This window comes from Artemia sp. Qi Xiang Cuo, chromosome 3 (genome assembly GCF_049724085.1).
Source record: "Artemia sp. Qi Xiang Cuo chromosome 3, ASM4972408v1, whole genome shotgun sequence".
NCBI lineage: Eukaryota > Metazoa > Arthropoda > Branchiopoda > Anostraca > Artemiidae > Artemia > Artemia sp. Qi Xiang Cuo.
The window spans coordinates 5,461,575-5,533,663 of record NC_142796.1 but is presented as its reverse complement, the minus strand read 5'-3'; the positions used below and the strand labels follow the sequence as shown (position 1 = coordinate 5,533,663).

Below are 72,089 nucleotides of genomic sequence, written 5' to 3'. Positions count from 1 at the left end.
AAAGGGATGGCGGGAGTGGAAGGGGGGGAGTGGGAGGGTGGGAATGGAAGGGTTTTAGTTGCCCTCCAATCTCTTTCGACTATTGAAAAGGGCACCACCCCTTTTTATTTTCAATCAAATGAGCCCCTTTCGAAGTTCCAGCGACAAATCCTTCGATACGAAGTGCCCTGCTCTAAACAGAAACAACAACAAAAATATCACTAATCACTTTCGACTACTAAAAAGGACACTAGCTCTTTGAATTTAAAATCGAATAAGCACCTTTTTGAAGTTTCTACGACACTACCTTCTATAAAAAACCTTATATGCCCCCAGGGCATAACTTCAAACCCTTGCGCTGAGGGCTGTGGGGGATTATCCTCCCCAAAATATATTTTCTACCTAGAAATCAACTACGCTGAACAAAATAGCTATCTGAATATTTTTATTGGATGCGTTTGGGGGAATGATGGGCGTAGGAGGGGGGCTAGTTGCCATCCAATCACTTTCGACTATTAAAAAGACACTATCCCTTTGAATCTCCAATTGAATGAGCTTTTTTTGAAATTTCTACGACAACGCCTTCTATAAAAACCTTATATGCCCCTTGGGCATAACTTAAAACCCTTGCCCTGAGGGTTGTGGGGCAGTGTCCTCCTCAAAAACATATTTTCTATCTGGAAATCAACTACGCTGAACGAAATGGCTATCTCAAAATTTTGAATGGATGTGTTGGGGGGAATGATGGGTGCGGGGGGGGGGCTAGTTGCCCTCCAATCCCTTTCGATTATTAAAAAGGGCACTAGCCCTTTGGATCTCCAATCGAATGAGCTTTTTTTGAAGTTTCTACGACAACACCTTCTATAAAAACCTTATATGCCCCCAGGGCATAACTTAAAACCCTTGCCCTGAGGGTTGTGGGGGATTGTCCTCCTCAAAAATACATTTTCTATCTGGAAATCAACTACGCTGAAAAAAAGGGCTATCTCAAAATTTTGATTGGATGTGTTTGGGGGAATGATGGGCGGGGGGGGGCTAGTTGTCTTTCATTAAAAACTTTATATGTCCCGAGGGCATAACTTATAATCATTGCCCTGAGGGCTGATGGGGGAGGGGTTGTCATCCTTAAAGACCTAATTTCCAAAACTTTCAAGTACGTTGAACAAAATGGCTGTCTAAAAATTTTGATTGAATGTGTTTGGGGAAAGGTGGGGTGAGAAGGGGGTTAGTTGCCCTCAAATCGCTTTCGACTATTAAAAGGGGTAGGCTACAAGCCCTTTGATTTTCAAATCGAATGAGCCCTTTTCTAGTTTCTACGACAAAGATTTCAATAAAAAACCTTATATGCCCCCAGGGCATAACTTATAATCCTTGCCCTCAGGGTTGTGGGGGAGTGTCCTCCTCAAAAATATATTTTCTATAGTCAAATTAACTAAGATGAACAAAATGGCTATCTTAAAATTTTTATTGGATGTGTTTGGGGGAATGATGGGCGTGGGTAGGGGGGCTAGTTGCCCTCCAATCACTTTCGACTGTTAAAAAGGGCACTAGCCCTTTGAATTTCCAATAGAATGAGCCCTTTTTGAAGTTTCTACGACAATGCGTTCTATAAAAACCTTATATGCCACCAGGGCATAACTTAAAACCCTTGCCCTGAGGACTGTGGGGGAGTATCCTCCCCAAAAATATATTTTCTATCTAGAAATCAACTACGCTGAACAAAATGGCTATCTCAATATTTTTATTGGATGTGTTTGGGGGACTGATGGGCGTAGGAGGGGGGGGGGCTAGTTGCCCTCCAATCACTTTCGACTATTAAAAAGGGCACTAGCCCTTTGAATTTCCAATCAAATGAGCCCCTTTTGAAGTTTCTACGACAACACCTTCTATAAAAACCTTATATGCGCCCAGGGCATAACTTTAAACCCTTGCCCTGAGGGTTGTGGGGTTAGTGTCCTGCTCAAAAATATATTTTCCATCTGGATATCAACTACGCTGAATAAAATGGCTATCTCAAAATTTTGATTGGATGTGTTTGGGGGAATGATGGGCGTGGGGGGGGGGGCTAGTTGCCTTTCATTAAAAACTTTATATGTCCCCAGGGCATAACTTACAACCCTTGCCCTGAGAGCTGATGGGGGGGGGGGGGGTTGTCATCCTTAAAGACCTAATTTCCAAAACTATCAACTACGTTGAATAAAAGGGCAGTCTAAAAATTTTGATTGTATGTGTTTGGGGAAAAGATGTGCGTGAGAAGGGGGTTAGTTGCCCTCAAATCACTTTCGACTGTTAAAAGGGGTAGGCTACAAGCCCTTTGAATTTCAAATCGACTGAGCCCTTTTTCAAGTTTCTACGACAAAGATTTCAATAAAAAACATTATATGCCCCAAGGGCATAACTTATAATCCTTGCCCTCAGGGTTGTGGGGGAGTGTTCTCCTCAAAAATATATTTTCTATAGTGAAATTAACTAAGATGAACAAAATGACTATCTCAAAATTTTTATTGGATGTGTTTGGGGGAATGGTGGGCGTGGGGAGGGGGGGGGGCTAGTTGCCCTCCAATCACTTTCAACTATTAAAAAGGGCACTAGCCCTTTGAATTTCCAATCGAATGAGCCCTTTTTGAAGTTTCTACGACAACGTCTTCTATAAAAACCTTATATGCCCCCAGGGCATAACTAAAAACCCTTGACCTGAGGGTTGTGAGGGACTGTCCTCCTCAAAAACATATTTTCTATCTGCAAATCAACTAGCCTACGCTGAACAAAATGGCTATCTAAAAATTTTGATTGGATGTGTTTGGGGTAATGATGGGCGAGGGGGGGCTAGGTGTCGTCCAATCACTTTCAACTATTAAAAAGGGCACTAGCCCTTTGAATTTCCAATCGAATGAGCCTATTTTGAAGTTTCTACGACAATGCCTTCTATAAAAACCTTCTATGCCCCCAGGGCATAACTTAAAACCCTTGCCGTGAGGGTTGTGGGGGAGTGTCCTCCTCAAAAACATATTTTATATCTGGAAATCAACTACGCTGAACAAAATGGCTATCTCAAAATTTTGAATGGATGTGTTTGGGGGAAGGATGGGTGCGTGGGGGGGCTAGTTGCCCTCCATTCCCTTTCGACTATTAAAAAGGGCACTAGCCCTTTGAATTACCAATCAAATGAGCCCCGTTTGAAGTTTTCTACGACAACGCCTTCTATAAAAACCTTATAGGCCCCCAGGGAATAACTTAAACCCTTGCCGTGAGGGTTGTGGGGGAGTGTCCTCTTCAAAAACATATTTTCTATCTGGAAATCAACTACGCTGAATAAAAGGGCTATCTCAAAATTTTGATTGGATGTGTTGGGGGGAATGATGGGCGTGGGGGGAGGGGTCTAGTTGCCTTTCGTTAAAAACTTTATATGCCCCCAAGGCATAACTTATGACCCTTGCCCTGAGGGCTAAGGGGGGAGGGGTTTTCATCCTTAAAGACCAAATTTCAAAAACTTTAAACTACGTTGAATAAAATGGGTATCTAAAAATTTTGATTGGATATGTATGGGGAAAAGGTGGGCTTGAGAGGGGGGTTAGTTGCCCTCCAATCACTTTGGACCATTAAAAAGTGTAGGCTACTATCCCTTTGAATTTGCAATTGAATGAGCCCTTTTTCAAATTTTTACGACAAAGATTTCAATAAAAAACCTTATATGCCCCCAGGGCATAACTTATAACCCTTGCCCTGAGGGTTTTGGGGAGTGTCCTCCTCAAAAACATATTTTCTATGTAGAAATTAACTACGATGAACAAAATGGCTATCTTAAAATTTTTTATTGGATGTGTTTGGGGAAATGATGGGTGTGAGGGGGGGGGGCTAGTTGCCCTCCAATAATTTTCGACTATTAAACAGAGCACTAGCACTTTGAATTTCCAATCGAATGAGCTTTTTTGAAGTTTCTACGAAAACGCCTTCTTTAAAAACCATATATGCCCCCTGAGCATAACTTAAAAGCCTTGCCCTGAGGGTTGTGTGGGAGTGTCCTCCTCAAAGACATAAATTCTATCTGGAAATCAGCTCCGCTGAACAAAATGGCTATGTCAAAATTTTGATTGAATGTGTTTGGGGAAATGAAGGGTGTTAGGGGGGGGCTAGTTGCCCTGCAATCACTTTTGACTATTAAAAAGGGCACTAGCCCTTTGAATTTCCGATCGAATGAGCCTTTTTTGAAGTTTCTACAACAACACCTTATATAAAAACCTTATATTCCCCCAGGGCATAACTTAAAACCCTTGCCCTGAGGGCTCTGGGGGAGTGTCCTTCTCAAATACATATATTCTATCTGGAAATCAACTACGCTGAACAAAATGGCTATCTCAAAATTTTGATTGGATGTGTTTGGGGAAATGATGTGCGGGGGGGGGGGGGCTAGTTGCCCTCCAGACACTTTCGACTATTAAAAAGGGCACTAGCCCTTTGAATTTCCAATCAAATGAGCCTTTTTGAAGTTTCTAAAACAACGCCTTCTATAAAACCTTATATGCCCCCAGGGCACATCTTAAAAGCCTAGCCCTAAGGGTTGTGGGGGAGTGTCCTCCTCAAAAATATATTTTCTATCTGGAAATCAATTACGCTGAACAAAACGGCTATCTCAAATTTTGATTGGATGTGTTTGGGGGAATTATGGGCGGGGGGAGGGGGCTAGTTGACCTACAATCACTCTCGTCTATTAAAAAGGGTACTAGCCCTTCGAATTTCCAATCGAATGAGCCTGTTTTGAAGTTTCTACGAAAACGCCGTCTATAAAAACCTTATATGCCCCCAGGGCATAACTTAAACCCTTGCCCTGGGGGGTTGTGGGGGAGTATCCTCCTGACAAACATATTTTCTATTTGGAAATCAACTACGCTGAACAAAATGGCTATCTGAAAATTTTTATTGGATGTGTTTGGGGGAATGCTGGGAGTGGGGGGGGGGGCTAGTCGCCCTCCAATCACTTTCGACTATTAAAAAGGGCACTAGCCCTTTGAATTTCCAATCGAATGAGCCTTTTTTGAATTTTCTACGACAAAGCCTTCTATAAAACCTTATATGCCCCCAGGGCATTACTTAAAACCCTTGCCCTGAGGGTTGTGGGAGATTGTCCTCCTCAAAAACATATTTTCTATCTGGAAATCAATTACGCTGAACAAAATGGCTATATCAAAATTTTGATTGGATGTGTTTGGGGGAATTATGGGCGGGGGGGGGGATAGTTGCTCTCAAATCACTTTCGACTGTTAAAAATGGTACTAGCCCTTCGAGTTTCCAAGAGAATGAGCCTGTTTGGAAGTTTCTTCGACAACGCCTTCTATAAAAACTTTATATTCCCTCAGGGCATAACTTAAAACCCTTGCCCTGAGGGTTGTGGGGGAGTGTCCTCCTCACAAATATATTTTCTATTTGGAAATCAACTACCCTGAACAAAATGGTTATCTCAAAATTTTTATTGCGTGTGTTTGGGGGAATGATGGGCGTGGGGGGGGCTAGTTGCCCTCCAATTACTTTCGACTATTAAAAAGGGCACTAGCCGCTCAAATTTCCAATCGAAAGAGCTGTTTTCGAAGTTTCTACGACAACTCCTTCGATTGGAAGTGCCCGGGTATAGAGAATAAAAAAAAACACACACACATTGTGCCCACATCGTTCTTCACCTAGGCAGCCTTAGCGCGCTGCGTATGATAAAAAGAGCACTAGTCTTCTCAATTTCCAATCAAATGAGCCCTTTCTGAAGCTCCTACGATAAAACTTTCTATAAAAACCTTATATGCCCCAAGGGCATAACTTAAGTCCCTTGTCCTGAGGGCTATGGGGGGAGGGTTGTCATCCTCAAAGACATAATTTCCAGATCTCTGTTCAACAAAATACTATATTAAAAATGTTGACCGGAAGTATTTGCGGAAATGATAGGTATGGGGGGACATTCACCCTCCGATCACTTTTGACTATTAATAAGGGCACTAGCTCTTTCAATTCCCAATTGAATTAATCCTATTTGAAGCTTCTACGACAACGCTGGCAAAGCCCTAATTTCCAGAACTTTCAACTACGTTTAAAAAAATTTCTATCTAAAAAATTTGATTGGATGTGTTGGGGGAAATTATGGGCGTGAGAGGTGCGTTAGTTGCCCTCCATTCACTTTCGACTATGAAAAAGGGAACTAGCGCTTTCAATTTCCATTCGAATGAGCCCCTCTTGAAGTTTTTACAACAAGGCTTTCTATAAAACTTTATGTGCCCCCTGGGCATAACATAAAACCCTTGCGCCGAGGGCTGTGGGGAAAGTGTAATTCTCAAAGACATAATTTCCGGACTTTTCAACTAAGTTGAACAAAATGGTTATCTCAAAATTTTTATTGGATGTTTTTAGGGAAATGGTGGGCGTGGGAGGGGTGTTAGTTTTCCTAAAATCATTTTTGAGTATTAAAAAGGGTAGTAGCCGTTCGAATTTTCGAAGTTTTCGAAGTTTCTATGACAACGCTCTCTATAAAAACCTTATATGCCCCAGGGAATAACTTACAACCCTTGCCCTGAGGGGTATGTGGAGGGGGGGTATCATCATGAAAGACATAAAATTCAGAACTTTCACCTATGTTGAAAAAATGGCTATCTCAAAATTTTGATTGGATGTGTTCGGAGAAATTGCGGGCATGATAAGTAGGTTCGTTGCCCACCAGTCCGTTTAGACTAGCCTATTAAAAAGGGCATTAGTCCTTTCGCTTTCAAATTAAAAGAACCCTTTTTGATGTTTCTACGATAAGATTTTCTATAAGAAACCATATATGCCCACAGGGCATACCTTAAAACCATTGTCTTGAAGGCTGTGGGGGGGGGTGGTTTGTCATCCTCAAAAACCTAATTTCCAGAACTCTCATCTACATTGAACACAATGATTATCTCAAAATTTTGATTGAATGTGTTTGGGGAAATGGTGGGCTTGAGAGGGGGGTTAGTTGCCCTCCAATCAGTTTCGACTAGCCTATTAAAAAGGGCCTTAGCCCTTTCAATTTCCAATGGAATGAGCCTTTTTTTTAAGTTTCTACGACAACATTTTCTATAAGAAACCTTATATGCCCCCAGGTCATACCTTACAACCATTGCCTTGAAGGCTGTGGGGAGGGGGGGGGGGGTTGTCATCCTTAAAATCATAATTTTCAGAACTTTCAATTACGTTGAAGAAAATGCCAATCTCAAAATCTTAATTGGATGTTTAGGGGAAATGGTCGGACTGAGAGGGAGGTTAGTTGCTCTCCAAGCACTTTCGATTATTAAAAATGGCACTAGCCCTTTCAATTTCCAATCAAATGGGCTTTTTTTGAAGTTTCTACGACAACACTTTCTATAAATACCTAATATGCCTCCAGGGTATAACTTACAACCCTTGCCCTGAGGGCACTGAGGGTGGTTATCATCCTAAAAGACCTAATTTCCAGAACTTTTACTACGTTGAACAAAATGAATATCTAAAAATTTTGATTGCATGCGTTTGGGGAAATGGTGGGCGTAGGAGGAGGGTTAGTTACCCTCCAATCACTTGCAAGTATTAAAAAGGACACTAGCCCTTTTAATTTCCAATTCAGTGAGCCCTTTTTGAAGTTGTACGACAAATCTTTCTAGAAAAGCCCTATAAGTCCCCAGGACATAGCTTATAAACCTTGCCCTGAGGGCTGTAGGGGAAGTTTCATCCTCAAAGACATGATTTTCGAACCTTTCAACTATGTTGAACAAAATGTCTATCTCAATATTTTGATTGGATGTGTTTGGGAAAATGGTGCGTTTAAGAGGGGGGTTAGTTCCACTCCAATCACTTTTGACTATTAAAAAGGCCACTAGCCCTTTGAATTTCGAATTGAATAAGCCCTTTTTGAAGTTTCTACGAAAACACTTTTTATAAAAACCTAATATGCCTCCAAGGCATAACTTACAGCCCTTGCCCTGAGGGGTTTGGGGTGGTTGTCATCCTCAAAGACCTAATTTCCAGGACTTTTAACTACGTTGAACAAAATGGCTATCTCAAAATTTTGATTGTATGTGTTTGGGGAAATGGTGGGCGTGAGAGGCGGGTTAGTGGCCCTCCAATCACTGTCGACTATTAAAAAGGGCACTAGCCCTTTGAATTTATAATCGAATAAGCACTTTTCCAAGTTTCTATGACAAAGTTTTCTATAAGAGCCATATATGCCCCCAGGGTAAAACTGATAGCCTTTGCCCTGAAGACTGTGGGGGGAATGTCCTGCTCAAAGACATAATTTCCAGAACTTTCAACTGCATTGAACAAAATGGCCGTCTAAAAAATTTGATTGGATGTGTTTCGGGAAATGGTGGGCGTTGAAGGGGTGTTAGTTGCCTTTCAATTACTTTTGACTATTAAAAAGGGCACTAGCCATTTCAATTTCCAATCGAATTATCCCTTTTTGAAGTCTCTACGACAACGCTTTCTATAAAAACCTTATATGCCCCCAGGGCATTACTTATAACGCCTGCCTCCGGGTCATGGGGGTTGCGTTGACACAGGAGTTTTTCTTATCTGAACTTTAATTATTTTTAATGAAATGGCTATTTTAAAAATTTTATGGGATAGGCTTGAGGAAAAAATGGTGTGTGTTGCTAGTTGCCCTCGGATATCTTTTGACCCTTAAAAAGTGAACTAGAACTTGCAATTTCCAATCAAATGAGCCCTCTCTGAAGTTTATACGAGCATCCCTTTCATAAAAACCATATAGGCCCCCAGGACAACACTTACAACGCCTTTCCCCTGGGTCCTGGGGGGTTCTGTTAACACTGTAGTTTTTGTTATCTAATTTTTGAACAATTTTTTTAAAACTGGTTATCTCAAAATTTTAGCGGATGGGCTTGGAGGAAAAAGGGCATGGGGGACTATTTGCCCTTAAATCTCTTGACTCTTAAAAAGTGAACTAGAACTTTCAATTTCCAATCAAATGAGCCCTCTATGAAGTTCATACAAGCATCCTTTTCATAAGAACCATACATACCCTTAGGGCATAACTTAGAACGCCTTCTCCCGGGCCCTGGGGGGTTGTATAGACACCGGAGTTTTTCTTAACCGTTCTTTGAACTATTTTTTTAAACAAAACCTCCATCCACAAATTTTCATCAGATGGGTTTGGAAAAAGAAGGCGTGGGGGGGGGGGCTAGTTGCCCTCGTATCTCTTTTGACTATTAAAAAGTGAACTCGAACTTTTAATTTCCAATCAAATGAGCCCTTTCTGACGTTTATATGAGTATTCCTTTCATAAGAACCATATATGCCCCAGGGCATAACTTACAACGCCCGCCCCTGGGCGCTGGGGGGTTGTTTTGACACCTGAGTTTTTGTTATCTGACTTTTGAACATTTTTTAACTTAATGGCTATCTCAAAATTTTTATCAGATGCATTCGGGAAAAAAGGGGCTAGTTGCCCTCCCATCTCTTTTGACTCTCAAAAACTAAGCTAGAACTTTCAATTTCCAATCAAATGAGCCCTCTCTGAGGTTTTTACAAGCATCCCTTCCATAAGAACCATATATTCCCCCACGGCCTAACTAACAACGCCTGCCTTCGGGCCCTTGGGGGCATGTCGACCCCGGAGTTTCCCTTATAGGGTCTTTGACCTATTTAAAATGGCTATCTCAAAGTTCTTATAGGATGAGTTTGATAAAAAAGGGCATGGAGGAGGGGGGGTTAGGTGCCTACCAATCTCTTTTGACTCTTAAAAAGTGAGCAAGAGCTTTAAATTGCCTATCACATGAGCCCTCTCTGAAATTTATACGAGCACAACCTCCATAATAACTAGATCTACCCCCAGAGCATAGTTTACAACGTCTGCCCCCAGGCCCTGGGGGGTTGTGTCGACGACGGAGTTTTTGTTATATATCTTTGAAGTATTTTAAGCAAAATAGAAATTTCAAAATTTTTATGCAATGCATTTGGGGAAAAGGGCGTGGGGGGGCTGGTTACCCTCCAATATCTTTTGACTCTTAAAAAGTGAACTAGAACTTTCAATTTCCAATCAAATGAGCTCTCTCTGAAGTTTATACGAACATTACTTCCATAAGAACCATATATACCCCCAGGGCATAACTTATAACCCTTGCCCTGAAGACCTTGGGTAGGGGGGAGTGTCATGCTCAAAGATATAATTTCCAGAGCTTTAAACTACGTTGAATAAAATGGCTATTTCAAAATTTTGATTGGATGTGTTTGGGGAAATGGTGGGCGTGTAAGGGGTGTTAGGTGCCCTCCAATCACTTTCGACCATTAAAACGGGCACTAGCCCTCTCAATTTTCAATCGAATGAGCCGTTTTTGAAGTTTATGCGACAACGCTTTCTATAAAAAAAACCTTGTATGCCGCAGGACATAACTTACAACCCTTGCCCTGAGGGCTGTGGGGGGGTTTTCATCCTCAAAGACCTAATTTCCAGAATTTTCAACCACGATGAACAAAATGGCTATCTAAAAATTTTGATTGGATGTGTTTGGGGAAAAGGTGGGCGTGACAGGGGGTTAGTTGCCCTCCAATCACTTTCGACTATTAAAAAGGACACTATCCCTTTGAATTTCCAATCGAATGAGCCCTTTTTGAAGTTTCTACAACAAAGTTTTCTATAAAAAACTTATATGCCCCCAGGGTATAACTTACAACCCTTGCCCTGTAGGCTTTGGGGAGTGTCCTCCTCAAAAAAATTATTCCTATCTGAAAATGAACTACGTAGAACAAAATGGCTATCTCAAAATTTTGATTGGATGTGTTTGTGGAAATGGTGGGCGTGGAATAGGTGTTCGTTACCTTCCAATTACTTTTGATCCTTAAAAAGGGCACTAGAACTTTCAATTTCCCATCGAATGAGCCATCTATGAAGGTTTTACGACTACCCCTTCCATATGAAGTGCCTCTGGGAAAAAATAATAATAATAAATAAATAAATAATAAAACATTGGAGCCGTATGTCCTTTACTATGGGCAACGTTATAGCGTTGCCTCTGATTTGCCAAAACATGCCGATCACATAATACTTTTAATACTTTTAATTTTAGAAACAAAGTTACTGAAGCTTCGACAAAAGCCGCGTTTTCAGGCTCAGCGGGTTCGAACACGGGTAGTTCTCGTCTGGTGCATCAAGCGTTGTGCATCAGCATGTAGTGCCTCAAACACGGGGTTGAAACTTATAACCCGCTGAGACTAGACGAAACTAGACGAAAAACTAGAAACTTGAAATTAGACAAGAACAACCCATGTTCGAACCCGCTGAGCCTGAAAAAGCGGCTAAAGAATTGTGGAAAGCAGGCCGCGCAGAAGGCATCACACAACCTAACCATCTCTATGTATTAAATATTTAATAAAAATATACATACATCATGATTTTCTCAGTCAAAATCAGCAAAGCATAACCGATCCAGGATAGGCTGTCAAATATTATACAGCGTAATTCTTGAGTGCCTTCAGATAAGTTACAAGTGCCGTGCTTTGCTTTGTCTTGTGATGTGCGTTGGCTCTTATGCCGTCAAGAATTTAGCAGATCATTGCAAATAAAACGAGAACAGCAGTAAATGATTTCTTCCGCCCACAAAAAAATACATATTTGATTTCTTAAAAATATAAAGCAATTTTCAAAATAATATATATATATATATATATATATATATATATATATATATATATATATATATATATATATATATATATATATTGGTTTTATCTGCCGTGCTTTGCTTTGTCTTGTGATGTGCGTTGGCTCTTATGCCGTCAAGAATTTAGCAGATCATTGCAAATAAAACGAGAACAGCAGTAAATGATTTCTTCCGCCCCCAAAAAAATACATATTCGATTTCTTAAAAATATAAAGCAATTTTCAAAATAATATATATATATATATATATATATATATATATATATATATATATATATATATATATATATATATATATATATATATATATATATATATATATATATATATATATATATATATATATATATATATATATATATATATATATTGGTTTTATCTGTGCTAATTGCATTTATTCGTTGATTGCAAAGTCAATATATCCCAAAATGTGTTGTCTAATTGAGAAAATTCCACTTCAACACTGAAATTTTAAACTCCGAGAATCAATAGAAGAAATTAATTGCACTCACCCTCCTTTTCTACACCATTATCACTGGCAATATAACATGGAAATTTCTGTGACAAAAAACATATTTTACGATTTGGAATTCTAAAATTGAATTCTATCAAAAAAAAATAGAATTCTAATGAGATACAGTTGATTTCTTCCAACAGCCCTTACCCCAGAAGCATTCGGAATAGTTGGGGAGGCTTTTAATGTGGGGGATTTCCACCCTTCCAATCTGTAGGGCAGCCATTGGCAAAAATAGGTTGGTTAAAAAAAAAAGAAAATGGCAGCATCAATAAATTGAAAAAAAACAACAACTTAAAGATGAGTGAAATGTGGCGGTCCAGTCTTAGGAGAGTGCAGTATATCAGATTATTGCTCCCACTATTTATAACGAAACATTATAACATCCTTGAAACTACTTTAAAACATGCTAAAACACTTGCTTATATCATTCCTAAATGTGGATTTCTTAAATTCCCCCACTAAACTTTTGGATAGCACCTAGGACTATATTGAGGTAAAGAGAGGGAGGGAGCTGAGACTATTGTAAACTAAAAGCGGCTGTAAAAGTCGAATAGATGGGGTTTCCTGAATTTAACAGTGAAACAGTCTTGTTATTGTAGCGATTATTTCAGAAGAGGGGATAAACTAGTTTGTTACAAAAAATAATTGGTACTTGTATGATATACGCCCTACCTAATCTTTTTCTGGTATGTTGCTCTGACGCTCAATCCTAATGAAATATACCTAAGTAAGATACACATCTAATACTTTAGAAACAAATTTGGGCTATATATTTACACATTAGGAGGGGGGTAAAGTACAGTGGGTTTGCATGCCTAATGTGTTTGGTACAATTATTCTGCATATTATATAGTAAGAATTGTTTTCTAAATTCACACTGTCCAAATATTTTACCCCCCCCCCCTAATGTGCAAATATATAGCCCACATAATATATTTTCCATCTATTCTCTTGTTGTCTTGTCTCATGTTAAGCTGAAAGAAACTAATGAAAAAATAGGTTTCTGTAATGCGTTAGTGAAGGAACAACTTGAGCGGTAAAGCGTTTATAATACAAGTACTGAATAATTATCTAATCAATATGCTATATTGCCATCCCCTTTCCTACAGCACTTTGGGTAGTGAAAGTTCTGGGTAAAGATCCCCCTTAAAGCTTTAGAGGCAATTATACAAATCAAACGTACAAAAACACATACAGATGTAGAAGCGTAAACAAGGTCGAAATACTATCGGACCCATTCTTTACATCAAAAGCTCAATTTTTTTACAATCTATCCGATGATTTATGTTTTTCAATAATATAATATTTCACGTTTTCAAATTTCGTCCCCCATATTGCATATCAACGTATCTGCCAAAGTTCAGTTTTGGGATCTATTTAGCCTACTGTTTACTTTGAATAAGCAAAAAGTCAAGCTTAAAGTCATTTAGACATTTTCGGATTCCTTAACATTCAGTCGGAATCCTAATTCATAATCTTAATGGTTATTGATGATAAGTGACTTTAAATATGATTTTTGGTTCATTCAAAGTAAAGAAATTTGATTTTTGGCGGATAGGATAGTATGCATAGCCATTTTTCAGCATAATGCATCGTTATTGCAAGTAAATAAAAACAGTTCTTACCCAACATCCATTATGGAAAATAGACATATGCTTAATATTAATGTTCGCTTTAGATATTTCATTCCATTCAAACTATACATTCAGACTAAGTGAGGTTGGCTTTTGTGAACATACATAAAACAGTGCAGAGCTATTTCTCTGTGACGTCACGTGTATTTAATTTACACAAAATTCATGTCCCTGATCAGGGAACCAGTGCAAGGGAAGGGGAGATTTTTTCAAAATCCTTTTTAAAATAAAGATGCATATACTTGTTTCGAATTCTATGGAAGGGAGTCACCCCTTCCCTTGCACCCCCAAATGGTGCCAAAAATTTTCATATCTATTTCGAATATTTAGGCAATAGCCTAAATGAGGGCTAAAAATTGAGGAATTTCTCCAAAATTGGTGTGAAAGACGTTTTTTTCTGGATTGTTTGCCCCACTTAGAATAAATAATAGCTTGTTGCTTAACTCTCCACTTACTCCCCCCCCCCCCGATAAAATTATTGGTATGTTCCCACAGACATGTATGCGGGGTTCTCCGGGGTTAGGAGAGGAGGTACGTTGGAGCGTCCCCTTCAAATCTCACAAAAGTTTGGAGATTTAGGGGGTATAGGGCCCAAAAGTTTCGGCTTAGCCAATACGCATGGGTCTTTGCGAGATTTACGGAAAAATCTTCAAAAATTCGGCGAGAGTGGAAGCACTGAAAAGATCGTAATTAATGAGCCAAAAGTAATGAAAGACAGAGGTGATACAGAACTCTCAGTTGCCATTCCTGGGAGACATCTGAATCTGACTGTTTATAAGTGGCCGCAGACTTCCTGCGTTGTTTTAAAATAACTTTTCAGTGAATAGGCATCGCGGCGGCGGATTGAATCTGGCACTTTGACGATAAATCCTATCAGTCCGGTTTATGTTAAGAAAAAAAGTCACTCTTTGATAATTTATTGCGCCCCCTGGCATTGTGCCCTCATAGGCCCGGGCCCAGTGGGCCTATTGGTAAGGCCAGGCCTGTGTCTAGCGTTGTTTTGTTATTGCTGCTTTTTCATCTTCTCCCCCTTGTTTACTTGTACTATAGTTTGGTTTTAGTAATAGTATTTAATGTAATGTTTAGTTTCCCACTCTCAAAGGCCAAAGAGCCTTTGTGGGGGTCTAAAGCTTAGTAATTTTTCTACGTTTTCTTTAAATAAATTGATTAATTGAATAACTGACATAACTGAAAGCAGAATCGTGTGGCACAAGCCTCTTCGCCCCCACCCCTCCTTTCCCCAACATCATGAATAAGGTTGTTATGCTATATCTTGTCAAATTCAGAATTTGACAAATAGGTTGGTACATATGATTCCAAAACCCTGTGGCCCAGGCCCTTTCACCCCTTCTCGATTATCTCAAACCCTATTTCACCCAACATCATAAAAATGCTGGATACACTACACCTTGTCGAATTCAGAACTGAGCAAATAGGTTGGTGAGTTGATTCTCATAACCACCACATTTCTTAAATATAGACAGATTACACCTCTTTCGACAAGAAATTGTTCAGGAACGACCGATGGTGGATTTTAAAGGGTCAGATAATGGTCCAAAATTCAATAAGGACATTTCATGACATTACCATAGATCCTAGATCCTACAAAGCTACTGATAGCGCACACTGTGTTGCCAGATGGGCTTGTTTTCCGCCCCGTGGGCTAGTTTTAGCCGTCAGGGATCGTCTGAATTTTGGAGTGGGCATGGGGTGGGAACGTGGTTTTTTTTAAATAGGCTTATTTTGACTGAAAGTTTGGAACCGTATGAAAATTCCAAAATCACTGTGGTTCAGCCGTGGCTATACATCAAAGCGACAAGAGCCCTCCTTTAACCCTTGGAACTCTATCTATTCTGCATTGGTTCCCATCTAGGGAAGGTATTTCCGCAAGGCTGACAAGGCTCTGTGTTTTAGGTCTTAGGTTAAGATGCAAGTAGAATAGTGCTAATTTAAGGGAATATACTTATGAAGTTTCTTATTCTAATTGCTGTAAAGAATTTCATTGCTGCTTGGATTGAGGCAAGACTTCAATTTAATGCAGATCTATCCTTTTTTTTATATATATTTGACAGATCTCCTAGCCCGACGTTTTTGTGACCTAAGCTAGGCTAAGTCTAGAATTGGTCCTGTTGCGAAAAAATCACGTTAGAAAACAATTTATACTTTGTAATATGCAGATTAGCCTATTTTCATGGAAGGCCTATATACCTAGAGAATGAAACATGTTGAGAAAACAATTCATATTTGATAATATACAGAAATAATTGTTGCCGATATCTTGCTTGTAGCCCTGTTATACATTACCGCCAGGCCCTCCCCCTTAATGTGCAAATACATAGCTGAAATTCGTCCAGTATACCAGTAAATTTAATCAACTGTGATAAAACAAGAACCAGAAAAACAAATGATAGGTGGCAGAATGCATTTGGAATATATAATTTTGCTATATATTTGCATATTAGGAGGGGGATCAGGGGTAAAGTATATCTGGGATGCACTAAATCTGGGCATGCGATATGTGTTAGCTACAATTATTCTGCATATTATGAATTGTTTTCTTAACATATTTCCTTCTCAACATGTCCTTCTCTAGACTGTTGTAATTGACACTTTTTAACTGCAAGTTTACTACACGTTACCTTCCTCCTCCTCCCCACCAAAAAAAAAAAATGTGAAAATACATAGTCTGAGTTATATATGTTAAAATTCTAGACAAGCTACTTTTGCTATCTTGGGAAAGGGTTAGGTTACGAAAATGAAACTTTGTGGGATGGGTTTACAGACTAAAGTATGTCCTGGAAAAATATTTTGAAGTAGCCAATCCATCTCTACTCCCTTTTCCTATAGAGGGCACTGACTTTTGATGACCTTTAAAAAATATTTTTTTTTTATAAAAGTGAAACCTTGCAGAACCTATCTTCTGCTTAAAAAAATGAAAAGAGACGTTTTTTCAGCATCAAAACATTTATCAATCCAAATTTGTGAAGTTTCAGAGATGTGGAAATACATTCCTAAATTTAGGAAAAAACGCCATATCCTAAATTTAGGATATGGCTTAAAATTCTACTCTAATAACAGGAATTGTATTTTCGAACTAAAACCAGACAAAATGAAGCTCAAAATTAAGCTATAATGTTGTTTTGTCAAAATTCCAAGACTTAGAAATCAGAACGGGGTTAACATAGTAGAATGGCAATATCTTACCAGAGTATGTTTTTGGCCCTGGATTCATCATTGAAAGTTTTGTTTTCCTATCCTAACTCTGAACAAACGCTGACCAATTTCATCTTTCTGAAGAGCTGCAGGCTTTGCGTAGGATACTCCGCTAAACTGCAGTATCTGTGACGGTTAACATGGACTTCGAAATCAATTATTTACCCTCAGATCAAGTTGATTACGGACATGAGTCCCTGATTGAACTGGCAAAATCTAAACTTTCAGACACAAAGAAGAGCGAGATAAAAATACGGTGTTTGGTGTTCCTGAAAACTTCGCTAAAGCGGTGCTTAAACGAATACCTCCTGCTCTGGATTCGCTCCTCAAACTGAAATTTTTATCCGCTGTGATTTGCTTGTCTCAGTTTTGACCCCAATGTGGATACTTGCCATTGAGTGTTGTTGCTACCACTGATCTCAGTACCTTGGAGAATCAGTGGAGGAAACTGTTGGACGTTAATTGGTCATTTGTCTGTGTGGAAGAACACTCCCCAAAGACTCTTCTCAGTTCTCGATAGTTGTCCTATATTATCTTGATACCGTTGGGGCATTTACTTTTCGTAAGTTAGCCAGGTGGGTATTGACCCTGTTGAGTTTGCCAATTAGCAATGCGATAGTGGAACAGTTCTTTTCTATGATGAATATCGTTAAGAGCAAACTCTGAAACGTTATGCTCTGGCCTATGTTGAACTCAATACTTGTGTTCAGCCTGTGGTTGTCAGCATGTGGCTCTTGTTGCTCAACGTTTGAGCCTACAAAGATAGATAAGATAAGATTTTATTCATTATCAATACACATACAATAATACACTGTGCTAGTCCCCCCAAAGGCTCCTTAGCCTGTAATTAGGGGAGTATATACGGAATACAAACTCAGAGAACAATAGCCAATTACTTACTGAGATAAAAAAGAAGAAGAAAAAAAACAGTACAAAAAAAAATCAAACATCAATAAAGCATAACATAATTCATTTCTCTGCATATTATTCTCAAATCAAGTGATCTTCATACCCTTCTACAATCCAGTGGTCACAATCAGATTGTACAGAAAAAAAAAGAAAAGAAAAACTGAAACGAAAAAGAATTAAATGAAAAACTATTGCCAACCATCCAAAACACAAAAGTAAGCCACGAGAAAAAAAATACTTATACTCACAGTCACACAAAAGAAGAGCAAAAAGGAGAAGAAAACAAAATATAAATAAATACAAATCAAAAAGGAAAGTTTATTCAGGAAAAAGTTAAAAATTTATCCAGGCAAAAGTAAGGAAAATTAATCACATGAAAACATTTTTTTTTTTTTTACTAGTCTTTTGAAGGTGCCAAACGAGTGGCATTCTCGAGCCGAATAGGGAAGTGTGTTCAATGTCAAATGACACGCAACAAAAAGATTAAAATCGGATCTTATTGTTGGTGTATGCGGAATTTGGATATTTAGAGAACTACGGAGTTGATAATTTCACCGATCAGATACAAAAGAAGACATAAATCTAAGGACCTAGGAATATCTCTATGGAGCTGAAGAAAAGCGAGAGACGAACAGGAAAGAATATAAAGTTTTTTTATATCAAGTAACGGTTTAGTTGCCGAACAATTTACATCCTGGATAAGATTTATAGGTTTATTGTAAGTATTCGAAAGCCATTTGAGAAAAGTTGGTAGAGTAGACATCCATATGACTGGATAATAGGAAACACAAGAATGAATAAAGCTCTGAAATAGGGTTCTTAGAATTGGTCCTAGAAAAATATGTTTGAGTTTTCTTAGAATACCGAGGTTTCTGCCTACCTTCATTTTAATCAAATCAATATGTTACTTAAAAGATAAATTTTCATCTAGGAGGATACCTAGGAAACGGACATGGCCATCCTTTGGTCTACTATTAAAGCCTTTGGATATATGAATTTCAGATAATTGAGGACAAGCCTGAGATATACGAGAAAAAATTAAAAAACTAGTTTTAGATACATTTAAGGCAAGAGAGTTAGCATCAAACCAAATTGAAACTCTCTCGAAGAGTTCCACTAACTTTGTACGAACCTCATCCTCTGTTCTCCCAGAAGTAATAAGGGTGGTATCATCGGCAAAAGTAACAAGATCGGCAAAAGTAACAAGCACTTAGAAAAGCAGAAAAGCGTATGCTGCTTTTCAATAGTGATATTTATAAGGTGTGTCAAAGTCTAAGAAACTGATCAAACAACTGATCTATTCGATCTCGATAATATCCTACCCTCCTTTGAGTCTTAAATGCCTTAGTGCCTTATGGATCTAAGTGCATTTCTTTTTTTGTTTTTTTTACTTGAAGTATTAAAGAATCTTTCACTACATGTACAAAAAAGTACGGGAGCTGTCTAAAAAGAAACCCGCGGCAGCAACAACCCTGTTAAATAAACATGGACAACTTATCACAGATTCTGATGAGAGGTGGGAATGCTAGAAGGAACACTTTTGCCAGAAACTGAACCCCACAATAACCCTGACCCATCTATCCTAGTGTCTTCTTAACTACCAGAGTATCCAGTAGATTCAAATCCTCCACCGTTACAAGAAGAGGTAGTTGCTGCTATACAATCCCTGAAAACAAATACAGCTCGTGGTCAAGATGGTATACAGTAAGAGCTACTTTAATTAAACCAAGAAGAACTTGTAGACATCCACCATAAAGTCGCAGTAGGCAATTGGGGAACGGCCTACTAACCCAGATTCTGGATACGATTCTTGGCCACCTCCCTGTACACATAGAGCGGAAATGTCGATTTTAACAACAACAGACCAATTGGCATAACATGCCAATCGGCCACGATCATCATGAAAATCCTACTGGACCGACTAATATTCCTGACAGGCCTCAATTTAGAAGTATATCAGCCCGGCTTCCAAAGAGATCGGTCTACTATAGATCATGTATTTTCCACCCTGCAACTGATGGAGAAAAATATAGAAATTGGGAAAGCATTGCTCTTATTTCTTATTGACTGTAAACAGGTCTTCAATTTAATATGGCGCAATGGGCTTTGGCACATACTTCTCCATTATGGAATCCCCAAAAACATGGATATGTTGACCAAAGATATGTCTTTGAACTTCTGTAGCCAGGTTCAGACGCATGAGGGAGTGACAGTAGAGATCCAGACGTCAGCAGGAGTTCTTCAGGGTTACCTCCTATCCCTTCATCTACTTAATCTGTTTCAAAACGAAGCTTTATCACTTGCTAAAACCACAGACGGTGCATCCATTGGAGGAAAGCTTGTCGATAAATTAGCGTATGCAGACAACATCGTGAAAATTAACAGTCATGAACATCTCCTCCAAACAGACACAAACAAGATAGTGTCAGCAACCAAAGCCCTTGGGATGGTTGTCAACACAACAAAAACGAAATTCCTGTGGGTATCGAGAGACTCTGCACTCAGAGCCATACAGCTAACCATAAAAGGAGAGCAAACTGAAAATGCAGAATCTTTTGTTTACCTCGGCAGTCTTTTAACCTCTAACAACAATTGCTTAAAATCGAATGGGTGCAGACTGGGCCTTGCAACCAGCAGCTTCAAGAGCCTATTATCAATTTGGAAAAGTAAATTACTATATAAATAATCGAAGGTCCGGCTCTTTAACTCTCTCACAATCCCCATTGCTATGTATGCAAGTGAAACATGGTCAATAAAAGCTGAAGACGAAAGGCGAATCCCCGCATTTGAAACAAAATGTCTCTGTCGCATAGCAGGCATCACCTACATCAACCGAGTATCCAATGAAGATCTCCGTAAACTTCTCCACTGCTCATACACTATCATGGACCGAATTAGAAGCGACAAACTCTGCTGGCTTGGTCATATCCAACGAATGGCATCAAATCAACTCCACAAAATCACGTTTGAAGGACGGGTACATGGCACACGACCTCGTGGCCGACCTAGCAAGAGGTGGTACGACAAATTCAATGGCCAAAACCTCGCCCAACTCCTGCGCCTTGCACCAGATAGAACCAAATACCGTCGCCATATTCAACGACTAGTTAGAAGAGAAGAAGCCTCAATACAATCACAAAGGCCAGATGGGACATAAGTAAAGTAATTCAAGTCATCAAGTCAAAAATGTGTTGATTTGTCATAGGTGTTCTCTCGGTTAGCCCTGCCCTGCCCTTTTCTTCTTTTTTCTTAATGATTGGTTTTTAGCTTCCCGTATTATTTCATTTTAGGGTTATGAAGATTTTTGTATTAACCCCATTATACGTTTCTTTTTCAGGCCATCTTTAATTATAAAGTTATCTTTAATAATGTATTGCAACTGTACCAAAAAAGTTTACGTGATAATAAACCAAAGATATTGTACGTCTTCGGCTTGTGGTTGTTACTAGTATACACCAGCGTATCCATAGGAGTAAGCTATATTAAGTTCTAAAGTTTATAAAGAGTTCACAACTGTTTAACCATTATGACGCATAAACCTGCAGCTAAAAGCAGATGAATTTTGGCGGATCACGCAAAATGGTTGTTCTTCCATGAAAGCAGAGCAGGATCGACCAAGGGTAAGCAAGCAAGGTAAAAGTAGAGTTAGATTAGGGGCAAAAGTTTTTCTGACTTTAGCACAAAAGAACTATTTCAGCACTATTTCATCATGTGTAGCACTGTAGCATGTGCTTCAATTTGTAGCAATTTCGTAATACAATTTTTTAATTTGTCATGGACAAAATGATGAGGATTTGTAAAAGGCTAAGGAATTAACAAAAAGTATGAACCGCATTTTCCGTATTTGTTTTGAAAGATTTGTGTGAAGTTTGATTTAACAAGGACCACCTTTTTACCGTGTTCGTTTCAAAAAATCGAGCTAAATTTGAAATAACCGGTAAAAAAAAACTATTCTAAAAATGATCCAACTACACTTATCGGGCTATGCACGTGTCGTGGCGTACCGAAAATTCGTGTGAAACGCACAAATTTGGGCAATTTTAGCACTTTAGGAGCTGACCATGATGGCAGTCTTGGTTTTCAAAGGGACGGGCGTATTTTGGCGTGTTTTTTCAGAGGCTCGGGCTTGTTTTTTGTTTCACTTTCTGGCAACGCTAAGCGCACAAGGCGTTGACGAAGCCTCTTCACTCGTCCTGAAGCTGTGTCGGAGTAATGACGTCTTCTCGTTCGAGTACTGCGTGCGGATGTCTGAACCGTTCTTAGATCTCGGTCTGACATAGTATTTAAATTGTGTAAAACTTGGTGTTTAGGGATTTTGGAAGTCACTGATACACAAATACAGGGGAAAAAACGGGTACTTTCCTTTTATAGCGCCAACGTTAAGTTCTTCATCCATTGACGCACTGTAGAACCAGTTTCTTCGTTAGCTTCTTTCAGCTCAGCGTGAGACAAGACAAAGAGAAGTGACGGAATAGATGGGAAATATAAAATTTAAGCTACATATTTGCACATTAGGGGGGTGGGGGGATAAAGTATTTAGACAGCGTGAAGTTAGAGAATATTTCTTACTTCATAATATGCAGAATAATCGTACCTAACCCATTTTGGATACAGACCCGCTATGCTTTGCCACCACCGCCCTAATGTGCAAATATATAGTCCAAATTCAATTCTATAGCATTATAAAGTTTCTAAAGTATTACGTTTTCATCATATTTTGTGATATTTCACTAGGATTAGCCAGAGAAACAGGTTCTACTTAGATGAAGTAGAACCTGTCTTGGCTTTGTCTCCAATTGGTCAATGGCTTGATGGCAACTTGATTTTTGAATTAAAATCAAGTTGCCATCAAGCCATTGGCCAATTGGAGACATAGCCAAGACAGGAAGTCTGAGTGAGAGGCAAAGCTGGCATAAGCTTTTTTCAGGATTGTACAACAAATGATGTCATTTCACTTGTCGTTAGATTTTGTCTATCATTCATTCATCAGTTCTAGCCATATAACTAAGGGATGATCAAGGTTTTTGGTTTGACTCATGAAGAACATTGTCGACTGGATATTTATGCAAAAGGGAAGGGGGGCTGAATCTGCTTGGACTCACAGGCGAACAAGTGACTTAAGTCTAATAGGCTTCCCCGTTTAGAGTCTCAGGCGGACTACCGTGTTTTAGGACATAGGCGCTGTAACAGAACAGCACCAAAAAAACGCAAAATTACGCAAAACGCAATCCACCAAAAAACGCAAAACGCAATCCACCAAAAAACGCAAAACGCAATCCACCGGAAAAGGACCTACAAAATATAAAGAGCCAATTCTAAACCAAAAGAGTCATATACACACTTTAGTAGGACATTGAAGGGTGATATGATCGTTGAATTAAGACCGCGCACACATTTCTTTCTGCACAATTACAGGATTTCCAATCCCAATTTCATAAGATGGCAAGAAATAGTGTCTGGACGGCGTACAGGTCTGTTAGTCTCTAAATGACTGCTATTCACCATCGGCGATTCAAAATTTACAGGAATATCTATAATTATGGGCGCCAAAAGTATCATTTTAATCTTTTCCAGATTGCAGTAAAGACATTCAAAAAGCTTGGCAGGTGAAAAAGTCCATTATTAGGAGCTCCTTTTAGTTCCTTCAAGTCTGGTTGTAAATGGTAAACTTATCAAGGTTGATCTAAATTCTCAAAAAACGTTCACTTAAAACTTTGCAAATCAGGGTTGCTGCGGTAGCGGCAACCTATTAAGAGACGATCACGTTCTGTAGTATATTGGTAAAAGGACCACTTCTACTGCAAATTCTTCCCCGTCGCCCTCCGTTTTTGGTCTTATCTTGGGCCACCATACCAATTGCCAATGTTCTTGGAACCAGCGTCTGATATAGAAATTACTAGAATCGTCATGGACTTTAAGGATCCCTCGTCATTTGGCCCTGATAATATTCCGGATAAAATACTTATGTTCATGCTTCGTTCCGTTATAACGAAACCTACTGACCTTTACTTTCATCATCGATAATTTTGATGAATTTTGTCCTAAAAACGACAAAGGCTATGTAAGAAAATGGTTAAAAATAGGAAGGCAAAACTCTCCTAGACTTACTTATAGATGATATGAGTTTCTTAGATAAAAATGACTGGTAAAATGAAAGAATATTTTGAGGATTTGAGAGTTAGGGAGTGGGAAAAAGAATAGGTCTGAAAATCAAAGACCAAGTTGCTTAGACAAGGCGTAAATGACGGCAAAAGTGTTATTTTAAGGTAGCGAGAATGTCGATCAAGTGGATAGCTTCACTTAACTGAGTTAGTAAAGATGATGAATACAGTAAAGATGTAAAAAGTAGAAGTGCGAAGGCGCAGTTGTTTCACAGCTGAAAAAAGTTTGGAAGAATAGGACAATAAGTCTGCGGACCAAGGCGAGAATATTAGAAGCCATTTTAATGACAGGGACCGGAGTTTCCCCTCCTTTGAATATTCCTCCTATGGAAAATTCTCCCACAAGCTAGAACCCTCGAACTGGAAATTACTAGAACCCTCGATTTTCGATTGAATGAGCATCCTACAAAGCTTCTACAGCCAAGAGGGGGAGGTTGGGGATGAGATAGTCCCCTCCTAAACAGAATAAATTCTGCTCCTTTTGGGATTTAATGTTACTCTTTACTTCCATAATAATGGAGTAAAATAGAAATATTTCCAGAAATCAAGAGGGATTATGCATCAATTTCTACCACCATCCCCCTTCCCTAGAACTAATTCTGTATTTATATGAAGGCTCAATGAGTTAGGATGTTTTGGCATTAAAATGCATCCTTTGAGGTATCTGTCCCCTCCCTAACTACATAACGATCAGAGAACCCTACTGTAGAGGTTTCAAGCTGTCATCAACAAAAATTTGGGATTTTGTATTTTTTGCCAAATAACGATTACGAAGGTTTTTTTTTCTCCCCCCGGGATGATTGCATCGAACCAAGAGCCCTGGAAGTACGGGAGAGGGTTCATTCAAACTAAAAATTAGAAGTTTTAGTGCCCTTTTAAGTGACCAAACGTATTGGAGGCCAACTATCCTCCTTAACACTCCCTTTTTTTCCTCAAAGACATTCAGTTGAAATTTTTAGATAGCCATTTGGTTCAGCAGAACTGGAGGGCAATAAGCAGACCTCTGGGGATGACATGAACCCAACAGCCGCTAGCGAAAGGGCGGTAAGTTTCGCAATTTGTTAAATGTTTACATATAGTCTTTTTTATTGGGAAACCCACAAACATTTTTTGCGATGGAGTTTTCTGCGGGGGGAGAAATTTCCAAGGGAAGAATTTTCAGTGGGAAGACAATTTTCTGGGAGGAGTTTACTTGAATTCATATGCAGACTTTTTTTGTCTTTCTTTCTCTTTGGATGCATAACATTATATATGGAGTGAAACGATGCAATTGCCCGGTATAAATTTTCAGCAGGGAGGGATTTAGAAGCATAAGGCCTTATTTTCTAAGCCTCATTAAGTCTTCAGATGAAAATTTGGAAATTTTTTGAGATGACAGTTATTGATAATTACTGTCTCATCCTTCTTGGCTCCAACGCATATTTTGGATCTATGCCTTAATTTGGGTTTATTTCATTTTACTTTTTGCGTTCTGTTTTTGTCTTTTTATCCGGTTTGTTTGGTTCGCATTTTTGCTCAGACTATGTGATGAACTGTTTGATTCCATTCATTTTTTTTTTAATTTTGTTACTGAAAAGGCATATTAAATTTCAATAAAAAGGCAGACATCTGGTCCTTTTGTTACCCATTAGGACATCTGATCGGCATTTTGAGGTCATTTGATCGTCATTGTGTAGTTTCTCTGTGGCTGCTCAATTTTGCATGTGGGATAATTATCAGAAAGGAAACGCCTTGAACCATTAATAACAGTGCTTACGTGTGGCTCCGAAACATAGGTGCCTCGAAGGGCGGACAAAGATCTGTTAAATACTTTCCATGGGATATTTCAAGGACTAATGTAATATCATAATATAACAATAATATAATAAAATTCAATGTAACTGAAAATAATTATAAAACATAACAAATATAAATATATAAAATAATACAATAAGAATACAAGAAACGTCAAACAATAAGTTCCACAAATAACGTTGAGCCCACTTCCTAGGGGCATAATGATAGAAAGATTAAGATGATTAGGCAACTTTTTATGGAAGAACAATTATGCTTTCGGCTACTCATTTGGTGCCAAACGAAAAGCAGATCGTCCCCAAATGGATTGGGACGAAGTCATGAGGAAGGGTTTACAGTGGGATTCTATGGGAAGGGGTTAAGGGGTGAAGCTTTGAATAGGTTAAGGTGGAGGAGTGTGCACAGCTATGTTAGCCTCAGGCGGCTTGGTGCTGCGGTGAGTCGTTAGTAATGGTAGTATTAACAGCTTACATGGTTACTGATTTATTCTAAGTAGCTCACTAATGTGCAGCGGCGATTTTGAATAATATTTCTACCTAAAAATGCGGTAGTTACTATGTGCAGTAGGGACTTTAAGAAATGTTTTATTTTAAAGCTCTTGAATAGACGGTTACGTTCATGCTGATTGTATGTACTAATTATTCATTCTAAGTTTGAGTATGATATGTGACAACAGTTGGTCGATTATTTACATATAACGCTAGTCTTATTGTCCAAGAGTGATAAAAAGAAGTTACTAATTATAATTATGCCGCCATAACAAAGGTTCTAAATCCAAGGACTAGAATTTTTCAGGATTCAGGTAAAATCAAAATGGCATCAAAAGTTTATAATTTTCAATGTATCTTTACATTTACGAATACTAAATTTCACTGTAAAGATTTTTAAGCCTTTAAAAAAAGGCTTATGCTAACACTTATAAAAAAAAATGGATTTACGGCCTTAATACCTTTGAACTTCTCGGCACTATTGATACATATCTAAAAGTCGCAATTCCCATCAAAGGAGTTAAGGGTCTCAATGTTCAAATTACTCAGTTCAAAAGACAATCATCAATTTATTAATAACAGAATATATTTATTTAATGTTTATTTAAAAAAAATCCTTTTAATCAAAGCTGCTAGTTATGTGTGGCTTATCTTACTCAGGAAGGTTCATCTATTACCTTGACGGTTAGATGGCACGAGTGGACAGAGTTTCTTGACAATCTCTTTCTTCTTTCCTTTATTAAAACCACGGACTTTGTTTCTATTTTTGGTGCCAGGAACTTCTTTAAACATTTTGCTTGTAAAAGGTTTATCGTCTTCACAATAGCACCTTCATTTTCAGTCGAATATAAAAGAATGGTGTGTTCTGTTTCCGCTATTATTTTTACTATATCCCTCAGGTAAGGCATAATTTAGTCCCTATTTTTTTAGTTTAATTTTTGAAGTATAATCCCGCCATTCAAAACATCTTCGGCGGAGATGAGGTTTACGTTCCCTTTCCCAGAATCGGCTCCTTTTACACAATCGATGAAACCATTAAAATCATACACTTTCCAACAATGTTCCATTTAGGGTTCAACCTGATGATGAAAGGAATCTGTGGCCATAAATGTGTGGCCAGGCTCCAAGGCCGTACCCTGCATTTTGTTTTCGGAGGGGAGGGGGAGGGGGGTTACACGAAAAAAAACTCAAAAAACGCATACAAAATTTGTTTATATCCATTTTTGTTACGTTTTTCGAGTCAAAAAAACATTTCGGGAGGGGTTCAAAGCCCCTAACCCCCCCTCTGGGTACGGTCTTTCCAGGTTCAAAGAGAAATTTCAACTTTGACCAAGGAAACTTCATAATAATAGTTTACCAAGTAAACTAGAAAGTTGAAAATGTCCAATTTTTATTTTGCCCAAAACACTTGTCTAATCAAAGGAATATGTTTGGAGTCCGTAAAGTACAAAAAAAAAACACATCCATGCAATTTACGATGTCTTTCTTTTTCCTTCCGATAATAACTTCATTCCACAGTACAGGTAATGTTTAAGGCTTGGCTAAGTGCCAAGTGGGACAGAGCTTTCATTAAATACCACCATTCTTCTAGTGAACACTGCTTCTTTAACCCATGCGCGATAACATGATGACTTTTTGAAGATCAGCTCAAAATATAACGTGTCGGAAGAGTTTGCTTTTTATATTTTTTTTGTACAGATCTCTTGATTGTCTGGCTTCTGCCAAGTGACATTTCCAATAAATGCAAGTATTACAGTCGTCTTTTAGATTATCTTCGTTGTGGTTTTGATCATGCTCCTTAAATTTGAAACACATACTTCATTCTTATGGCCTAGCTTGGATCGTTTACCCCTTTTTTCTACAAAAATCATAAGAACAATCAAAACTTGGATGGGAATTAAAAATCGTTGCAGATCCTTTAATCGTTTTATTAGGAAGATACCTCCTTTTTGGGGCATGTTCCTTTCTGTACTGTGCAACACTGGGGTTGTAGATTTCTATATGATAAATAATTGTGGTTCTATATATATTTTGCTGCAAGGTGCACATGGAGGGTCGTTTTCTTTTAACGTTTTAGCCCTGATAAGGCTTTTTTCTTGAGGTGTTTACACTTTTCTTTTTACAAATTCTTTTTTTACCTTTTTTTGTCACACCTTCATCTGGTTCTTTTTGTCTTCCTTCAAATATCGGTATTGCTGTTTTGCGTTAGTATATTTAAGTTTTTGGTATATTCAGAATTTTCAGACTGAAAAGGTCCTAACTCCCAACAGATTTTCTTTACTTGATTAAAGGGCCTAAGTACAAAACCCGAATAGATTTAGGGCGCTTAAACTATGGTATTCAATTGGTACCTAGGGCTTTCTTAGATCAAAAATGGCCTCTAAACGGAACTGGGGTCAATTTAAATTATGCTGTTACTTGGTTATTTATGGGAGTGGACCTTATACTTTAAAAGAGAGGTGCGATAGATACACTATCTATAAGTTTGAGGTTAGGATCTTTTAACTTACGAGGGCAAACTTGGTAGGTGGTGAAGGTGAAATAGTTACACTTAAAAGGTAAAATTGTCATTTAACGTTATTTGTTTGTTAAAAATTAACTTGTTTATTATTGTTATTTAAATTGTATTGAAAGCTAAACCTATCCTAGCATATTTTTCAAGATCTACAAACTTTTATCCACGGTTTGAAAAGATCGATTTTGATAATTGTTCTAAAGAAATAAAATAGGTATTTAGTAGGTTGCTACTCGTTGTCACACTTTTGTATTTATTCTAAACTCTTGCCAAGAGCTTCTGAAAAGAAAATACACCGCCATAGACCAAGCCATTTTAAAAACTTGTGCATATAACCCAACTCTATTTAATTCAACTTTAATTCCAAATCCTCCTTTTCTTCTTTTTTTTATCCCAAAATATAGAAAAAAAGGTTATAAACACCATTAGATAGGAGAAATTTTAAATACAACGATTTTAGGCACTTTTAAAACAATATTGCTTTTCCTTTGGTCTGGTGTCTTGAGTACAAGGATAAAAAAGAATTTCTTTTTTAAATAAACACATCTTGGATCGCATACCTTGGATCACACCCAGATTAGCAATTTTTTTATATATCGCTAATTGACAATATGGCGGTATTGGCAATATTTAGGATACTTTGAAAGTCAAGTCAACAAACAACAATTTATTGTAGAGAAGAAATGAAATTTAAAATTGCATCATTCAAAAACAAATTCAAACAGCCTGGAATACCTGATGATCATTTTCTTTCAAACATGGTTACCATTTCATTAAATACTACCGGGGAACGGCGTGTCCTTTTGTCTGATACTGATCTATTTCTCTAAAAAAAGACTTGTCAAAAGCTTTTCAGTCAATCCTGGAAACTTGGGATGATCAAGGGCCTAAGGGACATTGGAGGAATTCTTCCGGTCCATCCGATAGGACCTGTTACACCTACAAAATCCCTCGTAGTCAAACTCAAAGAATTCATTTCTGGAGGAAGAGGAGAAGCAGATTCACAAAAAGAGTGAAAAATAACCAGAAGATTACGACCCCCCCCCTGTGAGTGCCTTGTCCTTGGTTCTACAAAACCTGTGTTATCAAAAGCCTGTGTGCCCTACTAAATGGAAAATTGCCCGACTTATCCCACGGTATATAAAAGGTGATAAAACTAATGTTGATAATAACCGACCTATTGCAATACTTTCTCCTTTTTCAAAGATTTTGGAAAAGTTATTTCACAAAAGAATTTTGTCTTACTTAGATAAAAAAATCTTTTAACCAAAATCCAGTTTGGGTTTAGACCGGGTCGTTCTACTGAACAAGCAGTTGCAGCCCTTTTGCTTAAAACTAATGATTCACTGAGTAATGGTAATTATGTATCATGCATTTTCTACGATATAAAAAAAGCATTTGATACTCTAAATCATTCCATTTTGTTTGAAAAATTGAATTACTCTGGAACTCGTGGAAAAGCGTTGGATTAAATAAAGTCATATCTACGTAATCGAGGATTCCAAGTAGACCTACAAGGTCATCTGTCTCAGCCTAACTCCCTGGATGATATTGGAGTGCCCCAGGGATCTATACGTGGACCGTTACTATTTTTGATATATATAAATGATCTCCATAATTGTCTATCCTATAAGGATAGCCTAGCACTTGTGTATGCAGATGATACAGTGGTATTTGTTGAAGCTAAAACCCCATCATTATTTATAGAGAATATGGCGTCTGAAATGAGTTCAGTTATCCAGCGGTTTTCTTGTAATCGTCTAGCTCTAAATTTGTCTAAGACAGAATTTATGGTTTTCGGGAGATCTAAGCAAGGAGTTGCTAAAGTTGGGATTCATGAGTTAGTTGTTTCTGGGTGTGGAATTAGAAGGGTTAAGATATATAGATATTTGGGGATTATTCTTGATGAGCTTTTATGTTTCCGTAGTCATTCTGACCATCTCCGTATAAAATTAGCCCAATAGGATGTTTACATTGATTAAAGTATGCTTTTCCTTTTTCAATTATTAAAATTCTTTATCATTCTTTAATAGAATCATACCAAAGATATTTTCCCATTATTTATCTAAATACATTTCCTTATCATTTTAAACACCTCCAGACATTGCAAAATAAAGCCGTAAGAATCCTTGGTACTTTCTTTCATCGTCCTGCACGACTTCAAAATCTTTCTGAAACAAAAACTTTATTTTTATTTCTTCATATATTAAACCTTAATCAACTTAGGGAATTGCGAATATCGCTCTGGCATTATGATATTCATTCTCCGGGGAGTTATTTTTATGAATCAGAAATTCTTGTTACCCCTCCCTATTCGCTCAATCGCTTCTTCGTCGGCTCGTTTTTGAGCGTATAGAATCCCTTTGATTAATTGGGAAAGAGACAAATTTTCAATAAGATACCAAATCCCTTCTATAGCAAATAGGCTAAAATTAAATGGTAAATTTAAAAATCTTAATAGCCAATCACTTTTAAAGACTCAATTAGTAGAATATATTATTAACCTTTGATGACGGGGTGATTCTTCTTGATAATTTGTTTCTTAGCATTATTTTTAGATCTTGCCGTGCTGGGGGTAGCCTCCTTTCTCCTTCTCCATCTATATGTTATCATGTTTTTAGGTTTATCTTCTTTATCTTATTTTTGGTGTACTTGAACTCACTGTAATAATTTTTAGCCTTCCTTTCGAGCTTAGCTCCCTGTTGACTTTATTTAATTATTTGTGTTGTTTATATTTGAATGAAATACAATTTATCTATCAATCTATCTACAGACCCACAGGCTACCAACTTTTTTCGACAAAAGGAGACATAATTATGATTTACAAGCTACCCCAACCTGACAATAAAGATATGTGCTCGCCTGACCAATCGTCTCGTACCAGATGCCATTAAGCAAAACTGATCTAGCATCAATGCCAACACCAGGAAAAGAAGTCAATTCTACCAGGAAGCTGGTAGAATGGTCTAAGCAAGAAGATGGCGATCTCACCCAGTATTAATACCGCCAATACCAGGTTCGACTGGCGAGTCTTCCAAATCATGGCTCATGCAATGGAATACATTTGAGGACCGTCATCACTGACTAGTGCTCACTGGATTCGTCCATACTGCTACGAATTGCCATTTAAGGTGATCAATTAATTTAAAATTAGCAATAACATATTTTTTATTCGTAATTGAAACTTATTGATAAACATCATCCAGAAAAGTATATTAATCAGTAAAATTGGGAACCTTGTACATTTCATAGGCAAACTTCTCTGTATGACTAGGATCATACTGCAAGGCTATATAATCTATTTCTAGCCTAAATGGGCCAGATACCTTGTCAGCACAGACAACAGCTAAACTACTAATCCTGTCAAGGGGAACCGGCCCTTGATGGTCCTGAATTCTTCCTTTTGCTGTGAGCAGAAATTTTGAAAAGGGGATTTTGGCTATTTGCCAATAAGGACCACCCCTTGTAAACAATAAATAGTTCCACTGATCATGCCATGTTACATCAAAGTAACCAACACTGGCAAGATTAACACGGTAAGTTCTGCCGTCACCACGAACTCTCATTATTAAGTGAGTATACAGACTCCAATCATAGTAGTCTTCCCGTTGAAAAGACTTTCGTGGCTCTGCAGACTGCATACTACAATACCCAGCTCTTGATGTTTTCCCATCTTTCGGGACGGTGGTGTCCAAATTTCCAGAGAAAGCAGCATACCCCAAATTACTTCTTTCTAAAGATGCGGAGCTGAAACCAAGACCCCAATCTGAGTCAGAACTCACTTTCCAAGATGGTAAACAATCATCTTCTTCAAACAACCATAAAGGCTCAACATGTCCAGGGTTGACAAATTCAAACGGATCATGTGTTATTCTTTCTTTAACTTCTTCCTTCCAAGCTTTCACTTCGTGCTTTAGCTGCTTAAGTCCATCTCTGACGTTTTTGATAATATTTTCATCCTTTTGTTTACGATAGCCACTTTTTCGATCATTTTGGTGAACAAAATACGATCTAGTGGATGCTGCTGGAATGCCTTCAGGAAAATGACGCAGAAGACTAGGGAGTCTATTTTTTATCATTCCCTGTAAAAAAAAAACTAATAAAACATATTAAACAACTATCATGAAATAAGAAATTGCAAAGGCTCATAAAAACAAATGACAAAAAATTCGAAAATAAGAAAACATTAAGGCTCATGTTTTTCAAAAATTTTTAGGGGTATAGGAGGGTTTTCAAGCGTGGTCATAGAAGAACCATCCTTTATGTAGGTATTACGATTGGTTAATGTAAATACTGTCCCGTAAGCAGGAATCCCTGTGTACATAGCTGGGTGTATGGAGGTATGACCCTTGGAGAAAGGGAGAGGAGGAGATAAAAATATGTAAATCAATTTTAGTCTTTTATTAGGTCAACTTGATAAGAAAAAAGGAGATTTCAAAGACAACTGGGCCTTCAATATGGTTAAACTACTCTGCAATAGGATCAAAGCTAAAGTTTCTTGATGAGTGATAATTAATCAAAACAGCATTTTGCTTTTTTTTTATCCTCCCATGCATTTTAAAGTACCTGCAAAGACAAGTATGAAGCAGGTTTGGGTCAAACAAAGTCGCCAAACGCTAGATGGCATTTGTGATTTTTAAAGACATTAGCGCCGGCTCCTAGTCTTACAAGTTTTCCATATTTGGTTAAGCTTACAGGGTAGCAAACATCGCAGCTGAAGTTGCAGGTGTTCTAATGCTAGCAGGTTCAACATCTGTACTGCGTGGTCCATACAAGTAATAAGTAATTCATGAGGGCTGTTACAGAATAAACAGAATAAATACAGAATAAAAATTATTTAAAAACAAACAGTTTAAATAGACAAAAGTTGTGCTCATGAAAAAGGCATTAAACAAACATTTCTGAGCACATGCAGAAATAGCTATTATAAAAACCATTGCTCCTGAAAGATTCTGATTACATTTTAAATTAGAGAAAAATGTTGTATTAGAAATACAATAAGACCATCAGACCTGTCTGTGCCTCCAAAGCCACCACGTATCATATTAGGTAGCGCAATAGCGCTGCCTAAGTAAATAGCAATGCGGGCACAATCTATCATTTTTTTTTAGACTAGGGCACTTCGTATAGAAGGAGTTGTCGTAGAAACTTCGAAAGGGGCTCATTCGACTGAAAATAAGACTACGAGTGACGTTTTAAAGAGTCAAAAGTGATTGGAGGGCAACCAGTTTTCCCCATCATTTCTCCGAAAACATCAAATCAAAATGTTGAGATAGTCATTGTGTTCAGCATAGTCGAAAGGTCCAATAATGTCGTCTTTGGGGATGTCAACCGCCCCAAAGCCTTCAGGGTGAGGGTTATAAGTTATCCTAGTTGCCCGTTGTTTACATATAAGGTTTTATGGACGGGGTGGTCGTATAAACTTCGGTAGGGTCTTATTCGATTAGAAATTCTAGTGCCATATCTAAGAGTCAAAAGTGATCAGAGGGCAACTAGCCCCCTCCCGCCCTATTTTCCCCAAATAAAACCAATCGAAACTTTGAGACAGCCATTTTGTTCCAAATAGTTCAAAGAGCATATATAAATACCTCCAGGGTTGGCACAAACCCCCAGGGGGCAAGAGATGTAAATTAAGCCCTTGGGGCAACTAAGGTTTATTAGAAGGAAGGGAAGGTTTTTATGGAAACTTTGAAGTAGGTTCATTTGATCTGAAATTGATGCTTCTTGTTCCTTGTTGTAGAGTCGAATTTGATCAGAGGGCAACTATCCCCCACCCCACCCGACACGCCCTCTTTTCCTCAAATGCGCCCGATCAAAATTTTGAGACAGCCATTTTATTCCATATGGCGGTTATGATAGCCATTTTGTTTTTATGTGTCGTATAAACTTTGAAGGAGGCACATTTGTATGGAAACTGAAAGTTGCAGTTTCCATCTTAAGAGCCGAAAGTGATCGGGGCGACTAGCCCCCCCCCCCCCGCCATGTCCCCTTTTCAAAAAATACATCTTATCGAAATTTTGGGAAAGCCATTTGTTAAAACTAGCCCAAAGATCATATAACACTGCCTCCAGGGTTGACACAATCCCCCAGAGCCCAGGGACAAGGGTTTTAAGTTATGTCCCAGGGGCATATAAGGTTTTTATTGTAATTTAAACTTCTAGTGTGTCTAAAGTTATGAGTCAAAAGTGACTACAGGGCGACCAGCCCCGCATCACGACCATCATTTCCGGAAACAGATCTAATCAAAATTTTAAGGTAGATATTTTGTTCAGCATATTGAAACGCCCAGTAATTATGTCTTTGGAGATGTCGCCCCCCCCCCCCCCAAATACACACACACGCACACCTCGAAGAGAGGCCTGTAAGTTAGGCAATTCATCCGCTGAATGCATATAATATGTAATTGAGAAAGGTGGATATACTTGACCTTTACTTCCCAAAAAGACGAAGGGCATTCGGGTGAGCCTTTCAGAGAATGTTGAGAGGAGTGTTGAACTAAATCCAAACACATTATGTGCATATGGCTTTTCAAAAGGGCGTAACTCAAAAATGACTGAGTTTATTAATTTGGAACTTTTAGGAGATGATAAGGGAAATGATCAATTAACCAAAAAGGTAATATTTGCAAGCTACTACTTCTACTACTACTACTGCTACCACTACTACTAAAATCACTATTAATGATATTACGACCAGTATTACTACTATTACCACTAAAACTACAGCTTTTGTAGCAAGTACTACCAAGGCTGAGGATATTGAGATAACATCTGAGAAAATGTTGAGAGGAAAGAAACTAAATCAAATGTTGAGGGGAAAGAATTAAATCAAAACATACTATGTACATACAGATTACCAAATGGCATTCCCGCAATATTTTTTGAACAGCTTACCGTACGAAGATCAAACTTCCAGGGCATCATGAGGGGGATGTTCAATTGCCCCAAAGGCAACATATGCATGCTACTACTGCTGCTACTATTATTACTAGTACTACTAATACGATACTATTACTGCTCCTACTGCTACCACTACTACTATTACCTTAAATCGCACTTGCTATTGATATGGACAAGTCCAGTGTGCACCAGTCAGTGATGATAGGGCTGCAGGACATCTGCTACATCTCTTTGTGTCAAGCATGGTTTAGTCGCCAAAGCCATGGTTTGGTCACCCAACTTCTGAAACTTTTGGGGCATAATGAGTGGGATGTTCAACAGACCAAAAGGCATGTACCTGCTACAGCTGCTATTAATACTGCTGCTACTATTGTCACTACTACTGCTAATAACACAACCCTTTTACTGCTACTACTGCTCATACTACTACCACTAATGATACTAGTACTCTTATGGCTAAGCATATGAAGGTGAAAATTTGACAGAACACTGAGGGAATTTTTGAACTAAATCAAAACACAATATGTGCATGCAGATTGTCAAAAGGGGCGTATCTAAAGAAGGGATTTGGGTGTTAAGTTGGAACTTTCCGAGAATGCTTAAGGGGAGATCACTAGACCAAAAAGTAATATGTGCATGCTACTACTAATGCTACTACCACTGCTACTTTTACTGCTACTACTACTACTGCAACTAACTAATCAAACTAATGCTTTAATTGCAACTACTTGTAAGGCTAAGAGTACTAAGATGAAAAAGGCGTCAAAAAAGGATCGAAAGGCTGCATCAGCAATATTGTTGGGATGGCTTACCGTATCGAGATGATACTTCCGAGGTATCCTGAGGGGAAAGTTCAACTGGCCAAAAGGCGATATGAACATGAGACTGCTGCTATTAATGCTGCTGCTACAACTGTTACTACTGCTACTAGTACAACTACTACTTTTATCACAACTACTTGTAAGACTAAGAGTATTAAGATGATAATCTTAGGAAGTGTATGAATATGCAGGTTATCAAAGGGTAGCAACACATAATTGTATTAAGTTGACACTTCCAGGACTTGATGAGGAGGATGTTCAGCTGACCAAAATTTTTAACACTATATTATTTTAATACATTATTATTTTATAATAATGTATATTATTTTAAAATTTTTAACACTATAAATTTTTAATACAGTGTTAAAAACTTTTAACACTACTGGATCTAGTGCTATTACTATTAATGCTACTACTAGTCCTACTAATACTACTACTGTGACTACTATTACAACTATGAATAAGAGTATGAAGGTAAAATTTTCAGGATTTTTTTTTTGGGGGGGGGGGTGGACTGAATCACACCCGCCGTCTGTATACAAGTTCTGTAAAAGGCATATCAGCAATATCTTAGGAACAATATTGTGCTTGAAGTTGAAACTTACAGGGCTTGTTGCGGGGGATGTTGAACTAACAACACAACATTATTTGCATCATAATGCTACTGCTTCTACTCATGCTACTACTACTGCTACTATTATTACTATTTCTACTAAAGCAAGGGCTAAAGCTATAAATTCTTCTGCTGCCAACCTAATAATACTACTGTTATTACAGGTACGACTACTGCTCCTACTAAAGCTACTAAACTACCACGGCTGCTTTGCACCTTACTGGAAAAAAAATGCCCATGGATTGCCATTTTATTATACATATACTGATGTTTATTCCTTAAAGTCGTAATAACTTTTGCCTTATTAAAACTGAAAAAGTGAAGACATTTAATATGTATTGCGTTTTCAATAAAGTGCAAATTATTTTCTAGTCTTCAGAAGGCATGGGGAATGTCAGCCCTACTCATGTCAATTTCTGCTCCTTTTGAATTAGCCCTGGTTATTTATTAGAATTCCTGTTAGTTTTGGGTTTCATTTGTTTATTGATGGTGATTTGTGGCAGTTTTACGCTTGGAAGATTATTTGTCTTTATTTCTGCTCATTTTTGGTTTAATGGAGCTTTTTAATTTTCTTCTAAAAACTTATTTCGAGGAAAACTTTTTCTAAAGTAACATTGAGAAGGAGCCATCGATGTTCCCGTTGGGTTCCTAGTGCCAGTATGTTCCACCAAGGAGAAGATTGACGTGTACATGTTACATAGATATGTCTGGTACTTTCATCGCAAGGTATTCCTGGGTCTGCCTCTGTGGCTTGAAACCCTTGATTGCCAGTATATTCGGTAGCCCGAAATTGCACATACGTAATACACAGCCAAGAATTTTCCATTAGCTATATTTTATGAAATTAAATAAAAACGACAAGTCTTTCAAGTGAAAGTAAGGAGCAACATTAAAACTTAAAACGAAGAAAAATTATTACGTATATGAGGGACGTTCCCCCTCCTCATTATCTCGCTCTTCACGCTAAAGTTTTTCGGCACTTTAAAAAGAAAAGTCACTTATTGTTCTAATTAAACAACCCTTATGTTTCAGTAGTCGTTTTTAAAAAAATTAAAGGGACAAAATTTAAAATTTAGCGTAAAGATAGAGGTGCTGAGGAGGGGGAACCCTCCTGCTGATACCCAAAATAATTTCTGTTCGTTTTAAGTTTTAATGTTGTTCCTAAATTTCAGTTGAACAAAACTTTTTTTTTGTATTTAATTTCTGATCGTTTTTTAAATAACACCTGGCTATCTGGCTCCACCTAAACGGAAAAATCCCCCCCACAGAAATATCCTCTGGTCAATTCAATCCTGGTGAAAATTTGCCCCGGACATTTACTTTTAACATCTCCACGTGTAAAATTGAATAAGCAGAGAGAAAGCAAGACATAAAGAAATTTTGTATAAAAATTCTGGCAAATTCACCCCGTGTAAAATTCCCAAGAGAAGATCACTCCCTGGAAACTTCCTTCTCCATGGAAAATTCTCCCCGTTCAAAATTCCCCCAGCAGAAAATTCGTCCTCCTCTCCCCACCCGAAAAACGCATGCATACTTCCCAATAACAAATACTAAACGCAAACAATGGGCAAATTTTATAACCTTTCCCAAAATTTTAAAACCTTTCCCCAGGGGCTGTAGGGGGCCGTGTTATCTCCAAAGACATAACTATTGGGCCTTTCAACTATGCTGAACAAAATAGCTATCTCAAAATTTTCACTGGACGATATTAGGAAAAAAGTGGCATGGGAGGGGGCCTAGTTTCCCTCCATTTTTTATCACTTAAAAAGGGTAGTAGAACTTTTCATTTTGTTAGAACGAGCCCTCTCCCGACGTTCTAGGCCCACAGGGGATCACCCCTGGGGAAAAAACAACAAATAAACACGAATCCATGATCTGGCAAAAATTACAAATTCCACATTTTTCCAGATAGAATCTTGAAACCACAACGGTAGAGTTCTTTGATATACTCCACCTGATGGTGTGATTTTCATTAAATTCTATAACTTCTAGGGGGTCTTTTCCCCTTTTTTCGAAAATCGGAGAAATTTTCCCAGTCTCGTAGCTTTTGATAGATAAGACTAATCTTAATGAAACTTATATATTTGGAATAAGCCAATTATTGTGATATATCTATTGGTATCAATTAGAAACAAGTTACTGAATATTATGAATATGATTTTTGAAAAGGGGGAAGTACCCAACGATTTTAGGAAAAACCTTAATTAAGCCACTTTATAAGATAGGTGATAAGAGAGAGGTAATTATCGAGGCATTAGTCTGGTCTCTTTAGACTGAAAGATACTATAGACAGAGTTTTAAGAGAAGAACAGTGCGGTTTTGGAAAAGGTAGAGGATGTGTTGACCAAATTTTCACTCATAGCTTAATAATTGCGAAGTGCCTGAGTTTTCCAACACCTTTGGTCCTCAGTTTCATAGATTATGAGAAAGCGTTCTATTCCGTTGATAGAAGGGCTTTAGCAAAGGTTTTATCCTCGTATGGTATACCATAGAAATGCATTAGAGTGATTAGTTCTATGTACGAGAATAGCACTGCTGCAGTTAAGGTAGGAAATGAGTTTAGCAGCTGGTTTTGTATTGAATCATGAGTTAAGCAGGGTTGTGTTCTATCCCTCTTTATATGAATTATTTTGATGGATTTTGTATTAAGGAGCACAGGAAAGGCAATGGGAGACCACGGAATGAAATGGGAAGGAAAAATTCCTGGACTTAAATTATGCTGATGATTTAAGCATCCTAGATGAAAGTTTGAGCAAAATGAATGAACTTTTAGAAGTTTTACGAGTTCAGGGTGCTAGAATAGGCCTGAAAATTAATGTTAAGAAGACTAAGTCGCTAAGGCTAGGAACAAGTGAAGATGATAAGGTGACATTGGGTAATGAAAAGATTGATCAAATGGGCAGCTTCACTTACCTTGGTAGTATTATTAGTAAAGACGGTGGAAGCAGTTAAGATGTTATAGCCAGCAGAATAGCCAAGGCTCAGGGTGTTTTTCCACAGTTAAAAAAAAGTTTGGAAGAATAGGAACATAAGTCTGCAAACGAAGATTAGAATTTTGAAAGCTACAGTGATGACAGTGGTCAAATTTAGCTCTGAAGCATGGGCGCTCAGGAAAGCGGATGAAGATTTGCTAGATGTTTTCCAGAGAAATTGCCTACGGATTATTCTGGGTACCCGGCTGACTGATCGTATTTCAAACAGTAGGCTGTACAAAAAATGTGATTCAATCCCGCTTTCTAGGGCTATAATGGAAAAAAGTTGAAGTGGCTAGGGCACGTTGTGCAGATGAAGGTTGAGAGATTGCCAAAGATTGTCCTTTTTGGCCAACCGTCTAGGACTAAACGGAAAGCAGGTCATCCTCGTATTCAGTGGGAGGATGTTACAAAGAAATATTTATAGGAAATGAGAATTATCTGGGAGGGTATAAAGAGGGAGGCTATGAATAAATTGGGACGGAGGAGGAGCGTGCGTAGCTGTGTTGGTCTCAGGTGCGCTGATGGTGCGGTGAGTTGTTAGCAGTAGTAATATTAGTATTGAAATTCTGTTTTTAAAGTTTCAGTTACTCTTGAGCCGAGTCGCTCCTTACTTACAGTGCGTTACCAAGAACTGTTTAATCGATCAAAATCTAGTAAAACTGCTTAATCAAGCCCATCTTATCGTGGATGAATTAGCCAACTGCTGCCAGTGGATGTTGAGGATTTTTCCAAGACGTCAGTTTTGAAAAGCAAGCATTTTCCTCTTTTTTTCCTGGTGCAGGTGCCAGTTCTTGGCTGCGTAAAGTGGAACTGTTATAACACATTGCTATTGAAAAGGCGAAGTTTCAGTTGTATAGAAGGTTTGGAACAGCCAAACATTCTGCATTCTATTGGAAGTTCTATTATATTGACCAAATCTTGTCAACAATTCTTTTGTGATCAATCCAGTGTCTTCAGTTAATAATTTCAGTTAAAAAAACTAAGTAATTTAAAAAACAAAAATAAAATGAATTGAATAAAAAAAAAATCAAAGAAAGTAAAGATTGTATTGAACCAAAGACATGCAGAAATAAATTCATATAATAATTATGCCCTGGGGGCATATAAGGGGTTTATAGAAAGTATTGTTATAGAAACTTCAAAAAGGATTCATGTGATTGAAATTTCATCGGGTCAATGCTCTCCTCACCCGTCGAAAAAGATCGAGAGGTCACTCGACCCCGTCACTTAACAATCATATTCCCAAACACATCCAATCGACCTATTAAGCTGTCCCTTGTGTTCAGCATTGTTGAAAGTTCTAGAAATTATGTTTTTGAGGATGAAAACCCCACAGCCCTCAGGGCAATGGTTGTAAGCTATGCCCTGGGGGCATATAAGGTTCTGATAGAGAGCATTGTCATAAAACTTCAAAAAGGGCTCATTTGATTGAAAATTGAAATGGCTAGTGCCTTTTTTAATAGTTCAAAGAGATTGGAAGGCAACTGACTCCCCTTCCACGCCCATCATTTATCCAAACACATACAATTGAAATTCTGAGTTAGCCATTTTGTTCAAAGTAGTTGAAAGGTCTGGAAATTATATCTTTGACGATGACACTCCTCCCACAGCCCTCAGGATAAGGGATGTAAGTTATGCCCTGGGGGCATATAAGGTTTTTATTAAAAACTTCGTCTCTTTTGAATTAACATCTCTTTCACCATTCCCTTACAGTTTCAATGTAAAACCCTTAGTTGTTTCTGAGATACTATCAATCAATCAATCAATTTATTAATACTAAAAAAAAACAAAAAAAAACAATACAATTACAAACTTAAAAATTTAAACACGCCCAAGAAGCTAAGCTTAAATATGCCATTTTGACAGCTTGGACCTCTTGGAAGCTTTGACCAAATACTCTTAGCAATTCACAAGATATTGCAAATATTCTGTTCTTTGCAGGTATCCATTATTATATATATAAAGAGAACTGAACATGTTTACCTTTTAGCTAGAAAATTAATCAACTCTTTAAAAAATATACCTTCTTTGTGATCATAGACTTATAGAATTACCAGCCTCAGGCTTTAACTATTTGACAAAATTATTGGTATTTTTCAGCCAGGATTTAGGGAAAATTTGAGCACATTATAATTAAATTGTTGGTGGCTAAACCTTAATTTTTGGCAAAATATACTTACCAATAATTGGAAACCATGATTTGGAGAGAGGATTTTCTTTTTCATTTTTTGAGGCACATTAATATTTCTTAGAGATAAAAGCTTCACATAAATGTTTTTACTTTAACAAATTTTTTACAGATTTACATCTTAGCTGCAAATTTTGTATAGAAATTTGTATACAAATATAATTTTCAAAATTCCTTTTTTGGAGTTTCAGCTACTATTAGCACATGACACTCCTTACTTAAACCTTGTTACAAAAACTGTTTGAAAGTAGAAGAGCTAGGTAAATTAAACTATAAGGATAGAAATACAGCCCCAAACAGAACACGTATTTTTTTTTTTTTTCAAGAACTCATTTCTACTCTTTCCCTCTTTCAGGTCACTGGATATTGACACACTAGAAAAAATTTGTTAGGTGTAAGAAACTTTCAAAATTAGATGTTTAGCACAAACTAAGGTCTAAGAAAATGTTGCAGGCCATGTACTTGTATTTTTTCCCTACTTGTAAGAACTAAAAGATTCTAGGGAGACTTGACTTCCTTGACTTACGGCTCCTGCCGAGGGTTCGGCGTAGAGAACGATGAGACTAGGCGCCTCCAGGTTGACCTATCGCTTGCCAGGATCGCAGCTTCTTCCACTGGGATGTGGGCATGGCTGAGGAATTCATCGGCTTTGTCTTTCCACCTAGTGTTTGGGCGTCCTCTGGGTCGTTTCCATCCGTGTAGGGTGGGGTTGAAGTCAAATGCGACCCGTGCTGGGGCGTTGCGTGGCATGCAAAGGACGTAGCCGTACCACCGAACAGTACGCTGGGTGAGCTTCTTCGAGAGAGAAGTTTGTGCCGTGCGTTTTAGGAGAGTATTGATCCTAACGAAGTCAGTCCAGAGACGTCTTTCGATACTTTAGAGGTGTTTCATCAAAGGGACATCGACAGCGCTGAGGATAGATTTGGCAGCTGGCCACGTCTCCGCTCCATACAGCACGACGGTGCTGACTGACGCATTGTAAATGCGCATTTTGGTAAAGCGGCTTATGTTTGGCTTTTGCCAGATGCTGCTAAGCCTCCCAACAAGTGCTGAAGCTTTGGCAATTCAAGATTTAAGCTCTTTTGTGATCAATCCATCATTCGACTGAATAGATCCCAGGTGAGTGAAGTCTTCAACCACATCTACTTCGTTGCTTCCAATGTTGACTTCCTTTACATTAGAATGGGACGTGGGGGGCTCAAAGAGTATAACTTTGGTTTTCTACCAGCTGATCTTCAGTCCAACTTTCGAGCGTTCTTCTGAGAGCACCAGGAGAGTTTTGGTCATCTTATCGACGGTGCTCGCAACTAGCGCTATGTTGTTGGCGAAGTCAGCATCAGAGAGTACCCGGTCTCCGAACTGAAGACCGAATTGAAGGCGATTCATCGTGCTGGCCATAACATGGTCTATGACGCAGTTGAAAAGCTCGGGAGCGGCGGCACAACCCTGCCGGACGCCAGTCTTCACCGGGAATGTGGGACTGCGTCTTTCATTGACTTTCACGCAGCTTTCCGTATCCTCATACAGCTTTTCAAAGAGTGAGCAATATTTCTTGGGTAGACCCGTAGTTCTTAGTATCAGCCAAAGGGAACAGTGATCAACAGAATCGAAGGCAGCCTTAAAGTCCACGAATGCGATGTACGCTTTTTGGTGGAACTCCTGCGTCTTCTCAATCAACTGGCGCCTAGTAAAAATTTGCTCAGTCATCGACCTGCCGGGGATGAATACGGCTTGCTGGACTCTTCTCTCTTTACGCAAAAAGGTGGGACATCTGTCCAGGAGTGACAAGGCGAAGAGTTTACCAGAAACGGAGAGAAGCGTGATCCCACGATAGTTGGAGCAGATTTGACGGCTGCCCTTACGTTTCCAGAGCGGCAATATGATGCCAGCACGCCAGTCTTTTGGTATGCTTTCCGTCGTCCATACAGCTGATAAGATTTTTTGGAGCCACAGAATCATCACTGCACCCTCGTACTTGAGGAGTTCTGCAGAAAAACCCCAGATGCTGGGGGCTCGATTATTATTTAACTGTTTTACAGCATTTTGAATCTCAAAGGTGGTAAATGGTTGCGATACGAGGTAGGAAGTAGCCTCGGGTGTGGTCATTGCTGCTTGAATCAGATCAGGGTCGGGATGAGCAACTGCCTCGGCATTCAGAATCGTTGAGAAGTGACTGCTCCAGGCAGAGAGTTGGCCTGCATCGTCATCCGGCATGCTTCCGTCAGCAGAAAAAACATGGCTCACGGTGGAAGTCTTCCCTTCCGTCAGCTCGCGGAGGTGTTTGTAGAGGGAGCATGAAGAAAATTTAAAATTTGTTCAAAACATGGCTCAAACACTATCTTAAGCCAAATTTATGAACATTTTTTTCAAAGCTAAGGCAGGACTACACAAAATCACTCAAGTCTTACCCCAATGATAAAGTAGAGGCAGACATTTCAAAACCTTTTCCTGAGTCCTAATTTGGATTGTAGAGGCAACACTCCCTTTTAGCTATCTTAAAAGTAGTTATGTTGGTGTGCATAACTGTCAAGAATGGACACAAAGCCTAATCTATGCCAAGCAAAGGTCTATCAAGGCATACAACTTCACCTGTTTCTCTTCTAAGACCACAGATTTTTGGTGAACTTGAAAAAAATGTATAAACTAAAACTTTTAAAATAGGCATACAGCACAAACAAGACCCAGGGAAACTACATTGAACTTCTAAGCTTTACTTAATCCCAATTTGAAGGTTTCTTTATCTAGCAGAAAATTGGTCTAGATTTTTACTGAAAATCTTATCTATATCAAGTCCTGGAGTTGACCAGGACTGGGCCAATGCAGAGTGTAGGCTAACCTGGGATGCCAAACCATAGTCATGTCACACCACCTGCAAGATGTTCCACAGGAGGCTCATCACCACCTTATCTTGCTGGACGTGCAATTTCAGCTAATTAAGGTAATATCATTGAAATTGTGCTTCCAAAACTTTGAATTAAAGAAAACCAGACTCAAACTAAAACTAAGAAAAAAAAGTGTTTTTTAGTTAAGATTTACCTGCCTCCAATAAAATTCTAGGAGAGGCCTTCTTTCATCTTTTATAGTAGTTGAGATAGGCAAACAAAATTTTCAGGAATGAATCTAGAGTCTAAATTATGACATGTAAAGGACTTTTGAAATGTCTATCTCTATTGCTAGTTCCTTTCAAACTTTTTTTTAAACAAAATTAAGATTTACCTGCCTCCAATAAAATTCTAGGAGAGATGCCTTCTCTTATATTTTATAGTAGTTGAGATAGGCAAACAAAATTTTTAGGAATGAATCTAGAGTCTAAATTATCACATGTAAAGGACTTTTGAAATGTCTATCTCTATTCCTAGTCCCTTTCAAAAATAGATCTATATCACAAATGAAGGCACAAAAGCTAGTTTGAGTCCTTGAAATACCTTAAATAGTGAAAATAAATCTTAATATGGCTCAAACACTATTTAAATTACTGGAATTTTGAAGCCTAGAGTCAAACAAAAGTAGATTCAAACCAAAGTTTATAAAATATCTTGACAGGAGGTTGCCCCTCCTATATTCCTTGCTCTTTACACTAATATTTGAGTTTTTGTCCTGACTCTTTAAAAAACAACTGCAGAAACACAGGAGTCATTGAAACAGAACAGGAAGGTTTTTTAAAGCACAAAAATTTCAGTCTAAAGAGCCATGGATTGAGGAGTGGGCAGCCCTTCTCATAAATAGAATAATTTCTGTTTATTTTAAGTTTTAATGTTGCTCCTTACTTTCAGTTGAATTAAATAATCAACAGAGTGTACACATTTTTGGTATTAATTATACTTTTGCTTTCAAAAACAGGATTATTTTTTGCTGCATACCAACTGTCATGGAATTTTAAGCCTTTTTTTCATTAAAATAATACTGCAGTACAAAAATCTTTCCAGTAAAATTTCAGATTTTTGCAGCGTAGTGCAAGATCTACATTTTGACCCCAATTTGGTTTTGTAGTTATAATTTTTGTTTGGAAACAGGGGTGTGATTTGCTATGGGGCAGGGGGGGAGCAACTGCCCTCTCAAGATCCAATTTTGCCCCCCAGCTGGAATTTAGCTTCTGCAAATATCAAAAACTAAGATAAACCTGCATAATTCAAGTTTCCTGAAAAACAGGTCAGTTTTCTTTAGTACATCTTTACTTTTATGGTAATAGACCATATGGATCATTTTTCAGTTTTCACCGTCATTTTCACTTGATTTGGGAAAATTGGCTCCAACTTTGCCACACACCCCCCCAGGATTTTTTTACAAATTACACCACTGTTTGGAACCATGTAAAATATGTGTTTCACATGCCATTTTTTCAAGTCCAAATCACATGTTTACATACTATTGTCTGCAATTTCACCTTATATGTAAAGTAAATGTTATATTTTAAGGGAACAATCAAAACATGACAAAGTTATTTATAAGATGGTACAAAATCAGAGCAAATTTGGTGAGCTATTTGATTGTAGAGATGCAATTCAATGGATCTCTGTGAATTCAATCATCCATAATGTCCTGGAAATATTTAGCTCTAATCCACAAAGCATAATGCTGTAATTAATTCTGTAACTAATCAATGATAACCAATAATGACTTTTAGATGTAGAACATGAACATGGTGGCAAGTTAAGGTTATGTTAATTGTCATTGTAACTTTAGCCACTTCACTCTGTCAAAGAATTAGCAGCCTCTCTAGACAAGATGCTGGCTACATCCCCTGTTTCTCAGCTTGTATTATTTTTATAAATAGGTGGGCTAGGGATATTTCTCCTCAACAATAGCCAAGATTCATAATGCCAGCTGGAAACAAGAAAATCTAAAAAAAAAAAAATTATGATTAACATGCCCTATACAGGACTCCATAACTGAGCAACAGATGAGGTGATCATGCTAGCAGTAGCGTATCCAGGGGGGGGCCTAGGGGCCCGCCCCCCCCCCCGAAATTTCTTTTCTTCATTTTTTAAAGTGCCAATATAGTAAGTTCCGAAATATTCACGCTTTTAAGTTATTTGCAACACCTATTCCTTTTTTCATTTCTTGTTAAATGGCTATCCATTTCTCTGGCAAGCTTATATCATTATTTTATCATCAAACGTGCAATTGCCTCCTGTAATCAAACAAGATGTCAAGAAATTTTTCTCACTATTTAACCCTCAGAGCTATAAGCACTAGCTTCTCTGCAATGAAGGAATTGTGATAAGGAATCAGACTAAGAGGCGATAGTTCATTCAAACGGTGCTATAATTCCAGTGTAAGCTAAGCATTGAAGCGGAAAGGTAGCGTGAGAGGAACGAAAGAAAATAAAACGACATTAGCCCAGCATTTATCATTTCTTAAGGCTTGCAAAAAACAGCAATGATGGTGAGGAGTTTACTAATATTCTGAAAATAGTTTGTATTTAATGGGTTTTGAATCACGCATGTGTTACCTGTTATTAAAATGAAATTCCCAATTTAGATTGAAGACGACCAAATCTAAATTTGGAAATCTTCTCGTAAGAATTTTTCTTAGCTATGATCAATTAAAGGAAACAGTAAAAATGATCATTATTTGGGTAGGATCAAACTTTATTGAAAATTAATCTTTTTCTAGAGCCCAAAATGGGATTATTAATAGTTCATTCATTTTATATTCTATTTCTTGCGTAACTATGAGCATGATTAATGTTGGAATACCTTCATATTCCCGTATTTCCAAAAACAAAAAGTAGAATCCCGCAAAAACGGTAATTTTACCGTGTGAATTGATCATTTAGAGCCATTCCAGAATTTTTAGCCGTGTCTCTAAAATTCAATACTTTTGAGGGGGGGGGGGCAAGTTTGACCTACCAAACAAGTCATGTACCCAAATAATTTAATTAACAAAAGTTAATTGTTTTCAGTTTTTACAAGTTTTACAAGGAAAACGAATTTTTGCGACCATTAGTAAAATTGGGAGAAAAAATGTTCCAATTATGATTTAATTGCCAAAATTGATGTTGTCCAGGAACAGCAAGATAAGTAATAAAATGAGTAATTTAACGATTCAAGGGCAATCTTTGAAGCCTTGGAACAGTCGGGTAGAGAGCATTTTCTTGGTACTTTACTGTTAAGGTCACACTACATGATGATCCAATCAAGGGGCTAATAACTGACCTTCGCAGGTGTCCCTTCCTTCGTGCCTCCGGCACACTTGAAACAGTGTGTTACTGGAAGTGAAGGAACACAGTTTTATCTTTGGCTTATGGAAAGTGTATGGCGCGTTTTTTACGACGGCAAACTTTCTCCTCTTGAGAGGTTATCTTTACTAGGTCGTGTTGTTTACTGCATTTAACATTGTAGATCCTGGGTCCTAAAAAGTAGACATTATGCTTTGAACAAGAATTTTATTACCACAAACCTTTACCATTGCCTAGAGATAAATATGCATTCCCTAGTGCTTCTCATTCGTCAATTCAAACGGCTTGGGCTCGAACATCTTTTCAAACTCTCTGACATGAATAGCCAACCATGTGAAGATCTTTATAGTAAGATGTGGTCTCAAACCAGCACTTACAGTACTGTAATAAACTTTTTGTTCCTCCTACTTCTACATCAAATTCGTTGATATGAAAGTATAACGGATTTTGAAGCTCAATATTCTAATGAAAAGTTGTCCTTGCCCAAGGCCAAGCGAGTTAGATCCATTGGTGTTGTGTCTGTCAGTTCCGATTTTTCTTTGCCCGGGGACGATGAAATCAAGCTTGAGCTAGGGCGAGCTCGTATTAAAAGCCAGCGAATAATGAAAGCCTTGATACCCAACAACGTACTTTCTACTTTCGGTCACCAAGTGCCGAATGTTTGTCTTTCTGTACTTCACAACACTCAGAGGAAAACACTCAGACAATGACTCAGAGGAAAATACTCTGTCCGATAAGCAGGAAAAGGCTTCCGTGACTGACACTGAATCAGGCTTGGAAAGTGATGGCATTTTTGAAGATTTGCCAGTGATTGCTCACTTTGTGAAACACCAAGTTGAGAAAAATTGGGTTAGTGAGCCTGTGACGAACATGAAGAATTCTAGGTTTTGTCTTGTCAAGACTTCTGACGGCTCCATAACACCAATAAAAAGATCCACGCTGTTGTGGCTTTCTTTGTGGCTTCAGTTTTTATGTCTTTGTATTGTGCAATTATTTCTGTGCTTTAGGAAATAGTTGGTAGCATACAGTGCGATACAGAAGTTATTTCGAAAGCAAATGTGTTGATTTCAGCAGCAACCAAATTTAGTTTTATGTTCACGTTGGCTATGCTAGAGTTTGTTAGTGCCATAATGCTCTCTGTCTTTAAGGCGCTGCAAGCCAAAGATTTAGACTTAGTTGAGTGCTGTCGCCATATTAAGCTATGTTCTAGTACTTTACTGCAGTCAAAACAAAATGATTTTGAAATAATTTTTCAGAAAGCCTATGAGCTTGCACAAGAGGTAAATGTGGTTCCGGCTGTTCCAAGGTCTATCCACCAAACGTCCATCAACAATAATGAGTCCATCAAGGTTTTTTATCAAGAGTCATTGTTCAAACCTTACTTTGCTTCACTTATTGAAGAACTTGATCAAAGATTTTTGCACCATCAGGAGGCATCTTTCAAAATTGGAAGGCTTTTGCCAGCTAACAACGAGTCATTAAATATTAATGAATTTGTGAACACTGTTGCTGTTTACAAGGGATTTCACAGGGGTGCATTCGAATGTGAGTTAGTCCTTTGGAAACAAAAGTGGCTTGGAAAGTCTGAGAAACCATCAACTGTTGCTTTGACTCTTGCATCATGTGATGCAAGATTTTTCCCATGCATTTGTTGATTTTTCAGACATTACCTGTGACTACTGCTTCTGCTAAGAGGAGCTTTAGCTGTCTTAAGCAATTAAAACCTATCTGCAGAACTCCATGGGCAAGGAGTGTCTGAACGGACTAGCTCACATGACCCTGAACCATGATATCCAGGTCAATGCAGCCAAAAAGTTTAATTGATTTGCAGCCAAAAAAGACTGGCGGCTATTACTGTGAGAGGTTAGGTTGTCTTTTGTTGCTTGTTTCTCTAAGCACAGTTGATTCTGTTTTTTAAATTTTAACTATGCTTTATTCTCTGTAAACAATGTTAATATCAATACATTTCTTGCTTTCATGGTTGTTATAACAGGTAGACTGAGGCCACACCCCTCCGAAACCAAATTCTGGGCAATTGTCTTTGATATAATATTATTTTTTATTAAAGGGTCCCATAGGCAAATATAAGGAATAATGCACTTCTTTATTTTATATTTTCTAAATTCTGCTGCTTTGTGGCAGTTCCAAAACAACTACTCACCCAAAATAGAAACTCTCACTGCTTCTAACTTTTTTTTAATTCTGACTTTGTTGCTAAAATATTGTCATCCATTCTCAAACAAAAAAAAGTCTACAACTAGAAATACTCATGACAAGTGTGTACTTTTAATTTCTTTACCTAGCTACCCCCCCCAACCCCCTGCCTGAAATCTTGCACTATGATAGATAATGTTCTTGCTCACATGACTGCTATAAAAAGGTAGACTGACGGGCCCCCCCGCAAAACAAAATCCTGGATATGCCACTGCATGCTAGCCTACTTGATGTTTTGTATGCACTTTTCAAATGGCACTATAAAATCAATTCATTCAAAAATGAAATTCTCATCCCCTCCCCCTGATTGTTCTATGCATAACCTAAAGAATATCTAAAACTAAAGGCAAATCAAAACAATTAAATTCTAACTTTTTCATATCCAAGATGTTTCTATTAATCAATTTGTCACCTTTCTTTGCATTATTATACACTTTTAAAAGTCACTTCAAATAGTCTTTGGTCCAATTATGAAGTCAGTCTTCTTCTTCTTCTATTTCACAGCAGGCGGGCTTTTCAGTAGTTACTATTTAGCCCTTTTCCTATTGCTTCACTCTGTGGGCTACAGAGCTACTGGCTTGATTGCCTCTTGTTTATTAGATATTCTCAGATATCTTTCAGTAGATCTTTCGACTCAAGGAGTTCAAATATAAGATGATAGATATCGATTTCTATGCTCTGTGTGCAGGTATAGTTGGCTAGGCTCTTGGCTGATAGTGAGATTTTGTGGTGTTTGAAGCATTTTAACAGTTTACAAAGCAAGTAAGTTGTGCAGACGTCAGCATATTACATTCAAATAGGCAGTGGTCAATTGTTTCACTATTCATATTACAATACCTGCAAAGAGGGGGCAGGGGAATTGAACTACTTGAATTAGGAAACTAGCACAAGAATGCAAGAAAATTCAGTCCATTTGTTCCAGAACAAATTCTGTGATAAATTTTAGAAAAATATTTATAGGGAAAGGGGGAAAGAATAGGATTATTCTTATTAAACATAATATCTGATAGTCTCCATTCCATTGGTAAATATCTCTAATGGGGATTGGTCTCCCACTTGGCTGGTCAATATTTATGGCAATTTTTGCTATTTCATCAACCTGATGATTACCACTTATACCAGAGTGGCTAGGACTATATTGAGGAGCTGAAGACAGCAACTCAAGGCTTGATAAAGAGTCTGCATAAACTATAATATTATTAGAATTAGCAATCAAAGGTTGGTTTTCCATAAGGTGTTCTAATGCTATGATTATGGTATTTAACTCTATAGACATTATAGATACATTATTATGCAATCTCTCACCCATTGCAATTTTCAGGTGAGGAAGGAAAACATCACTTGCTACCTTCTCATTCATTTTGGACCCATCAACAAAGATTTGGAAAATGTTTTTTATAAGTAATTGTATTAAGTTCAGCAAATTTTTTCTGGACAAAAGCAATGGGGGTTAAATCTTTATTCCACTTGGAGAAATCAGTATTTATTATGGGGATTGACCAATTCCAGGGAGGGGACTGGGGGAAAGTAGGTGCAATAGACTTTGCAGGGACAGGGTACTTCTTCTGAATATTGGCATACTCATCTGCAATGCTTCTATACATGGCTGGATTTCTTAACCAATTATGTAGGGTGTGTGAGCTATTTGATTCAATTTTTGTAAGATGTTTTGTCAAGAGAAAGCTATGTCTCTCCCTTATTGTTGTTAATCCACTTGCCATAAGCAGAAACTTGGTGCTTGTGGGTTTCCTAAGACCAAATATGAGATGTATTATATCATTTTGTGTTGTTTCAATTTTTTGCATCTGGTTCTCTGTACATGAACCATAGACAATTAGCCCAAAGTCAATATGGGGTCTTATATGTGATTTATAAAACTGGAATCATGTTTTCTCCTTACAGCCCCAGGGTGTGGAAAGAAGTCTTTTTAGTATACTTTTATTTTCTATACCATTTTTTTATTGTGTTTGAAATGTGGAAGTGGAACTTAAAGCTTTTGGTCAAGCATGAGACCTAGGTAATTAATATGATTATCTTCTGGAATAGTTGTTCCATTTAGAGTTAGTCTTGCATTAACATGATTTTGCTTTTGGTAAAATTGGATTATTTTTCACTTGGTAAGTGTAATGGGTAAATCTGAATGTTGAGAAATTTTTCAAATTGGAAAAGTGACTTTTGCAGCTTTGACTGTATAATCTCAAAGGTGTTGCCAGATGACCATAGTACCAGATCATCAGCATATTGTAGATTTGTGTGGGGAAGGTTCATGTCCCAGAGATATAGGGCAAACAGGGGTAGCTGAGGACTGCTCCCTGAGGAAGGCCTTTGGTTATTGTCTTTTGGGGTGAAGAGGCTGAACCTACACAAACAATGAAACTCTGCAATTCTATGAAAGAATTTATCAAAGATACTAGCTTGGGGGGTAGTCCAAGGTTTGTAAGTTTATTTAAAACTTACGTTGTCATATGCCCCTTCAAAATCTAGGAAAGCTGCAACTAGGACATTATTTTTTGAGAATGATTCATTTATTGCATTTGTTAATAATATGAAAGCATCTGTTGAGGAATGGTGTTTCCTGAAACCAGTTTGAGTCAGTCACACATAAAGATTAATTGCAAAGCATGTAGATAGCCAGTTTAATATTGGAGCTAGAAAGTAGCCTATAACTTTATTAATGTTACAAAGAAATATAATATTAGGGCTATATATGGGAGGGAATGGTGAGGTGTGAGTGATTTGATTGGTATATTTTCAAAGATCTTACAAAAAAGAATCAAGTAACCTAGCCTATGTTCATCTAGCCTACCATCTTGTCTTTATACCAGTTTGCCTATGGAATATCGAACATAAAAACCAAGTTTTTTGTAAAGCTAATGGCTATACTTAGATATCAACACAAGCAGAGTAATTGCATTGCACTAGTAGGTACCCTATTTAGCCTAGGCTTCTAGACATTTAGAAATGTTAAACGTCAAATCTAATGGTGACCAGGGTTTATGCTGCATCTGTAGAGTTAATCAAACATTTTTATACTTTATAAAAAAAACTTATTTAATTTAATACAAGTTTGTCAATTTTTTGCTTCATGATATCGTATCAAAGCAAAATTTCTATTCCAATTACCCTTGAAACAATTTATGCCTGCTGCTGGTTCAAATACTTCTGCTATTCGGAGATTTTCGTCAATGAGCCGCGTTTTCAGGCTCTGCGGGCTCGAACAGGGGTTGTTCTCACGAACAACCGTTCTTGTCAGGGACGTGGTTGTTCTCATGTCAAGGACGTGGAATGCGGGGACCAAGTGGAAGTGATTTTTGCCACAGAAAAGGTATCTCTATTTCCTGCAGTTGGGTTTAAAAAAAGAGTGTAGGAAATTTTGATGGTGCTCTGTGATGAGAAAGTGTTTTTTTAACTCCAGGTATTCATTAGCAAGAAACTTCGATTGGTTTCATCCACGCTATGCTATGGGAGTAGAATAAAATCATCCAAACCTGGCACCGCTAAGAGATTAACCTTTTGCTTTGAGCTTGGTATTTCGATTGACTCAGATCCAGCCGTGTTTGGGATTCGGGTTTACAGGCAAAATATGCTAATGGGTAAAAACTTTTTCCTCTGTTTGGGCGTTTTACTTTAAGCCTACTTATTTTGCCACACGCTTCCACTGCTGCTGAGCAAAATTTCTCAGCTGTCAATCTGAGCAAAACCGGCATTAAAAATAGTCTCGGTTTTACGACCTTGAACGGGCTTCTCAGTGAAAAACTGATCGTCTCAAGGAATTAGAAAACACCCTCGAAAATGGTTCTGCATCCAAAGTGGAAAATTGTGTAAAAGGATATATGAAAGCTGAGATACAAGAAGAAACAGCAGAAAAAATGACCAACTAGCACAAATGGTCCTCATTTTTTATGTTACAGTTTTATTACCTTCTTATGGTTTAACCTGATTTCTTGTGTAATATAGTCGAAATACACCAGTGAAATATGTTTTCAACACGCAACTCACCGGTGGGTAGCCTAGTCCGTGGACATATGAGAATATGTGGTGTTAGCCACTTTCATAGCGTGATAGCTGATATGTTTTGTTTGTAGCTTCTGGTGCTCGTCCTATAGTTGCATTATAAGTTGTTGACACTACGTTATTGGTTTTCTTACTTTATCCAGTATTTGCCTTAATGCCCAAAATTTCGAAAAAAGGGATTAACCCCAAAAATCAGCTTTGAGAAGGGTTTCAGAACATTTTACTAAAACCTTCTAAAATGCTTTTATGAAGTTGCTACTGTCTTGCATTAATTAAGTATTAATGTATTAATGATACTTGTAATTATTAATACTTGTAAGTATTAATGAAGTTGCTACTCAATTAATTGGACTATCTGTCTTGGCGTGTCTCTTTCTACAATTAGCCATGTCTTGATGCAGCCTACTGCGACATACTTGATAACTTCAATTCGTGTCTTTGTAGTACTCCCATGCGCTGTCACTTTATTTTGGCTTCCACTTGAATTGTGTCTGAATGGGTTAACTGTTTGTGGGTTTAACTTCTTGGTTTTACTTTTTGGCACTTATACTTGGGAAGAATTATTTTAAAACATTTACAGATTGCACTTCCCGTATAAAACTGTTCGCACGTAGTTCTTCTTATCACATACAATGGGCTGGTTTCAACTTATTATAAAGTATAACACTCATTGCAAAAGGATCGAAACTGAATTTCATAGTCTGTTTCAACGTCCTGTCCTTGATCTGTTTTTAAGATACATAATCGTTTAGGGATTGATCACTGAGATTCTACGTAAATAGTTGGGTTATTCTTCTTGGCACTTTTTCCACAGGAAATTTTTTAAAGCATGTACAGTTTGTTTTTCCAGTAAAAAATTATTCATGTTTGGCTCTTCACCATAGCAAGGCTCGAATCTAACTGACACGATCTACCTTGTTTTTTAAATAATTCAGTATATTTACTGTCCTTGAGATTTTATTCGATATTGCTTCAATTTTGTCTCTTTGAAAATTGGCTATGCTAGCTTGTATTTCCTGGACGTGTAAGGTTACGTTCATGGCGTCATTCAATTTCCTTACGTTTTCCCTTAGGACTTTCATGTCCTCTTCTGTTGACAACCCAAATAGGCGAGAAGCGAGTTCTTCGACAAAGGGAATTAGACTAGTGGATCTGCGGTATTTGCTTCTACGATAGAATACTTCAAAGATTCTTGTGGTACTTTGCTTTAATTTTTGTATCTCTGTATCGAACAAGTTGAATAAGGCTTGCAGTCTCTGCCTGTATAATATTAAGAAGGATTGGTGGATTGATACTTTCAGGGCGTTTTTCTCATCTAGATCAGGTAAGGGTTCGATATTGTCTTTTATTGGCTCTTCGGCCATGGCTAGTGTGGCGCACGTATATTTGTCGTCTATTGTCCAACATTTTTTGGGCATGTATGCATCTTTCTTCTTGTTATCAGAACTGCACCCTTGAAATGGGACTTTGCCGAAAGAATAGGTTTGCATTAGTATTGCTCCTGTGGTCCATACTCATCTTGTAAATCACGTTGGTTTCCGATAAGTTAAGGTAATTAATTTTCTTGGTTATTCTTCATTGAGTTCGATTAGATCCGGGATTGTATTTGTTGTGGTTTCCGACATCGAGAACTGTATATCTTCGGTTAGCGTCTTAGATATAACGGAGAGTCAGTACGTTGGGACGCGGGTACGCTGAGACATTTGTACTTTTGAGAGAAAACTTAAAGCTAAAAATCTGCCACTATTCACATATCAAACGCCATCTTTTGGAATATCTCTGGATGTCATATAGCGTTCGCATGTGCAACTTTATATCACCACATATAGGTAAGAATTTTTTATGTGGTTTTTGAAAAATATTTTTGCTTTGCGAAATTCTACGGTACACTTAAGTAAGCAGGTTCTAGCAAATTGCTTGTATCCCTTTAGATAGGGAAATTTATAAGCTTTTCGATGGTATAAATTTTGTTGTGTTCTTCTGCCATCTTGTGGCGGATCTAAATTTTTTTGTAAGTTCGTACTGTTAGGGTACTCTGGTATACCAGTTCCGGGGTACACTGGGACAGGTTCAGTTTGTTGTGTCCCAGGGTATCCTGGCTTACTTTAGCCTAAAGAACTTTCAAGAGTATGCTTCTTGTCTTATATTGACTTATTTTTTTCATTTTTCTATTCTTGCTGGGCCTTGCGTCATTCGGTAGCTACAACAATCCTAAAAAAAACTCCCAAAAATCAAATATTTCACAATTCAGGAAGATCGTATCCCTCACTACATATAAAATAAATTTCCCTAGTAAAAAATAAATTCCAAACAATCATTAAAAAATGACTGACTTCAAATCTAAAATGTATAACCTTAAAATCCATAAAAATCCTATAGGCCTACTATTTCTACATTCCCTAAAAATTTACTCAATTTTTTTTCATAGAATAAACTCCACTAATTCAAATCTAACTCTTCAAATCTAAGACCTCAAATCCAAACCCTACAATCTAAGTCTCAAATACTTCAAATCTAAACTCTATAATTTTTTCTTTCCCTTAGACTCAAACTTAATATATAAACTAAATACACTTTCTTTTGTTTTAGGAAGCCAAAAACGAGAACAGTTGATCCGTCGGTTTACGTCCGAAATGAGGAGGACATGACATGACATGACAAGACAAGACAAGCTCACCCTTATTGGATGCCCCTTCGAGCAGTTGCTGACCTTTACAATGTAAAGCGGTCAACTCTTAGCAGATATGCCACTGCATTTCGTAATGGAACAGGTGAAGAAAAAGAAGAGTTTAGTTATACTCCCGCCTATGACAAAAGGTGAGTATTTACGAGTGAGCAGGAGCTTCAACTTGAAGAGTATATCCTTCAAGCAGCCCGAATGCACTATGATCTCTCCAGAAAGAGAGCCAGAGAGCTTGCTTGGCTTATGGTGAAGCAAAACAGACTTGCATATTCGTAAAGCTGGCACACAGAAAAGTCTGCGGGCAAAGACTGGCTGTATGGCTTTCTTAAAAAGCATCCGTCGATTTCGCTTCGAAGGCCGGAACCTACAAGTATCCAGAGAAATTTTGGTTTCAATCGTGTAGCTGTTGACACCTTTTACAGGAATCTTGGATAGTTGTATTCAAAATACAAGTTCCCTGCTAGACAGATCTTCAACCTTGATGAGACTGGGCTCACGAATTTTCATACAAAGTGTCAAAGAGTGCTGAGCCTGAAGGGATTAAAGTAGCTTGGTGCTACAACTTCCCAAGAAAAAGGAAAGCTGGTGACCATGGTGGGTACTATAAATGTCATTAGAGGATTTATTCCAGCCATTTTTATTTTCCCACGAGCACGTTTTGTAGAAAAGCTTATTGATGGACCCTCCCCCCCAACAGACTTTTGGAATAGCAAATGGCAAGCCTGGAAATGTTTGGATGACAAAGGATCTGTTTTTGCTGCATTTGGAGCACTTTGTATCGCATGTCCACCCATCTCCTGAGAATCCCGCCTTGATTCTGATGGACAATTATGAAAGTCACACCAGTTACGATGCAGTTTGGTTCTACAAAGAAAAGGGAATACATTTACTTACATTCCCACCGCACATATCATCCAGTTTGCCGCCTCTCGACGTTTCGGTTTATGGACCTTTAAAGACTTACTGGTCACAGGCAATGGAGAACCGGCTGAGACTTTACCCTGTTCGAGCAGTGACGGAATATGAAATCAATGAATTACCGGGGGTTGCTTTCCCTAAGGCCTTCTCTCAGACTAACATTACTAGTGGATTCTCAAAGCCTGGAATTTTCCCACTGAATACTGAAGTGTGGCAAGTCTGACTTTCTTTCTGCTTTGCGGTGAGAAGATACTGTTGAGCCAGGAAATGATTCTGCCGCTGTTGACGAAAATTTACCAGATCCACCTAGCTTCGGTTGAGCCAGAGTCCCAGTGCTACAACCCAGTCAACCTTGTTTGTTGTGATAGAAGATACTATACCCATGCCAAGAAGGGAAGCTACAAACATAAAGACATAATGGAAGCCTGGAGTATCCAAGATCTTGACTTCTACACCGGCGAAAGACTTGATCCATGCTGCTGAAAACGAAAGTAAGGCAAAAAAAGAGAAGAAGGATCTCAAGAAGAGCTAGAAAGCGGCTCCTGCCAAAGAGTCGACGATTCAGAAGAAAACTACCAAGAGGTTGCTGACTTTCAGTGAGGAAAGCGGACATAAAGCAGGACCAGGGGATTTTGAGTGCTGCCACTCGTTTTGCTCTTAAGATCTCCGATTGGCGGAAGAGGAGTCTGAGACTCCCAGTATCTGTTCAGGTGACTTTGTTCTAGTCGAGTACAAGGGGAAAGAGGGATTGAAATTCTACACTGGTGAAGTGCTTCAGGCCAAGCCAGACGTCTACACTGTCAATTTTTTTAAACGAAATATTCCAGCCTGGAAGTTTACGTTTCCGAAAGAGCACGACAAAGCGTTTGTCGATAGCTCAGAAGTAGTGATGAAATTGCCAGTTCCAGTGGTCTCAGGCGGAACTGAACGCATAGCCAAGATGATCCGATTTGATGCAGACCTGACCAAATACTCTGTTGAATAATTTTTTAAATAAGTTTATTGTATTTCTACAGTTTTATACCGCGAAATATACGGATTTTTAATTTAACTATAATTGTGTCCCAAAGTACCCACCGCCCTGAAATATAATACCCGCACAAGTGGTACTCTGGGACAAAACAGGACCTTCTGAAAAATAAGTCTTGCTATTTTCAGTGTGAGCAATAAAAATCTGAGAAAAATCCCAATAAAAGCCAAGTGATTTTGCCACAGATTGATGTTTGATACAAAAAAATCAGACTGTAAATGTAGAAGATTTTGAGCTTTAAGTTGAACTTGTCCCAGGGTTCCCGACTCTCCCCTAAGTGTGGTTGTCGTGGTATCTTTTCACTTTCCTCTCTTGGACTTATATATCCATGATCTAGTTGGGGTGTTGAGTATTCTTTTGTTGATTCGTTTAACATTTTTAGGGTGTTATCTTGTATCCTTTGGGGTCTGTTGATAATTTCATTTTCCATTTTAGATGGTGTCTTTTTAGTAATGTTGTTTGCGGTATGGTTTTGCCATAGTTGTCTAAGGTAGATCCATGTGCTTGATAATTCGTTTAACATGGCGTAATTTCCATCATAGATTTTTCTTTTCCTAAGAGTAGGTGCGTGGGTTTTCAGTGGACTTCACTGTAGTATGGTCACTTAGTGAATTTTCAACATCAAATACTGATCTTCTTCTTCGGTTTTCTCTTGTGTTGGTTCCTAGAGCCATATCAATTTCTGCCATTTTCTTGTCTAAATCATCTATTAGGAATTTTGACTTTAGTTTAAGAATAAAAGGAAGTGAGTCTTCTTTTCTCTCCTTATTATGTATGATTTTAATTGATTTTAAGCTCTTATCTGATCTTAGGAATCAAAATATGGATTCCTTGAGTTCATTCATATTTTTATTTAATCTCATTACTTGTTGGAATAAGGTTTCGAACAGTTTGGGGTCTAGCTTCATAAATATTCGCTTGCTAGTAATGAATTCTCATGTTTGAATATGATTCCATGTTTTAAAATGTCCTGGGCTGCTGCGTGAATAATGAGGATTATCATGATATTCGTCAGCCGCATTTTTTTGTTTGTTCTAGGATTAGTTTGTCCTTAATTTGTATTGTAAACTATTTTTTTGCAATTTTGCGCTTTTGGTGTTTTAAAAAATATTTAGGCTGTTTTTATATGGGCTATTTGACCGTATTGATTTGTTAAGCTATAATTTCGACTAGGCAATCCGATAAATTAAATTAAGATCTTGTATTTGATTTATATTTTTGAACCAGGTCTTCGAGATATGGACTAAATGAATTTTGTTTTATATTTTATTCTTGATTGTTAATTTATAAAGAACAATATATATTTTGGGATTTTCGATTGTTGACTTATAGAGTAAATAACATGTTAATACACTAGTAGTCTATTTTCATCCTACAAACTCAAATAAGATTTTCCTATTAATAATAGATGATTGCACTAGATGGCACTACACTAGATAGTAGGGTGACTACGATAGACAGTCACTATAAGGCTATTGATGTGAATGGTGTTTTATCCTGACATAAGGCACTTGCAGTTGTATTAATGTTGATTTAGCTATTTTTTTATTTTTTTTAAAGGGAAGAAAGTTTTAGGGTATTATTCTGGGGAATTAATGATTTTGGGTTGAACTTCTGATTGAATTGTTCGTACATACGGTTCCTTTCCTGGTCACCAACATTCAGTTTTAGTATTGCTATATCCTTTGGTTGTACGGCGTTCGAACCAAACAACCTCAATATATTACTAGGTCGATAGTCCTCCCACGACAATACGTTTGTGCTGAGAAATTTTAATTCGAAAACTATGTTATTTTCGTTTTGCTTGTACGTGTTTAAGTGCATCAATTGCAATAATAATCGGTTTGGGATGTGCAGACCTCTCAACGTGGCGGCTGTGTCATGTTTTTGTATATTTTGTCGAGAAAGCGGATTCTTTATGATTCTTACGACACTAAAAATTAAGTTATGTGATTCATAGCAACACTTTTGTTCACATAAAATTATATCGATGTCAGGGAAAACCTGGGTTCCAAAATTTTCCTCTCCTTCGAATAGATCTAGAATTATTTTCTTTCTGTCTTTATAATCCTGTGGGGTAACTTACAAAGTAGTTGATTTTGTTATGGGTTTTACATACTTAAGGCTTAAGCAATTGTTATATAGGGTTTTAAGGAAGTTTCCTTCCCTTAGCAGGTTTTATCCTCGATATATCAAAATGGAAAGAAATCTAAGGAGCCAAAACGTGATGAAGCCATTATCGTCCTGATAATGCCAAAGGTTTTCAGCGATAAATTCAGATATTAGGGGATGCTTGGTCATTCGGATTTTTTGTGTTAAAATCTTGAACGCCAGATTGGCACTTAACCTGGTATATTCAAGTGCTCTCGTGAATTTGCGTGCACTAAAGTTATAACATACTAAAATTGCCATTATTCTTAGGATTACCCTGTCTTCCAAGGTTTTCCTAGGAGATTTTAAGAGAAAATGTAATGAGGTGCGGCCAAGGTCTTCTACTGTTTTGATCAGAACATGGTCGCTCAAGGATTCGTTAATATTATCAGTAGTCGACTATATCAGTAGTAACTGGGCCAGTGTTTGACGGCTACTTGCGTATTTGCAAATGCGTTATTTTAATTTTCGTTGATGACATATTTTATTGGATTTAAGGGGACTAGTATTTTTTGTTAATTTTTTATTGAAGCGAAAAGGACTTCGGAGGGCTTGTGCGATAGTAAGAGAGCTGAGTTTAGAATTTTTTGTTACTTTTCTTTTTGTTCTTTTTATTTTTATAGGCGTCTCTTTTTCTTTTGATACGTTTTATTACGTCTCACGAATAGATCGCTTCCTTGTAGTTTGTATTCCTCGGACTCGGGGTCAAATAAAAATTGTTTTTAATGTCGGATCTCAAGTAACGGATCGTGTAAACCATGGTATTTATGGTGTTGATTGTTCTGTGGGTCAACCTAATTTCCTTTCTAGATTCACTTCGAGCAATTACTTTTATTAACGGTACTTATCCAAGTGGTCGAAGCATTTTTAGAGGGAGGGGTTTCGTAGATCACTTTTTGTAAAAGCACAAGTTGTTTCTCATAGGGATCTGCCAGTTACACATGATGACGAATGGGATAACAAACACCCCTGGTCATCAACAACTAACCACAAACTCCCTATGACTGAGGGTACTTCTATTTAACATCAGTTTATAGATTCACTTTTCGGTATCATTTTGATTAAGGGTGATTTTCTAATGGTCGAAGTATTTTGGGGGTTCTTGTAAATTTCTTCTTTGTAAAAGTATAAGTTGATTTTTATAAGAGAGTTGCTTTTTCAAACAATAATAACCAATAGGACAACACACACCACTGGTCACTAACCTTTGACCACAAGCTCCCCATGGCAATCACTTTACCACTGTATTATTCCTTTTTTTTCAGTAATTTATTTTTCATATGGAAACTACTTGATTGGCGATGAAGGCAAATTAAACAAACATAACTCTTCCTAATCGCCAATCAGAAGCACACACTAATGATGGTGCTTCCTTAGTTTTTCACCTCTGTAACTCATTTCTGTCACTAAGCAATTGATACTATAGCTTTGGGAGATATAATATGAAAAAATTTTTTTCATATGAGAACTATCAGATTGGGGATTACGGCAAATAAATCATCAAACGCAACTTGCCCTAACCGCCAACCGGAAGCGCCCGCAACCGATGGTTGTTCCTTGGCTTTTCACTTTTGGGGTTCACTATCGTCACTAAGCAGTTGATAATATTACTTTGGTGAATACAATATGAGAAATTGTACTTCGGATTGAAACTCTCAGGTAACGGAAATAGCAAACAGAACAACAACACCATTCACCCTAACTGTCAACTACAAGTTCCCACTAACGATGGTGCTTCCCTAGTTTTTCACTTTTACATTTACTTGAAGTGGTTAATGACAGTGGCTTGGGTCAAGTCTTCCGAGTAGAAGTTTGGCCAGGGAAAGTTTTATTATTATTCTCCATAGAGCCTCCAGTCGGTAAGTAAATGCCCCAGTCCCTTTTGATTGGACTTGAGCCAATTCGTTTGAAGTAACGCGGATAAATTTTATATCGAAGTATAGTATGTTAGGTGAGTCGATGTAATATCATTCCTTTTCAGTCCGAGAATGTGTTACTTACGTACTATACAATACCAGAGTACATATGCCCAAGGTCTCATTCCACCAACGGTAATTTTCATTTTCCCAAATATTGGCTTTCTCTGAAAGTATTAGGTATCTTACTACTTATGAAAAAAAAAATTCAATTTTCCCAAATATGTGTTTTCGCTGAGAGTGCTAGGACTCACTACTCACTGCTAGTGCTCACTACTTACGAAGAAGACTTTTTTTTTATTTTCCCCAAAATGAGCATTTGATCGGAAGCATTAGGTCTCTTACCACTAATGCTTAACCGAATGTCCATTTCAACCTATTTTTAGGTGAGTGCCAGGATTTGAACTGGTAAAAACTAAAAATTTAAGCGTTTTTTCACACGATTCATAATTAATGTTTCAATTAATTTATCAAATCGCAAAGTCCCATAATGTAGAGGCTACCATAGTTCTGTGGGTTGAAATTGCGTGTTTTATTTTGTTACTCTTTGACTTTTGCGGCAGAAGAGGGTGCCGCACCATCAAATGACGATATAATATTTCTACGGAGAATTGATAAATAAATACAGCCTGTATACTTAAGCGTAAATACTATCTATTATACTATATATTATATATATTATAATACTATCTATTATCTATTATTAGGATATCTATTATCCTAAGTAAAGAACGATGTTGGCATAATGTATTATTGTTTTTTTGTTTTTGCTTTTTTTTCATACAAGGGCGCTTCATATCGTAGGAGTTGTCGTAGAAACTTCGAAAAGGCTGATTCAATTGGAAGTTGGAGTTGCTAGTGCCCTCTTTAATAGTCAAAAGTGATTGGAGGGTAACTACCAGCCCCCCCCCCCCCTTCGCCCTTCATCCCCCCAAACACATCCAATCAAAATTTTGAGATAGCCATTTTGTTCAGCATAGTTGATTTCCGGATAGAAATATATGTTTTTGAGGAGGTCACTCCCCCACAACCTACAGGAAAGGGTTTTAAGTTATGTCCCAGGGGCATATAAGAATGATGTTGGCACAACGTTTTATTTATTATTTTTTCCTCTAGACCAGGGCACTTCGTATCGAAGAAGTTGTCGTAGAAACTTTGAAAAGGGCTCATTCAATTGGAAATTGGAGTGGATTGTGCCCTTTTTAATAGTCAAAAGTGATTGGGAGGCAACTAACACCCTATCCATGCCCACCATTTCCCGAAACACATCCAATCAAAATTTCGAGATTGCCATTTCGTTCAGCGTAGTTGACTTCCAGATAGAAAACATGTTTTTGAGGAGGTCAATCCGCCACAACCCTCGGGGCAAGGGTTTTAAGTTTTGCCCGGGAGTTATATAAGAACGATGTTGGTAAAATGCATTATTTATTATTTATTTTTCTTTAGACCAGGGCACTTCGTATCGAAGAAGTTGTCGTTGAAACTTCGAAAAGGGCTCATTCAATTGGAAATCAGAGCGGCTTGTGCCCTTTTTAACAGTCGAAAGTGAATGGAAGGCAGCTAACACCCCTTCCTTGCCCACCATTTTCCGAAACACATCCAATCAAACATTTGAGATAGCCAGTTTGTTCAGCTTAGTTGATTTCCAGGTATAAATTATGTTTTTGAGCAGTACACTCCCCTTAGCCTTCAGGGATAGGGTTGTAAGTTATGCCCTGGGAGCATATAAGGTTTTTATAGAAAGCGTTGTCGTAGAAACTTCAAAAAAGGCTCATGGAAATTGAAATGGCTAGTGCCCTTTTTAATAGTCGAAAGTGATTGGAAAGCAATTAATACCCCTTCCATGCCCACTATTTCCCCAAACACATCCAATCCAAATTTTGAGATAGCCAGTTTGTTCCACGAAGTTTAAAGTTCAGGAAATTATACCTTTGAGCAAGACACTCCCGCCACAGTCTTCAGGACAAGGGTTATAAGTTATGCCCTGGGGGCAGATAAGTTTTATTGAAATCTTTGTCATAGAAACTTGAAAACTGGCTCATTCGATTGGAAATCCAAAGGGCTAGTGCCCTTTTTAATAGTCGAAAGTGATTTGAGGGCAACTAACCCCCCTCTCCCGCCCACCTTTTCCCCAAACACATCCAATCAAAATTTTTGAAATAGCTATTTTGTTAAGCGTAGTTGATTTCCAGATAGAATTTTTTTTGAGGAGAACACTCCCCCGCAACCTTCAGGGCAAGGGTTATAAGTTATGCCCTGGGGGCTATATCAGGTTTTTATAGAGCGCATTGTGGTAGAAACTTCAAAATGGACTCATTCGATTGGAAATCCATATGGCAAGTGCCCTTTATATTAGTCGAAATTTACTGGAAGGCACTAACACCCGTTCCACGCCCGCCGTTTCCCCAAACACATCCAATCAAAACTTTGAGATAGCCCTTTTGTTCTAAGCAGTTTAAAGTTCAGGAAATTATACCTTTAATTAGAACGTTCCCCCCACAGTCTTCAGGGCAAGGGTTATCAGTTATACCCAGGGGGTATATAAGTTTTTATTGAAATCTTCGTCGTAGAAACTTGAAAAAGGACTAGCCATTTTTCAGTTCACCGGTTTTATGTAGAGCTAATTTCTATTTTGCCCCTTAGTTACACGCTTTCAGTATGCTAGCGTCGTTTGTAGTTCCTGGTAATGCCAATTTTATCTTCATCTTTGTTCTTTCAAAAAACACTCTAATATCTTCCAGTAAAAATTGATGTAAGGTTTATTGGTTATTCAATCTAGCATTTATCGGACAAACTTATAGTTTAACGTGATTCTGCACGATTAATTGATTAATATTATATGTATTTTATTGCAAGGTTTATTAAACTCTATTTTCCTTTAATTAGGTTAAAAATCGTGAAATAAATATTACCTCTCTTTGTGACGTACAAAGGTGATAATTTTAATTTCCTAATTATCTGAATTGAGCTGTGGCAGTTCTTCTTTGAGGAATTCAGATGTTGGCTGTAGTACGTTTTCGTTTTCGTTTTGACGTTTCCCTCTAATATTATATGAGGAGACTCTAAGGAACGTTGACTAACTTGGTCGCCTATTTGAGCAGTGGAGCACGCGGCTTTCGAAGGAGCGCTGTTCAAGATGGAAAGGCCTTGCTGGGTATTTGCAGTTTGTATTTCTGGGAATGGATACCGTACTTGATTGGGAATTGTGAAATATGTCGTTTGTAACTCCGAATTGAGTGTTGTACACTCTCGGGTAGTCCATAGGTATGATCGTTCCCTAGAATACTTTCCACTCGCGGGTTGCATGGAAAATTGATTTCGACTGTGCATAGGGTTTCTATTGATTTCTCTAAGCTTGAACAAAATTCTCTCTGTTTCTGTAACTCCTTGTCTATTTCTGTTTTGTTTTCTTCCAGTTCTTTTTCTAGGTTTTCTTGTCTGAGCCTGATTATTTCTTTCTTCCCCTCGAGGTGGTCAAATTCTTGCTGTAAGTTTTGAAGTTTGATTTTGTCAGGGACCAGCACCTCTTGTACTGACGCTGCTGCAATTAAAACTGCGTGGGTTCGCCAATCTTCAACTTCTTTTCTGATTTCTTGCATTCTCCTATGTAAGTCTTGAAGTTTCTGAAGTTTATCGGTGTAATTATATCCTTCGTTAAGGGCTGCATCACTTAATGATTCCATTTCATTCTGGATTTTTCCGGCCTGTCGTTTGACTTCCTTGAATTCACCTTTGATTAGTTTATTTATTTGGTTAGCTACAAGAATATCATTTATTTCCTTGCTTAATTTTTCCTTTGGTGCATTTACCTACCATAGGGATTCGAGGATAACTTTTATTATTCCATCGATCTTCGACCTTTCCTTCTTCATCTGAGCAATTGCTTCTATAGCTTTGAGGGCCTCAGGAGCAGTTTTTCCATAGTTGTGATGTCGGGAAAGGGTAGCGCGGGGTTTTAGAGGAGAGGTGTTACGATTCTAGTTTTGGTAGTCTTATTTCAGGGGTTTCTGTCCAACTATTATTCAGTTATCATTTGGAGCAATATGATCTGTGATTCTGGTTAGACACGCTATCTGTAAAGGTTAATTATTAGTATCATTCTGTATCTCATTTCAATCTCTTATCCGAATAATTCTCTTTTGCGCGTTTTGACACATTCGATTCTTACACACGTTTTCCCTCTGCCAAATGTGAATTTTAAATTGGTTTAATTTCATATCTGGCCAGAATTTTGAATTTCTTATAATTATTAAACACTATAATAAGAACTTTTAATTATTTTAGCCTCTAGACAAATTTCATTTTGTATGGTTTTTTTACTATTATACAGGACCTTGTGGCAATTTATTCCTCGCTTTCTTGCAGTCTATTCTTTTTAGGCTTTGCCACCGATATCAGGTCAAACTTTTGTATTTCTTTAATAGAAATTTTGACATTTTAATTTAGCTTCCTTCGCATGTGCCGCCACTGAAGTTGGTTTGGATTTACCTCTGTCCTGGGGTTCCTCCTGGCCCTCCTAATCCCTGTACGTTTTAAGGTTCGAACTTGTGACTCAGCCTCTTTAACTCTTTAGAAAACGTAGTTTTTTTCAAATAATTTCTGCACGTTTTTGTACAGTTTATTACTTATTATTGCTTGACTAACTGTTAGCAGATCGTGTCAGAAGTTAAAGTTGGGGGCTGCCGCCCCCAAACTCCTGCTTTTGAGGATTCTTTTGTTAAGGCTTTTAATTCCTGAATACTCAAATCAAATGCACATTAAGATTTTCTTTTTCCAACTTTTCTTCGAGCATGCGGGTATACGGCATGTTATCAAAGCAGTGGAGACTTACCTATAAGCTGAAGGCCGACTGTGATATTCTTCTGGAGAAGCCCGTTGAGCCGAAAAATTTAATAGATTGTATTTAAAAAAGAAACTGAGTTTCTTTTTTAAACTTTAAATTGAAGAGATACTACTTTAAATTCAATATATAAAAATTTCCTCTGACGGGGAATTAAACCCGGGTCTTCCGCATGACAGACAGGAATATTGACCACTGTACCATTCAACAGGAGGAATCAGAGAATAAACCTTCTACCTCCAGAGGAGAGGAAATTTATGAAGGACAGGCGGATGAAACCCCAAAATTGCAGAGTACCACCCCCAAGAGCCCTAATGATGAATCATCAGAGACCAGCTCCACAGAATCTGACAGTTAATTGGGCCAGGAGGAACCCCAGGACAGAGGTAAATCAAAACCAACTTCAGTGGAGGCACATACGGAGGAAGCTAAATTAAAATGTCCAAATTTTATTAAAGAAATACAAAAGTTTGACCTGATATCGATGGCAAAGCCTAAAAAGAATAGACTGCAAGAAAGCAAGGAATAAATTGCCACAAGGTCTGGTATAATAGTAAAAAAACCCAGACAAATTGAAACTTGTCTAGAGGCTAAAATAATTAAAAGTTCTTATTATAGTGTTTAATAATTATAAGACATTCAAAATTCTGGCCAGATATGAAATTAAATCAATTTGAAATTCACATTTGGCAGAGGGAAAACGTGTGTAAGAATCGAATGTGTCAAAACGCGCAAAAGAGAATTATTCGGATAAGAGATTGAAATGAGATACAGAATGATACTAATAATTAACCTTTACAAATAGCGTGTCTAACCAGAATCACAGATCATATTGCTCCAAATGATAACTGAAAAATAGTTGGACAGAAACCCCTGAAATAAGAAACCCCAAAACTAGAATCGTAAGACCTCTCCTCTAAAACCCCTCGCTACCCTTTCTCGACATGACAACTATGGAAAAACTGCTCCTGAGGCCCTCAAAGCTATAGAAGCAATTGCTCAGATGAAGAAGGAAAGGTCGAAGATCGATGGAATAATAAAAGTTATCCTCGAATCCCTATGGTAGGTAAATGCACCAAAGGAAAAAATAAGCAAGGAAATAAATGATATTCTTGTAGCTAAGCAAATGAACAAGCTAATCGAGTGTGAACTTAAGGAAGTCAAAAGACAGGCCGGAAAAATCCAGAATGAAATGGAATCATTAAGTGATGCAGCCCTTAACGAAGGATATAATTACACCGATAAACTTCAGAAACTTCAAGACTTACATAGGAGAATGCAAGAAATCAGAAAAGAAGTTGAAGATTGGCGAACCCACGCAGTTTTAATTGCAGCAGCGTCAGTACAAGAGGTGCTGGTCCCTGAACAAATCAAACTTCAAAACTTACAGCAAGAATTTGACCACCTCGAGGGGCAGAAAGAAATAATTAGGCTCAGGCAGGAAAACTTAGAAAGACAACCGGAAGAAAACAAAACAGAAATAAACAAAGCGTTACAAAACAGAGAGAGTTTTGTTCAAGCTAAGAAAAAGCAAGAGAAACCCTATACACCGTTGAAGTCAATTTTCCATGCAACTCGCAATTGGGAAGTATTCTCGGGAACGATCATACCTATGGACTACCGGAGAGTGTACAACACTCAATTCGGAGTTACAGACGACATATTTCACAATTCCCAATCAAGTACGGTATCCATTCCCAGAAATACAAACTGCAAATACCCAGCATGGCCTTTCCATCTTGAACAGCGCTCCTTCGAATGCCGCGTGCTCCACTGCTCAAAAAGGCAACCAAGTTAGTCAACGTTCCTTAGAGTCTCCTCATATAGTTTTAGAGGGAAACGTCAAAACGAAAACGAAAACGCACTAGAGCCAACATCTGAATTCCCCAAAGAAGAACTGCCACAGCTCAATTCAGATAATTAGGAAATTAAAATGACCACCTTTGTTCGTCACAAAGAGAGGTAATATTTATTTCACGATTTTTAACCTAATTAAAGGAAAATAGAGTTTAATAAACCTTGCAATAAAATACATATAGCATTAATCCATTAATCGTATAGAATCACGTTAAACTATAAGTTTGTCCGATAAATGCTAGATTGAATAACCAATAAACCTTACATCAATTTTACTGGAAGATATTAGAGTGTTTTTTGAAAGAACAAAGATGAAGAGAAAATTGGCATTACCAGGAACTACAAACGACGCTAGCATACTGAAAGCGTGTAACTAAGGGGCAAAATAGAAATTAGCCCTACATAAAACCGGTGAACTGAAAAAATGGCTAGACCTTTTTCAAGTTTCGACGACGAAGATTTCAATAAAAACTTATATACCCCCTGGGTATAACTGATAACCCTTGCCCTGAAGACCGTGGGGGGAATGTTCTAATTAAAGGTATAATTTCCTGAACTTTAAACTGCTTAGAACAAAAGGGCCATCTCAAAGTTTTGATTGGATGTGTTTGGGGAAATGGCGGGCGTGGAAAGGGTGTTAGTTGCCTTCCAGTAACTTTCGACTAATATAAAGGGCACTTGCCATATGGATTTCCAATCGAATGAGTCCATTTTGAAGTTTCTACCACAATGCGCTCTAAAAAAAAACTGATATACCCCCAGGGCATAACTTATAACCCTTGCCCTGAAGGTTGCGGGGGAGTGTTCTCCTCAAAAAAAATTCTATCTGGAAATCAACTACGCTTAACAAAATAGCTATTTCAAAAATTTTGATTGTATGTGTTTGGGGAAAAGGTGGGCGGGAGAGGGGAGTTAGTTACCCTCAAATCACTTTCGACTATTAAAAAGGGCACTAGCCCATTTGGATTTCCAATCGAATGAACCCTTTTTCAAGTTTCTACGACAAAGATTTCAATAAAACTTATATGCCCCCAGGGCATAACTTAGAACCCTTGTCCTGAAGACTGTGGGGGGAGTTTCCTACTCAAAGGTATAATTTCCTTAACTTTAAACTGCGAGGAACAAAATGGCTATCTAAAAATTTTGATTGGATATGTTTGGGGAAATGCTGGGCTGGAAGGGGTGTAAGTCGCCTTCCAATCACTTTCGACTATTAAAAAGGGCACTAGCCATTTCAATTTCTAATCGATTGAGCCCTTTTTTAAGTTTCTACGACGACGCGTTCTACAAAAACCTTATAGGGCCCCAGGGCATAACTTACAACCCTTTCCCTGAGGGCTATGGGAGACTGTCCTCTTCAAAAATATAATTTCTATCTGGAAATCCCCAACACTGAACAAAATGGCTGTCTTAAAATTTTTATTGGATGTATTTGGGGAAAAAAGTAGGCGAGAGAGGGGGGCTAGTTGCCCTTAAATCACTTTTGACTATTAAAAAGGGCACTAGATCTTTGAATTTCAAATCAAATGAGCCCTTTTTTAATTTTCTACTACAAAGATTTCAATAGACACTTAAATGTCCCCAGAGCATAACTTATAACCCTTGCCGTGAAGACTGTGGGGGGTGGTGTCCTGCTCAAAGGTATAATTTCCTGAACTTTAACTTCGTGGAACAAAATGGCTATCTCAAAATTTTGATTGGATCTGTTTGGGGAATGCTGAGCGTGGAAGGGGTGTTAGTTGCCTTCCAATTACTTTCGACTATTAAAAAGGGCACTAGCCATTTAAATTCCTAATTGAATGAGCCCTTTTTGATGTTTCTACGACAACGCGATCTATAAAAACTTTATATGCCCTCAGGGCATAAATTACAACCCTTGTCCTGAAGGCTGTGAGGGGGTTGTATCCTCAAAGACCTAATTTACAGAACTTA

At 37.8% G+C, this 72,089-nt stretch overlaps 5 protein-coding genes across 6 annotated transcripts in view; 3 read left to right on the top strand and 2 right to left on the bottom strand.

The window, feature by feature from the left end:
- LOC148953691 (uncharacterized) overlaps positions 1 to 13,868 on the bottom strand; it is a 42,136-nt gene extending 28,268 nt beyond the window's left edge. The window contains exon 1 of the mRNA XM_089108433.1: positions 13,769 to 13,868. Coding sequence (XP_088964559.1) covers positions 13,769 to 13,848 — 80 coding nt within the window. The 5' untranslated portion in view covers positions 13,849 to 13,868. The remainder of the gene's footprint in view (positions 1 to 13,768) is intronic.
- Positions 13,869 to 19,799: 5,931 nt separating this feature from the next.
- Positions 19,800 to 20,585, top strand: LOC148953690 (uncharacterized). The gene has a single exon (XM_089085793.1). It carries the CDS (start codon positions 19,800 to 19,802, stop codon positions 20,583 to 20,585), a length of 786 nt encoding a protein of 261 aa, XP_088941919.1.
- Positions 20,586 to 20,627: 42 nt separating this feature from the next.
- LOC148953689 (uncharacterized) lies at positions 20,628 to 21,056 on the top strand. The gene has a single exon (XM_089085792.1). It carries the CDS (start codon positions 20,628 to 20,630, stop codon positions 21,054 to 21,056), a length of 429 nt encoding a protein of 142 aa, XP_088941918.1.
- Positions 21,057 to 32,007: 10,951 nt separating this feature from the next.
- CIA30 (complex I intermediate-associated protein 30) lies at positions 32,008 to 53,914 on the bottom strand. 2 transcript variants are annotated; one of them, XM_089086785.1, is made up of 2 exons: positions 53,872 to 53,914; positions 32,008 to 32,939 (listed from the first exon to the last, which is right to left on the bottom strand). In XM_089086785.1, the coding sequence occupies exon 2, from the start codon at positions 32,934 to 32,936 to the stop codon at positions 32,073 to 32,075; it is 864 nt and encodes a 287-aa protein (XP_088942911.1). In that variant the 5' UTR covers positions 32,937 to 32,939; positions 53,872 to 53,914; the 3' UTR covers positions 32,008 to 32,072. The 2 variants fall into 2 exon arrangements, with proteins under 2 accessions (XP_088942911.1, XP_088942910.1); XM_089086784.1 differs by lacking the exon at positions 53,872 to 53,914 and adding an exon at positions 53,812 to 53,831.
- A 4,267-nt stretch (positions 53,915 to 58,181) lies between these two features.
- LOC148953687 (uncharacterized) lies at positions 58,182 to 58,586 on the top strand. Its single transcript, XM_089085790.1, has one exon. The coding sequence runs from the start codon at positions 58,182 to 58,184 to the stop codon at positions 58,584 to 58,586; it is 405 nt and encodes a 134-aa protein (XP_088941916.1).
- The last annotated feature ends 13,503 nt before the right edge of the window (positions 58,587 to 72,089 follow it).

Bases quoted from the DNA above. Each gene is read 5' to 3' on its own strand.
- LOC148953690 (XM_089085793.1), top strand. From the start codon at position 19,800: ATGAAAATCCTACTGGACCGACTAATATTCCTGACAGGCCTCAATTTA.
- LOC148953689 (XM_089085792.1), top strand. From the start codon at position 20,628: ATGTATGCAAGTGAAACATGGTCAATAAAAGCTGAAGACGAAAGGCGA.
- CIA30 (XM_089086785.1), bottom strand. From the start codon at position 32,936: ATGATAAAAAATAGACTCCCTAGTCTTCTGCGTCATTTTCCTGAAGGC.
- LOC148953687 (XM_089085790.1), top strand. From the start codon at position 58,182: ATGACAAAGGATCTGTTTTTGCTGCATTTGGAGCACTTTGTATCGCAT.